Here is a 72,089-nt window from a genome sequence, read left to right on the forward strand (position 1 = left end):
TAACAATTAGCAATATATATAATGAAGGTCAAAGGAATAATGAGTCCGAGTCTTGCAAATTTGATTTTATTGAATGTCCATGAAGATAAAATTGTGCATTCTTTGTGGAAGAAGTTGGGAGATATTTATTCAAGAAAATTATTGGTAAACGTGCTTTTCTTGAGAAAGAAGTTATACTCTCTAAAGATGTATACATTGAGTGGTCATTTTGCATGACGCTTAACGACAAAAATCCTTTTGAATCTCTCTTGAAAAGTTGATCAATGTCCAACTCCAAGGTTCTGGATGGCTATTTTTCAACCTATTGGGTAACTCAATTGAAGATAAATGTGAATGTTCACAAGGAGGCCTTTGCTTGTACTAACCAATCTGCACAACTTTGCAGAAATGTGACCACAAAAGAGATATATTTTTGTATTTTCTATTTTATGATGAATGCAATTTCTAACCAATGCAACTATATGAATTCCTATTTTAACGAAGTGTTTGAAAATAAAATAACAAAGGTAGAGTAACAAGAGATTTAAATGAAGGAGAATATGCGCAATTACATATTGATGAACTATCAAAGGAAGGGCAGATTATGGAAGAAAGGAATTAAGCTCCTCCTGATACGAGACTAGGTCCCCAACCCAACATGACACAAAAGCTCACTCTAAAGTTCTTCCTCAACACAAGAAGACTCTAGAGAGGAGCGATAAGGGAAAGGAACCTACATCAGAACCCACCACTGCATCTTAGTATATGTCACCAATGGGGACAACACTATCATGGCTCAAGAGAAGGAGGTCTTGTTCAAATAGAAGAGATAGATGGAGCTGAGAGAAGAGGAGGGCATGGTAGAATTGGTAAAATAAATAGAGAAGCCTGAGCCACCTAAGGGTGATGCAAAAACATTGGCCTTCATAATGAAGAATCAAGATTAGGACCTTCTGACACATATTTCAATTCCACCCCCTCATGAAAATAAAAGGAATTGACTCTTAAGGACTACCAAACAAAGGAGGTAGTATTAGGGAAGCCCATGGTGGACACAACAAAGCTTCTGATCACTACAAGTCTCAACCAAGTATTCACACTTCTTGACAAATATGAATCAAAGCTTTTGATGCTGAGAAAAAATAATGAGATATTGAGAGGGTATTTGAATTAGGTAGTGGGTCCTATAGACCCTAATAATCCTAAGGCCACTCTTGGAGTTGCATTAGATAGAAAGGAGACAGGGCAACCAATGGATTCATTTTTGGATGCTTGTCGGAGATGGTGCCACAGTTTTGAGGAAAGACGAATGTAAATAATACAAGGTAATTTGAACCTTCTACACAACATCCAGAGTAATGTTGACAAATTGGTTACCATTATAAACCAAGATTTTGGGCTGATAGATGAAGTGTGTACCTAGGCCAATGATTTGCAAGCACTAAAATCTATAAAGAGCAAAGGTACTAGATGCTAATGGAGATTTATTCCAAAGAGGAGTTAGATAAGCTAGATGTTTGGATAGAGAAGATATCTTCGGGAAATAAAGTCATTAAAGGGCTATATGAGGATATTCAATAAATAAAGGATAAAGCTCAAGGGAAATATGTGGAAGTGGAAAAATACTACAATGTTATTAGCCTTGAGATTTTTTAAGATGAATAAAGAACCAAACTCTCCTTGGTACAAACAATCATTCAAAAATTTAGGGCTTCATTCAAATTGGCTTCATCTGAATATGATGTCAGACAACTATTCAAAACAGAATAAGCATTGTTGGAACTAGATTCTAAGCTAGAGGATTTTGTTGATATAAGGATAGAAGTAACTACGAAAAAATAGTTTAAAATAAGTATGAGTTGCTTGATTTACCAGAAGCTACGGAAGTAGCAGATATTATTGATAAATTTAAGAGAAACCATCCAAACATCATTTTGCTATAAAGGGGAAGAAAACCCAGATGCTGGAAATCAAGTTTTGACACTGTAGAATCATTTTTTAGATTTTTGGGTCCTGTCACCAAGATGTACTTTTTCAAGGAGTCCTTTTTGAAGGTACACCAAGGTGCACCAAATCAAGAGGTGCACAAATAATTTTGAAGAAGCAGTGAGCCAATAGTTAACTTCCAGTTGTTATTTTAGAGCATTCCATGCATTGGAAACACATTTGACAATAGTTCAACTCCCAGAGACACCCAGAGAAGGTTGAGCTTGCATTTTTAGAGCTCTCAGTGACTCCTAAATCATCTCATAGATTTTATCTTCTTATCTTCTTCTTCTTTTATTATTTAAAGTCACGTAAAGGCTCATGCACCTATTAATTGATATAAACAAGGGTGGAGACCTACTTAGCACCTTTTAGAGAGTCTGTTTGTATGTAAATAGCTTTATTTTATTAGTCTTTTTAGAATGAGTTACATTAGAAGAGATCTCCTTCCTAACACAGAAGGAGTAGAGGATTTCTTTTAAATATATGGATGTAATATATATTCAAGGCCGATATTTTCATGCAATAATATATGCTATTGGTGCTCTCATTTTGAGTGTAGTAAATCTTGTTGGAGTGTATTATTTTTGTGAATGCATGTTCATGAATAATAATCGAGCTAATGATTTTATTTCATTATTATAATTGTGCGAGATTTTAATTCTTGTGTTTTCCCTATGTTAACAAAGTTCGCTATTGCGACAAATTAAAGGAAGGATCACTATTATTCTTACATGGAATTTTATCTCGTGTGAGCACACTTTTCACGGCCTTTTGATTTGATAAAATATGAAACATCTTTTAGTTTTATTGAAGTTACCATTGAATATTGCATCAGTGGAGTTGAGGAAGCATCACTCCTAAGTTTATTAGTTTCCTACCAAATCCTTTTGATGATTTAATTTACACATGTGTTGTTACTTTGGCTTATGTCCATTAGGAATTTTCCTTTGAGTAATTTTCTTTAAATCTCTTGTTACTCTACCTTTGTTATTTTATTTTCAAACACTTCATTAAAATAGGAATTCATATACTTGCATTGATTAGAAATTGCATTCATCATAAAATAGAAAATACAAAAATATATCTCTTTTGTGGTCACATTTCAGCAAAGTTGTGTAGATTGGTCAGTACAAGAAAAAGCCTCCTTGTGAACATTCACATTTATCTTCAATTGAGTTACCTAGCAGGTTGAAAAATAGCCATCCAGAACCTTGGAGTTGGACATTGATCAACTTTTCAAGAGAGATTCAAAAGGATTTTTGTCGTTAAGTGTCATGCAAAACGACCACTCAATGTATACATCTTTATAGAGTATAACTTCTTTCTCAACAAGAGCTTGTTTACCAATAATTTTCCCTAATAAATGTCTCCCAACTTCTTCCACAAAGAATGCACAATTTTATCTTCATGGACATTCAATAAAATCAAATTTGTAAGACTCGGACTCATTATTCCTTTAACCTTCCAATCCTCTAGATCTTAATCTTCCATCTTCACACCTGAAGGCTCGTTGCCAAATGCATCAATCCACAGCTCTCAATTAACTAGCATATCTTTAACTTTAAATTTTCACAACTCAAATTTTGTGCCATTGATATTTTCAATGTGCACTCTCCCTGATGTACCAATAATCTCAATTTACAAACTCCCACTGAAAACAAATTGGCACAAAAACCTAACCCTACATGAGAAGGATAGCACAACTAGATAAGCTGTGAAACCACTTGTAAGAAAAGAAATGATGTGGAAGTTCTTTTTGAATGCCAAATTGATAGGGAAATAAGAAAAAAATGAGTTTTAGAGATGTGCAAGTAAATAAAAATATGCTCGACATACTAGAGAAACACCAAATTTAATGTGGGAAAGCCTTTTGGAAAAAAATCCACCACCCAAAGACCCCAAAAAAAATTTGTATTATAGTAAACAAGTTTACATAAAACAAACTCCATATTTTTCATAAGCTCAAATTGACTTAAAATTAACTTGATTTACATGACTACTATATTCCTTATGAGTCTTACAAGCATTTATGCACACTGCAATTTGTTAAAAAATTTAGTATCTCAACCATCACTTTACAGGTTTGCCAACTTCCACTAGTTCAATTGTCAGTAACAACAAAACTATTTAGTAGACACTACTCCATAGGCATCATGTCACAATTGACACCATACTATAGACATGTACTTCACATTATACATGGCAGTGACATCATATTATCCTCATCATACCATTTTTTCCATACTCATACTTTCCATCAGCATTTAGTAGACTTCATACTATGGGATTCGTACTCCAAATGGTACTCATACTGTGGAATCTATACTTGTACTCCACCTCTACCATACAATGAGGCTCACCTCCACTATACGGTGGTCGTTTTGTATGGTGAGGTCCCAATTGTACTTTACCACTTAATACTTATCAGATATCATATATTGAACCACAAGCTAGACAAGGCTCACAACTTGAAAAAGGGAACACATTAGTTTAGAGAAGTGAGAGATTTTACTTTATGCTCTTAGCATAATGATGATAGCATTCAATTGAAAAGAAGGTAACAATCAAATTACTTCAGCTTGGTATACTTATCAAATAACCTATATGTGTTGGAAATATATGAGGAGTAATTGAGAGGGGAGGGGTGAATCAGTTACTACAAAATAAATCCCAGATCCCTTAGATGTTAGTAAGAAAAGATAATCTCTAAAAACTGAACTCTATTGATGCTCAATAAACACACTGAAAATGTTGTAACTCGGTAAATACTGAGAATGCTCGGCAGACACTTAACATGTAAATCTTAAGATGTTATCTGTGATTACCTTTACTTTAATTTAGTTGCAAACACATAAAAGAAATAGCATGAACACATATGACACCAAGATTTAACGTAGAAACCCAATTTGGGAAAAACCACCAATTGCAACTAGTTACTAATTTTTACTCTTCTGAAGTGAGCCTTGTTAGGAGCCAACCCTGTTAAAGGTTACAAAACACACTGTTAGGTGTGACCTTGTTAGAGGATTTAATCACCCTGTTAGGAGTGGCCTTGTTAGAGGTCTTTAGAAAATTCAATAGAACTGCCACCTTGTTAGAGGATTTACAAATAGTTGTTAAGCCAACTTTGTTAAGAGATTTAGATCATTGCTACAATGGTTAGAGAGCAACAATGACATGACCTGATTTGGATGCAGCTAAATTGCTAATTACAGATCTAAGTTATGGCTTATATATTTGATCCTCCCTGATCAAATATATCTTTTCATCTTCTCAAGGATATTCTTCTCATCCTTTTAATTCGCTTCCTCTTAGCATCATTGGATCTTCAAATGTCATCCATGCACTTCCATTCTTCTCTTTCTAGCCCTTAACTTGATCTTTTATTTATATCTTTCATATTTTCAAGTCGGCTTAAATACAACTTAGAATAATTAATATTCATCTTCTCAGTTAGCTAGAACCATCAATTAAACTCAATATGCCAAAACAAGAAAATCATTTGTTAGCTAACCCTGCTCAATAGACACTAACTTAGAAACAATTTTCTTGTGTTAACCAAGTGAACTTTTTCAACACTACATACAGTCACAAAGTTCCTTTGGTAACCATGTGAGCTTGGTTAACACTGATCCCATCAAACATTTCCTTCATTAACCGAGTGAGCTTGGTTAACACTCATCTTTCGCAAACTTTCCTTTGGTGCTCAAGTGAACTTAGCAGACACTACCTTCTAAACTAGGCAAACTCTAGATCACTCAGTAGAAACAAAAAAATGTCTCCAATGCCTAAGTGAGCTTGGCATGCACTAACCAGTATGACATTTTGTGTAACATCAAAGACAATACACAATTAATCAATTATTCCAACAATCTCTCTCTTTGGTGTTGATGGAAACACAACATGTCATAACACAATAAAATTTTGTAGCAAGAACAAAGTAAGGAATTATCCTTGGTTTCATTCTAATTTTCAACCATGAGAGCTCCCTCTATCAGTGTGAACTTATTCTACCTTCAATTTCTCCCTCTGTCAGAAAGCTTCTTCTGATAGCAAACTCTGCCAAGTTCATTCTCCCTTATTGAAATCTCTTTACAAAATTTCTATGACAACAAACTTCTCCACAAAATTTCTATGAGATATGATAGAAAACTTCTCCCTCTTTGACATCTCGTGCCAAAGACAATGTTCAATGAATATTTATGTACCTCAAGTACTGATTCATTTGCAATATGCCCTTTCAATATTGCACCAACTGAATGTTCTTCAACAATGCTTTGGTTGATGCATCACTAAACTTTATTTAGTGAGCTACAGATAGGGGAATGATCCCTAACATACCTCTTAGATACAAGAATGCATCCTTAGGTAATGGCTTGGTGAATATGTCTGCAATTTTCTCTTTAGTATTTACATATTCCAATCTGACTTCTTTATCTTGCACCAATTCTTTCTAGAAATGATATTTTATGGCAATGTGTTGTGTTTTGGTATGCATTACTAGATTCTTTGATATATTGATTGCACTAGTGTTATCATAGTATATGACTATTGGATCCCTGATCTCCACCTTCATACCTGTCAATAGTTGTTCGAACCAAATAATATTAGAGCAAATGATTGTCACTGCCACATATTCTGCCTTTGCTTTGGACTGAGAAATACAATTACATTTCTTGCTTGTCCAAGACACTAGTCTTTTAGCAAGAAAGAATGTTTCGCCACTGGTGCTTTTTCTGTCATCAATACTTCTTCCCCAATCAACATCTATGAATACTTTTAAATCTAAATTGCCTCCTATTTTGTACCATAAACCATATTCTTCAGTACCTTTCAAATATCTCATGATTCTTTTGACTACCATCATGTGATTTTCTTTGATATTTGCTAAGAATCTTGCCACCATACCAACTGCTAATGCAATATTAGGCCTTGTATGCAGTACATACTATAATTTTCCAATCATTGATCTGTATGTGGTATGATCTACCTCTTTAGAATTATCATTTTTGGAAAGCTTATGTCTAATAGACATAGGAGTTCCAACTGGTCTTGAATCTTCCATTCCAAATTTTTTTAATATCTCCTTGATATATTTAGATTGAGTAATGTAGATACAATCTTTCTTTTGTTGAATCTGCAATTCAACAAAGAATTTTATCTCACCAAACATAGACATCTCAAATTCTTTACTCATTTCTTCTGAAAATGCCTTGCACAAGTCATCATTTCTTGCGAATAAAGTATCATCAACAAATATTTTTTCCAATACAATCCTTTTGTCTGGTCCTTTGATATGCAGACTATTGTTATCATTTGTTCTTTGAAAATTAATTTTTACCAAGTAGTTATGAAGTCTTTCATACTAGAAGCTCTAGGAGCTTGCTTTAGACCATATAATGCCTTGTCTAATTTGTAGACCATGTCTCTTTTGCTAGGATCTACAAAACCTTTAGGTTGTTCAATGTAGACTTCCTCATCAAGAATTCCATTTAGGAAAGTAGATTTTACATCTATTCGATAAACTTTAAATCCTCTGTGAGCTGCATATGCTAGTAAAGTTCTAACACCTTCTAATCTTGCAATAGGAGCAAAAGTTTCACCATAATCAATACCTTCTTCTTGAGAATAGCCTTTACATACCAACCTTGCTCTATTTCTGGAAACTTTTAAATACCCACTTTGTGCCAATTACATTTTTATCCTTGGGTATAGGAACAAGAGTCCAAGTTTTGTTCTTCTCTATTTGTTATATTTCTTCATTCATTGCTTCAATCCAACTTTCATTATCCAAGGCATCTTTAACATTTCTAGGTTCAAATTCAGCAAGTAAACATGTACCTTTCAATTTTCTTCTTGTCATTGTTCCATCTGATTTGTCTCCAATGATTTGATTAGGTGCATGATGCCTTCTAACATATCTTGCTAACATAGGTTCTTTGGATTTGGAATGAGTTTCACTGATTTCATCGTGAACTTTAGTATCAAGCTTAGGTCCCATTGTCTGTGACGGGTAAATCGGACTCGATTTTCTCTAGCTCGGTAGCCTCTAACTGTGACTCAGGTCCTTCAGACTGTGACTCGATTTGCACTATCTACAACTTGGTAGCTATTGGAGATTTTGGGGACTTGAGAGGTGAAGCCTTCTTTCTTTCAAATAGATTTTGCAAGGTATCAGGTTCATAGTAGACAAAACTTTTGTAATCCTCAAGCTCTTTATTGCTTTCATCTCCACTCTTTTTTGCAAACTCATCAATTCTCACATGTGCACTTTCTATGATCTTATGAGTAGACAAATTCAAACACTTGTATGCTTTACTTCTGCAAGAGTATCCTAGGCATATGTCTTCATCACCTTTGACATCAAATTTTCCTTTTCTAGATTCTTTCAGGGTATAACATTTGCTACCAAATACATTCAAGTAACTTATATTAGGTTTGTAGCCATACCATAGTTCATAAGGACTTTGGTTTGAGTCTTTCTTCAACTATACTTTGTTCAAGGTATAAAATGCAGTAATGATAGCTTCCTTCCAATATTTTATTGCAACATTCTTTTCTATCATCAATGTTCTTGCATAATCCACGATGGATCTATTCCTTCTTTTAGCTATACCATTCTACTCTGGTGTACCAAGAGCTGATACTTGTCTTTTAATTCCTTTTTCAATGTAGAATTCATTGAATTTATTGCAGATGAATTCACCACTTCTATTTGATCTTAAACATTTCAATTTCTTTCCATTTCTACTCTTGCCAGATACCATTTGAATTTTTGAAAAGCTTTTGATTTTTTCTCTTAGATACATTATAGTCATCATTCTAGAATAATCATCAACAAAAAGAATGTAAACATTTTCTCCACTATAGCTTTCTATTCCAATAGGTCCACATAAGTCTATATGCACAAGCTCTAGGGCTTCTTCAGAATGATAGTTTTTGCTTTTGAAACTAGTCTTTCCCATCTTACCAATTTGGCAATTTTTGCATAGACCCATATCAAGTTTTTTCAAGCTAGGAATACCTCTTACTCTTTTATGTTTGCTTATCTTAACCAGATTATCAAATTTTGCATGACATAATATTTTGTGCCATAACCAACTTTCTTCTACTTGAGCAATAAAACATGAACTTTCATTGAGATCAAGATAAAATAGATTACCTTTTGTTTGTTTGCCAGATCCAACCAAATTTCCTTTTCCATCTAGCAGTTTGGCCTTCCCATTCATAAATTCTTCCTTGAATCCAATGTTATTCAACTATGCCACACATAGTAGATTATATTTTAGTCCTTCAACCCAATAAGCATTATCACATACAGGTTTATTGGTCTAAGAGATACATCCTCTTCCTTTTATGCAACAAGGTTCGTTATTTCCAAATCTCACGCTACCACCATCATAATATTCCATATGCTTAAAAAAAAAAAATTCTACAGTCATATGATGTGAGCAGCCACTATCAATAATCCAAGTATCATTTTTCCTAACATGAGAGTCTTAGAAATAGGGATTACTGGGGGGGGTGAATCAGTAGTCTACAAACTTAAGTCGCCAACTAGATATTATTACTTACTTTAAACCATGCATAACAAAGAAATAAAGTAATGTTGAACAATAACAGTAACAATGCACAAAGATAACTCATAACATCATATTTTGTTAAGTAGGAAAACCTTGGCCAAGGGAAAACCCTAGTGGGGATGATACTGTTAGAAATGCTTTAGAATAACTAAGAGGGGGAGGGGTGAATCAGTTATTCACACTAGTAAATTTGGACCCAATTTTTGACTAATTTTGGTCAAAATTTTGACCAAGATTCGTCGCTATTTTTCTCGTTGAAATTTTGACCAAATTGCAGGCTTGTCAAAATTTTGATGAATAAATTGCAGGTTGGTCAAAATTTTGACAAATGTATTCGTCAAAATTTTGACAACTTGCAATTTGGTCAAAATTTCAATGAGAAAAATAGCAACGAACTTTGGTCAAAAATTGGGTCCAAATTTACTAGTGTCAAGGTCCAAATGTCCAATTCAAACTTTTCATCAAGTAAAGTGAACCTAATAAACTGTTCATTCATCCAAGCTTAAACATTCCTATTCAGCAAGTTATTGTAAATCAACATGCAAGCATAACACATGAACAGATTAACACATAACACAGTGATTTATGTGGAAACCCAATTTGGGAAAAACCACCAGTAACATGCTACTCAATTCTCACTCTTCTAAAGTGATGCCCTATGAAAGGCCTGCCCTGTTAAAGGCTACAACACACTGTTAAATGTGACCTGGTTAAAGGATTTTACCACCCTGTTAGAAGTGGGCCTAGTTAGAGGACTTTAGAACTTTCACTTGAAATGCTACCCTATTAAAGGATTTACAAATGGTTGTTAAACCAACCTAAGTCCATAGGATTTTTACCCTAACTGATACAATTGCTAGAGTGTAATAATAAGGGGTTTTGACCTGATTATAGCTTTACAATTTATCTTGCAGATTTCAGATCACTTCCTCAACTCATAACATTGCCTAGCTTCTAGTCTCTACAACTCTTGACAACTTGCCCTCTTTAGTTTGGTCTCCTTGAGTCTTCATGCTCAATGCACTAGTGTAATCTTCCTTTTGACCACTAATCAAAGCAGAGTCTCTGTGCTATGTTCTTCCTTCTCCTAGATGTCTTTTCCTTGACACTCTTCAACCACTTTGCAATTTTTGGCACTCCAACAACTCTTACTTCTTGGTCTATGACTCCTTAAATAGAAGTCTAGAATTTATTTTCCTGCTCGATTCTTCCCTCCTTTGATTTCTATTCAAATAGGTTAGGTAGGATTCATTGAATCTAACCCACATTTTGTTCCTTCTAGAAACATCATTAAGAATCCTCTTGAATTTGCTAAAAAATGCTTTACATATAATTCTGTGCCACCAACTCATCATCCTTATCCTCCAACTAGTTCACAAAATTCAAAGTAACAAACTTGTCAGCTTAGATTTGGCGAGTCTTTGACTTCTCAATAATGCAACAACTTGACACTATTGAAATCCTAGTGCTCTGCACATACTGTGTTACTCGGCATCAACTATGTTTTACTGATGCTCAACACCTACTGTGGATTCACTTGGTATCCACTAAGTTTTTTTATGCTTGACACTTGTTACTTTGCTTGGCATCTGAACATGCTCAGCTCTTTTTGTATCACTTGACACACACTAGATTTTTCATTTGCTCAGCACTAACTATAAATTTTCTTGGCTTGAACTATCTTGCTCGGCACTTACTAATGAACTTAGTTTAAGCTTTGCAATCAATCTGAACAAGTTCCAACTTATTCCTTCAATGTTTCTAAGTGTGGCCACCCTCTATATCTTCAAGTATGTTATCAATACATCATTTAACCATTGTCTTAACCGATCCTTGCACTTCATTACAAAACCATAACTCAACCTTTCCCTTAGGTGCTTTTGTTACATCTTGTTGATTAAATCCTCTTCATCAATCAACTAAGTGATAATACTTGGATCTTATAAGCAATTGTCATTCCAACAAGTAGCAGGTTTGACATCAATGGCAAAACAATGATTGAAAACATTCTTTTAACAACAATCTCCCTATTTCAACAATCCTTTTCTATCAATTTTCTAACAATCTCCCTCTTTGGCATTGATGGCAAACCAAACTGATCAACCAAGTTAACAAAATGCTAACTAGGTTAAAATAGTTAATCAAATGCCAAAAAGAAAACTAGTCTTTTGCTAATAAGTTGTCTTCCTCTTATTGATTCTTGTTTGTACTGATTTTCTCCTTTTGTGCTGCTATATCCTTTTTCATAACTGAACATTCTTTTGTTTTACTGACTCCCTCTTACATTCTCTCCCTCTGTATGCATTGCTCATCTTCTTCTATTTTGGTATTAACTACTTCTCTCATAAATTTGATCAGTTTCTTCATTCTTCTCCCTCAATCTTCATTCTTTTTCATTCTTCTCCCTCAAATGTTGATTAGTTTTCTTCATTCTTCTCCCTCTTTGAAAACATTGTCAAAGACATATTGTTTCAGCATCTTAACATGCAAGTGTAGCTTTTGTAGGTACTCCAATTTCTCCCTCTGTCACCTTCCTTATGACTGATTTGAAGCTTCATCACTTTGATTACTTCAAGCATGATCCTAAAGTAAACATCCTCTACATCAATGTGTAATATTTCAACAATCAATTCATTTGATGCACGACAGTCTTGTTTTATCTTAAGTAGCCTTGGCTAGGGGTATCACCCCTAACTTACCTCTACGATACTCAAAAGCATCTTTAGGTTGTGCTTTTGTGAAGATGTCAACAATCTGTTCCTTTGAGCTGACATGCTCCATCCTTACTTGCTTGTCTTCCACCAATTCTCTTACATAGTGATACTTGATTGTAATATGCTTTGTTTTGGCATGCATTACATGATTCTTTGATATGTTGATGGCACTTGTATTATCACAATAAAGTATCACAAGCTCATTTACCTCTTCTTTCATGCCTTGCAATAGATGTTTGATCCATACAATATTAGTGCAATTGATAGTAGCTGCAACATATTCAATTTCTGTTGTTGACTGTGAGGTACAACTTCGCTTTTTGCTGGTCCAAGTAATCAACCTTTTACCTAAAAAGACTGCTCCTCCACTGGTGCTTTTTCTGTCATCAATATTACCTCCCCAATCTACATCAATGTAGGCTCTCAACTCAAAAATAAGTGATCCTCTTCCAAATTGATATTGAGCAAAGTAAAGACACATGTGATTATGCCAAAACTAGCTTATGGATTTAGTCCTTCAAAAAATATTACTAGGAGTTGTTATGTACGTACAAAAAAGAGTTGATAGGAGTATAATATTTTGTGCAATGAGAATAATTGGTAATCAAATTATCATAAAAATGAGTAATAGTGGAAAAATATCACAAAGTTGTCTACCATATGCAAATGTATTATAGATTAAATATGGATAATTTCCATGTAGAAACATATGTGCAAATCATGTAAAGTTGAACAGTGATTGCATTATTATTAAAAATAATTATTTTGATATTATTTTCATAGTAACTATGTAGTTTTTAATTCAAAAATACAATAAAAATATATTATGATATTGTTCTCACAATAAGCATGTAGTTTTTCATTCTTTTCATAAGTTTAAAGCAACCCATAATATTATGATATTATTTTTTACAATAAGTGAATTTTTAACTTCTTGTGGTAAGTTTAAAAAGTTCATAACAATTACTCAAGTGTAAAAAATAGGATAAGAGCATAGGAAAACTATAGTTAAAAAGGGATTGACAAAACAATTGGCAAAGGTTGATCATTTTATGATCTAAAAATTAATTTTATGATAGCTTATTGACTAAATTAGATTCAATATATCCATTCAAGAGAGGAATCTTTTTCATCTCAATACATCATTTAGGAACCCATTTAAACACATTTAAGTTGAGCTTCCCCAACCAACCAATACATCATACAAATTTTATCCAATTAAATAGCCAAAATGTGCAACAAATTTCCATTTTAAAAGCCAATGGATAGTTGATCTCCATCTGATGGATGATATACAAATGATATTAAACAAACCCAACCCCAAACAAAGAAATAAAAGAGCATTGTTTGTGTGTCTAAAAAAGATAAAAAGAAATGGTCGTGTTTGCCCTCTATGCGTTTGGATTGCATGCTGGGATGAGGGTTTGAGTGGGAGGTGTGAAGAAGCTGCGCTTTGAGTGTTGGATGTTTGTGTGGAGGTGTGGCCGGCCGGGAGTTGACGTTCAGTGTGTGTTATCCTTCTACGGTGGTGGGGGAGGCACAGCAATGAACGGCTGGATCTGTTTTTTGATCTGGCTTGGAGCTATTGCCTTTGAGTCTGGGCATGGGGCAATCGGATGCCCCTAGGGCTCAGATTTTTTTTGATGATTTGGAAATGCCTGATACATCTTGTCAAATGTGAGGAGGGGCTAAAGGTCAGATGGACAATATACCTTCTGGCGAGAATGTGGCATCATCAAAAGGTTCTATCCGAATTAAGAAGATGAATGGGTGTTTGGAAAGATCCGATGATCGACCAGTGTTGATTATTCAACCAGAGAAAATCTCAGAAGATGTGGAGTATTGGGGCAAGCATGCACTCATATGCAAGTTTTTGGGTCTCCGACTCCCTCTCCATGTGTTGGAATTGTGGGCGCACCGAATTTGGAATCCGGAAGGGGATATGGAAATTCTTCTGGCAGCTAACAACTATTTTATGGTTATTTTTTCATGCATGTCAGACAGGAACAAAGTATTCGAAGGAGGCCCATACTTTTTTAACCAAGTTGGGTTTTTCATCAAACCCTGGCACACTGGATTCAACTCCGCTGAAGAGATCCCGTCTCGGGTCCCTGTGTGGATCTGGCTGCCATGTCTGCCACTAGAATTTTGGAGAGAGGATATTCTTCATTCGATTGCTCTTCTGCTTGGGAAACCAGTTGGATTGGCCACCCAAACCCAGGATCGAAAGGTAATTTCATATGAATGAATCTGTGTGGAGGTTGATCTTGTTAATCCACTGCCTGATTCTATGGAAATTTGCTTAGGTCCTTCTTCATGGACTCAACAGTTGGACTATGAAACTCTACCCTTCAGATGCAAGATTTGTCGTGAGTATGGGCACTTGCAACGCAAATGCCCCCGAAATAAATTTTCTCAATCATCAACAACCACTTTGCCGAACCCTAAGGATGATAAGGGTAAAGCCCCTATGCCAACTGGTCCCTTTGTAGATAAGGAGGGTTTTATCCCGGTGAAGCCACGTAATAAAGGAAAGGGGCAGAAGAGAATGTGGACGAATAGACAAAGTGATGATACCTTCAACAGGTTTAATGTGCTAGAGAACTTGATACAGGAGGAAGGTATACCTGTTGAGATATCCCCAGGTGAGGGTTCTCTTTTGGAACCCCAGCTAGAGGAAGTTGGGAATCTAGTCCAGATTCCTGAGGAAGTACAAGGCCAGCCAATTGGTTCAAATGGATTGGTTTAGGAGTTATGTTATGACATTCCTGGTGAGTCACATCCCCATGACGGTCCAAATATCATAGCCTCCACCCATCCTGGTGAGAAAGGAGTAACCGACAGCACAAAAGGCTCTAAAGCTGCATCCACATTGGGCTTACAGCAAAAACCCTTTAAAAAAGGAATTTCAGAGAAGTCTGCTAAGAGTGGAAGGAAGACGGATCAGGAGAAAGTTAAGATGATGGGTGAGACTTTAGTTGAGGCGGGGTTTGTGAAGCCCATTGACTCCCATTTCTCGCAATCTTCTAAATGATTGTTATCTCTTGGAATGTTAGGGGGTTGAACAACATCCCTAGACAAAAGGTTTTTCGTAGATTGATAGATTCTCACTCGCCAGATATTATTTTCATTCAAGAAACTAAACTCTCAGTTGATGAATTGAATAGTTGTGGGCCGAAGTTATGGCCCTATGGTAGCTCATAGGCAGTAGGTGCTCAAGGAAGCTTAGGTGGTCTTGCTTGTCTCTAGAATCCCAAGAAGGTGACTCCCCTGTGGTGGATTGCGAGCAGGTCTTCCATCTCTTTTATGGCTTCTCACTTTGAGATAGGTGAAAGGTGCTTGTTCTCCAATATTTATGCTCCTAGTGATTTGGTAGGAAAATCTCTTATGTGGTCACATATTATATTTGTCCGATCTTTAGATCCTTTCCTTCCTTGGATTGTTGCCGAAGATTTTAATGTTGTTACTAGTCTTGAGGAAAAGAGAGGCGGGTCTTATCGATTGGGTCCTTCTTCTAGTATGCTTAGAGATAATATTAGCTCTTTGAATCTTATTGATGTTAAACCTAGTTCTGGTATATTCACCTGGAATAACAGAAGGAGTGGGATGGAGGCTATCTCGGAAAGGCTTGATAGGTTCCTGGTATCTTGTTTTGGGATGAATATTAGATGGTCTACCAATTCAGATATTCTTGACTGGAGAGGCTCTAACCACTGGCCTATCAGGCTCTCTATCACTCCTTTCAAGACTGCTAAGAATCCCTCCTTCAAGTTTCAGTTGATGTGGTTGAGAGATCCTTCCCTTCAGAATCTTATGAAAGCCTGGTGGTATGAGGGCAGGCCTCCTCATGGTACTTCCATGTTCACCTTTGAGAAGGGCCTTCAACATGTGAAATTCAGGCTGAAACAGTGGAATAAACAGTGCTTTGGAAACCTTCAAGTGCGTTTAAAAGATGCCTAGGCCAGGCTGGATGGTATCACTCGCCAGATCAGGGACCATGGAATGACTCCAGATTTAGTATCTGAAGAATCCTCAGCTTTAAGAGAGGTTGAAGAATGGGAGCTTCGAGAGGAAATATTTTGGAAGCAAAAATCTCGGGTGGATTGGCTGCAGGAAGGAGATAGAAACACTGCTTTCTTCCACAACACTGTTAAAGCTCGCAGGTTTGGAAACTCCATTACTTCTCTTGTTTCTTCTTCTGGAGATCATCTCTTTTCCAAGGAGGCAATTTCTTTAGAGGCCACTAATTACTTCTCTCAACTCTTCTCTAAGGAGGAACCTATTTCCTTGGTAGAGACAAGGACTATTTTAGATTGTATTCCTCATCTTGTGTCTGGCAGTATGAACAAAGATCTGTTTAAACCTGTTACGCTTGAAGAGCTGCAGAAGGTGGTATTTGCTATGAAGAAAGGTAAAGCCCCGGGCCCAGATGGATTTCCCATTGAATTTTTCCAAGAGTTTTGGGAAATTATTAAATTTGGTCTTCTAGATGTTGTTCAGGAATCATATGAAAATAAACAAATGCTCAAGTCTTTGAATGCTACTTTCCTGACTCTCGTCCCCGAGATTGATGGAGCTAACAGGTTGGATCAATTCAGACCTATTGCTTTATGTAATGTCACATACAAAATTATCACTAAATTAATTGTTGAAAGGCTTAAGCCTTTCCTAGCCTCTTTGATATCCGAGGAGCAGGGAGGTTATGTTAGTGGTAGGCAGATTTTGGATGGAGTGGTTATTGCTTCGGAGGCTATTCATTCTATGGCTACGTCCAAGGAAAAAGCTATGTTTATTAAGTTGGATTTAGCTAAAGCTTACGACCAAGTTAGTTGGGAGTTCCTGAGACAGGTGCTTCTCGCTTTTGGATTTGATAGGGAATGGGTGGATTGGGTTCTCAGTTGCGTGACTTCCACATCCTTTTCAATTCTTATTAATGGAGAACCTACTGATCTATTCTCTGCTTCTCGGGGGCTTCGACAGGGGGATCCTATCTCTCCATATCTATTTATCATTATGGCGGAGGCTTTGGGCAGATTTATAAAATCTCAAGCTGAGTGGGGACTTGTCCTGGGGTGGAAGTGGCACAATGATATTCCAGTGTATACGCACCTCCAATTTGTGGATGATACTGGATTGATGGGTTTGGCTACCATTAATGAAGCTAGGAACTTCAGAACGATTTTGGATACTTATTTGAAAGCCTCTAGACAACAAATTAATGAAGGTAAATCATCTATTTATTTCTTTAATACTCCTCAGGCGATTCAGGTCAGGATTGCTAGAATTCTCAAGTTTAAGGTTGGATCCCTTCCATTGATTTATCTTGGATTTCCTCTAACCCTTGGGGCTCAGCTGAAAGAATATTGACAAGGTCTATTGGACAAATTTCGTAGCAAGGTGAGTCACTGGACTCATAGATGGCTCTCTTCTGCTAGTAGGGTCATCCTTCTCAAGACTGTGATTCAGGCTCTTCCTATTTATAGGTGTCTGGTGCAAACTCCTCCCATTGGAGTTATGAAAGATTTTGATGCTCTATTGTGAAAATTCCTTTGGACAGGCAATCTCCTCTCTTCTAAATGGTGCTTGGTCAAATGGGACACTGTTTGCTTGCCTAAATTTGTTGGAGGATTAGGCCTTAAATGTATGGCTCTTAGCGTCAAGGCTTTGGCAGCAAGTTATATTGGCGGTGCTGCAACAATCAAGAACGAGATTGGGCTAAGATTCTAGCTCATAAGTATTTCCCAGGAGCGAGACTTCAGGATATTCCTAGACTGGAGTTGGATGGTAAGGGATCCTTTATTTGGGACACTCTTAAAAGAGGTGCTCCTCTCATCAAAGACGGCCTCTTCTGGATATGTAATGAAGGATCGTGTGTGTTATTCTAGCTAGACTCCTGGGATGGCTATCCTCCCATTCTCTCCAGCTATCCACACCTTCAGCCTCTATATCAGATTTTTTCAGCTGCGGGATGGACCAAAGTAGTTCACTTCAAAACTTTGAGGAGGTGTGGCTCAATGGTTGTGGCTAATTGGAAGGATCCTCAGGATTGGCCCCCGAGGGGCTCCTCAGAGATTCGGGCTGAACTAGCCAATCTTCTCTCTGTTAGGTTGTGCAGCTCTTCTAAGGACAAAGACATCCTGGCTTGGGGTCCCAGCCCTAAAGGTACTTTCAGTGTGGCCCAAGGATATGCTCGACTGGATAGTCAATGTAATGAATTTCAGGAAACTCCATGGTGGTGGAAAGTTTGGAATAGGTTCTCATGGCCTAAATGTAATTTTTTTCTATGGCTAGTTGCTCAAAAAAAGTGTCTTACTTGGGATAACTTCCAAAGAAGAGGGTTTCAAGGTCCTTCTTTTTGTCCCCTCTATAGGTTGCATGGAGAGGATGTTTCTCATTTATTCTTCTTATGCCCTCTCTCTAGAGAAATCTGGCATAAGTGGTGGGAGGCATGGTGTCATGGATGCATTCATGCTGAATCTCTTATTGAGTTTTGGGATAGTCTTGGTAGACCCCCTGCGAGAACTTCATTCCTCCAGGTGGCCTGGGTTGTTGGACCTTCTTTCATTCTTTGGAATCTTTGGCTGGAGCGTAATCGTCGGATCTTCTGTAACTCTAGCCTGGGAGTCACTAAACTATGGCAGTTGATCTTAAGCAGGCTTCAGGAGACCATCTATGCTAAATGTGATATGACGGAGCCAATGGATCTTGTTGACTCCAGGATAGTTAGGAATTTGGGATTGGTGGACAAAGGTTTCGGAAGTAGAAGCAGTAAGAAATCTCAGCCACTAAAAAGAAAAGTGTGTAGGATGGGAAGATGGAGACCTCCACTAGATAATGTCCTAAAGATTAACACTGATGGCTCCTCCCGTGGTAATCCTGGACAAGCTGGTGTAGGAGAAATTGGGAGAGATGCGGATGGCAAGGTTTGTTTCATTTTCTCTGTTCACAAAGGAGTTCATTCCAATAACGTGATGGAAGCCTTGGCCATTAAGGTGGCTATGGAGCGGGCTTGTTCTCTTGGATGGAGGAGAATTGTGTGCGAATCAGACTCTCAAATTGTTGTGGACATGATTAGTAATCAGAGAATAGATGATTGTAACTAGCATATTGCCTCTCTTGTTAGAGAGATTATTCACTTGAGCAGCTTTGTGGATGAGATCTCCTTTTGTCATATTCCCAAGGAATGGAATGGAGTTGCTGATGTCTTGACAAAATGGGCTTCGGAGAAGGGAGCAGGTTGGGATATTTTCGATAGAGATGATCTTCCTGCTGATTATGTGGAGATTTTCGAGCATTTAGTGGAGGAGGATAGAACTTAATGGCTTTTGGGTTGTGGTTTAGTTGATTGGGCCTGAAGCCTTTGTAATTTGGCTTTTACTAAATAAATTTTTACCCCTTTTTCAAAAAAAAATAAAAATAAGAAGAAAAATTACTATATATTAAGAAGAATGATAAGAATTGGGATTAAAAGGCGTTACTAGGCGGTTCATGCAACTGAATAGATGTGGACGACACTAAAATTGTCACTTCATAATTTATCCAAAGGTGATTTAGTAACCATGCATGCAGCAAAGCCTTTGCATTAATGAAAAAATGTCTTTTAATAGAAAAAATCATTTGAACTTAGGATAGACGCTTCTAGCACGATTTCTAATGTAAAGATTAATTGGAAAAGAGCATCCTACAAGATTAGTCTCCAGCTCTGACCGCAGGGACTGATAAATATTTTATATCCTCACATGTTCATTAATTTTGGAATGATTAAGCCAACGGTTTAGTATTTTTTCAATTTGCACGTGCTTTTACATAAAATAAATTCTACTCTTATAGGCTTTGTAAATTTCCCAGATTAGGAATGGGTGTTTATCCTTACTAAATTTTTATTCTAGTTTAAAGATAAATGAAAGGGGTTTGTTAAATTTTGAAAGAAATGAAAATATTATTTTTTATTTATTTCGACTTCGTACTTATAAATTTATTTCAAATGTAGAAAGATTTATCGACCTGGGGACACGATATGAAAGGTAAATGTTCTTCATTCTGTTTTTCAATTATTTTTACAATGGTAAATTTGAGTCTTTTGTTCATAAGATCTTAGGTTCAAATCTATTTAACTTAATAATAATTAATCTGAAATATACTGAATCAATAAAAATCTGATTTTTTTTTTATAGATCTTATGAATTCAAAGTATATACAGAACTTCTAACTTATATTTTTTGTGAAATATACAATATTTCTACAATAAATGTTAGTCTTGAGGATGATAGTTGGGTGGGAGTTTCCCTTCTATTGATGATAGATATTCTTGGATGTTAGGTGTGGGAGAGTTTTTCCTTATTGTACTTGCAGTAGGCAATATACTATTGCATTCACTATGTCTGATTAGTGAATTAGTTTTGAATGTATCAACCAATTATATGCAAGTATTTTTACCTCGTTTCAATTTTTATAAAGTTTTCATATTTTTAATCAATATAATATATTATGAAAAAATATTTATCTCCATTGTAATTGGTTGAATTGATTTTGTCATACAAGACCCCTTTTCTCAGAGCTCCCACCATATTGCTTTTTGAACAATTTCGCAAATAAATATAGATATATACACAATTATTACATTCACAAACTACTATTAAGAAACTAATAGATGAAAATATATCTTCTATTATTTTCCTTATAAACATCAAGACCGTGAAGTAAGTTATTGTTCTAATGTATATAAATCTTATGTAAAAAAATTTTAATGTTTATTTCATAATTTTTTTTTTAATTTTTAATTTTATATTCATATTAAAAAAAATATAATAGTAAAATTGAAATACAAGCATCCACCCCTAATTTAAAATTTAAATTATCATTTAAAATTTAAAATATTACCATTAAATTTTTTATTTTATTAATTGTTGATGAAAAATAATAATTATCAAGTTATATATTACATTTTCTTTAATATTTTACTATAAATAATGCATGGTAAAAATGTTCAACATACAAAGTTAATTTTGATTATATTATTTTATAATACATATTACAATACTAAAATATTCTATAGTACATAATTAAAAATTAATAATTGTATTATATATCTATCTTTTTATACTTCAATTTCCTATACATATTCATTATTATAATATCGAATATTGTTTCTATTATAATACATTCTAACAGCAAGTACATGCCACTACGTGGCACTTGTTGATGATGGATAATTAGTCATAAAATCTAATTTATTTGTGATCACAGATTATAAAGTATGATGTAAGATTTATGATTAAAATATTGATAAAATAATTCTTCTCTCACAATTAACATGCAAAAACATTATTTTATATTTGATAAATTTAATTTAACATTGAAAAATCAGTTTCAACTCTTTACCAGTGATAACATTCTTAAGTTTTCATTTATCCCTATCAAATTTCTCTTTAAGAGACGATGCAAAGATGAAATCTCTAATCCCAACTATTTAATAGCTTCGTGAATCTGAACTGCAACTTTCCAAGGCTCGGCAAAAACCCATTTTATCTGAATTTTTAAAAACTCTTACCAGGGTTGCAGAGTTGATGGGCTGGAATATTAGCCTCTTCCTTAAATATAGATATGCTTCACATATCTTATGCTTAGATGATGAAATCCACGTAACCATGGATCTTATGCCTACCCATATATTGTCAGATGTGAGAAAGATTAAGCAACAAGTAGAAGATTTTAACTTGGAGTTACTGGTTGAAGATACGAGAAGCATGCTGAAAGATCCTAATTGCAAACAAGCTTCTATAATTGTGAATGATATCTTTCCTAATATCAAGTGGTTTCAGCAAATGTATTTGGACAATTTGGCAAAGAATTTTATATATAAAAGAGGGTTTTATCCATCTTGGACATAACATTGCTGCTGTGAAATCTCATCTTTGATAGGTTTAGAGAAATTGATTGGTGATTTGAAGAGGCCTTTGTTTCAGATATAGTGTCGATTGTTACTATGCAGTGTATTGACAACTTTAGCATTGGCTATAAGGAATGATGTTCCCCTCCATTTTTTCCCCTTAAGTCTTATGTTAGAGATCCAATCTGTTTCAAATTTCTGGTCATTTTGAATAAATGTAAGATGTTGTATGTTTTTCTCGTGTATATGATTGTACTCACTCTGACATGAATGTACAAGTTATTGCATGTGGTGTTCTCTTGTATATAATTATGAACTAAACCTATGAGAGTATAGCATGATTGAACAAGAATAAATTTATATAGTTTGAAGTGTTCTTATTAATAGTTATTGTCAACAGTTAATTTGGGTTGGTTTATTTGAATTAATAGTTTTTTATTCGGAAAATTATAGTTTTTTTAGTATTGTAGTTTTTGGCTACTATGTTTGGTTATATGATCCTGAACATTAGTTGGTTAGATTATTTTAGACTTCTACTAGTTTTGCTTCCTTATTGCTGGTGCTTTTTGGTTGATATTGTCTAAATGGCTGGGTTGCACCTTGTTATTTTGTAGGTGTTTGCTGGTAGTGTGTTGATTACCATCTTTTTTTGTAAGGGCCGACCCCCTTGTTTTGGTCACTTTTTATTTCAAAAAATTTATTGTCAATTAGTTCTAATTACTAAGTCATGTGACAATCAAATTTGTAGGTCCTTTGTAAATTTGATATTCATAATCATAATAGTGAATGTTAACCATTAATTCGATTTTATTTTATTTTAAATTGATGTCTTTAATAAAGTTTTGTGGAGTCCCTCATAACAAATCTCTTTAGATTTTAATTCTTTAAGTTATATTGGTAACTTTGGCTGTAAAATTTGTATGTAATTATGTTATTTTTTCCATCAAGGTAATTTTATTTATTTATTGTTGTTATTTTTCATTTTTCATCAGCAGAAAGATTGAAATATTATGCATGGATAGTAAATCCCTTGGTTACATCTTGCTTCAAATAGGTTGTTGTATTTATTACTTAAGAACTTTGTCTAATGTCCAAAGTATTGCGTTAGCCCAATATCAAACTTGTTCTTCAATGCCTAATGATATTTGCTTCCCATAATTGAAGCCGGGTACCTTGTGCACCTAAGAGAGAAGTCACTTCTTTATATCTCTGCTATGTGAGCCATGCAAGTTTACATATGTTGTATCTCATGCATTGCAAATTGATTGAGTGAACATGAATCCTTTTTGGTAATTTTAACCGATCTATATGGGTCTCTGTTGGTGTGAAACTATGGTGGGTTATATCGCAACAATCTTATCATATCTCTGACTATTTTAAGAGGTTTTCAATATGTGGATCTATAATGAATATCACCAGTCTACAGGATCCATGTAGTTCAGATGGTGTACAGGTAACACTGTAACTATCAGGGATCAAAGGACCATTCCCTCTATCATATAGTTATCATTTTTCACTCTAAAGCTTAGTCCTAGCTTGTGGTCTTCTTTTAGTACAATTCAAGTTAAGCAACTACTTATTAGTCACAATTATAGACATGCACTACATTGCCTTTTTCTATTATATTATTTGATAAAAGATGTTTATGCACACAATTTATCAGTTGTTGAAAGCATATTTATCACTTCCATTGGGCCTTTTATCATATAGTGTATATGAACTTACAAATTATGTATTCTTAACAATGTATTTTCTATGCATATGTATTCTTAACAATGTATTTTCTATACATATTTTTGCAACATTTGAAGTTATATACTTCCTTCTATTTTTATTAAAAGATCAAATGTGAATAAATTCAGATATTTCGTTAAAATGAAATTTCTATGCAAAAAATCTTCAACAATTGAAGTTATTAATATTTTCTCTTGTTTTGACTCAAGATCCTCCCCATGCAAACTCATTAAAAAGGTTTCGACATGAACTTCTAGGCAAAATTGTTTGGATTTGTAAACATAAATATTACTCAATGATGTAAGCAATATTATTTCATAAAATACATGATTTTTTAAATTTATTTCTATTTCGAAATTGCATTACAAATGATTGAAGGATATAAACATACACATGCCACCAAGCATATAAATATGATGTACCTTATTTTTAAAATTAACAAAATTAATGAGGGGATAGTGGTCATTGATGTTGTAATGTGGAGGAAAACTCTGCATCAATTTAACTCATGAACACAAACCAGTAACTCTTGACATATTGCAACGTTGCACAGTTAGTGTGAATGTTATCTTGTAATCATTATTCCCGAGGGTCATAAAATTATAGAATACTAAAACTCCTTAAAACTAATCATTAGCCAAAACTTTTATTTTTGAAGCCTATCAATTATGTTTCTTAATTTTTACATAATTCAATATAAATAAATCATAATTAACAAAGAAAAAATATTTTTAAACCTATAATCTCTTGTTGTGAGAGGAGCTAATATACAATATTAAATAACAATAAATTTCCAACTTATTCTTGTCCAACATCTTTGTGCGCACAGTTAAAGACTATAGAAGCCACCTAAATTCAATCAAACACAAATGAAAGTAATATATGAATATACAATATTAAACAATAATGATTTTCCAACTTATTGTTGTCCAACATCTTTGCGCGCACACACAGTTAAAGACTATAGAAGCCACCCAAATTCAATCAAACATAAATGAAAGTAATATATGAGTTATCGTTACCTCAAAGGTTTACAATTAAAGTAATATATGAATTACCATTTCCTAAAAGTAGTATATGAATCACCATTGTCTATATAGTATGTATTCGAGGCAATTGAAAAAAAGTAGATTGTACTTTATCGTTGCAAGTAACAACAGATGTCAAAAGTTCAAAACATCCCATATAGGAAATAAATTGCATTGATTAATTTAGTAGAGATTAAAAACTGACAGAAGGTTCCAAAAAGGCATTAAATCCTATCTCTCCATCAACTATAGATAAGACAAATGATATTACACTAGCTGCAATAAGAATCTTCACTAGCAAATCATCAAACTACTTCAAGATTAATGTCCAGAAAGACATGTGTACAAACAATAAAAAGGATGATTTACATTATTTTGTGGAGCCATTTTGGCTGGACGGAAGTGTTGTGAGTTTCCATATGGTATTGTATTTCTTTGTCTTATATATATATATTTCTTCACGATGAACTTGGAGAAATTTAAGAATAAAAAAAAATCTTTATTAATACTTCCTGTAGTTATTAGTTACATTAAATTACTAGTAGTTCTATGGAAGAAACAATACATATTTACTATTTATGATGTCATGCGATGTTTTATAGTTTCGATAAGGGTGGTGAAATAGATCTTTAGTTCCTGCATCACAGAGATTAATTAATTACCAATTATTATCAACGTTCCTCCATGTTTATCAAGACAGAATTTAGGGGAATAGGGATGAGGTTTCAGGGATGACAGAAATTTCAAACTTTGGTAACAATAGGGGCCAATAGCTATTGAAATAAGAGACATATTTGCATCATGTTCCTGCCATGATGCTTGTGCAGGATTTTATCGAGATTGAACAGAGTCTCAATTTAATATTCATACTTGTCTTAGAGTAACCATAACTCTACAGACCTTGATCCTACCATTCAAAGGAGAAGTTTGGAAGAATCGCTATTGTTTAATAGAAGGAATCCAGAGTCTAATGGATCAAAGTAATCCAACAATGGTCAAGGGTATCAGAGATAAGATTTGAGTCTTAATTGGAATAAAATACTAACGAGTGAGATTGAAGATGAGAAGCCTAAGTAAATTGATCTTCTATCAGAATGGAAGAGACATAAAAGAATAGCCCAACTGTAGTTGTGTTTGTTGCATGTTTTTGCAGGAGTTGTAAGGATCAAAAGAACAAAGGGACTTCGGAGAGGGGAAGATTTCACGTTGATGATGTCAGACAACTTAAACATCACACATTAACGCTTGATTCTTAAGCTGACAGTGTTAAATAGTTAAAGTTGACTTGTTTTTCCAAGCTTAATTTCTTCTTTAGTGTGTGATGTTTAAGGGTGGTCTATTGATGTAGGCTATAATAAAAGTTTATTTTTAGCTTATGTTTTTTTCTCTGCTTTTTGGAGTAGCATCAAATTTAACCATGATTGATAATGTTGGATAGATTAGCCAATCATTGGGCTACTAGAACTTTCATATATATGTATTAATGATAAACATTTGGAATTTTCTTAGGCATGTTGGTGGGGGGTATATTTTTGAAGTTGTTGCAAGGGATTATGCATACCCTCAACCTGTTACAATAGAAGAACATAAATCATCATGGCAATTGGCCACATGCTTTTTGCATTAGGTTGGTCAGGATCATTATATATAGGGACCTTATTTGTGAGAATGGGATATCATGGTGAACATTGAGCTATTATCCCAACAACTTCTTTTGAAAGTTTTGGTTTGAGGAATTTGGTAGTTTGAGAACTTTTTCATCATGCCCAATCCAGCAGGAACTTTCATTTTTTTTAGGTCTTATAGTTGGAACTCTCTATGGCAAGGAAGAAGAGAAACAACACGTGAAATAAAATCATTTATCCACATTACCTCTCACATATTTTGATATCTCAAGTGGACCACTTAATCAGGACAAGTCCTTGGATTGTCATGTTCCATCATGTTTTTCCTTCACCTTTGTCTCTGTTGTCACAAAAGTTTGCACCCTTGTCTAAATTTTTTACCTAAGGACAACCTTGTGAAACATGGAAACAACCTCCAAGCTGTGGGACTTGAACTATGAGGTTGAGTCTCCGAATAAGGCCAACTTCCTTTACTATCGAGGCACACCTAACTATACTTAAGGAGGAAAAGGGAGAAGGATTGCATGAAAGAAAATCTACCTATTCTAACCTAAGGGGGTGATGCACCAAAATAGAATGTTCAAACCAATCTCTGCCCATACATGCACTTTTGAACCATCATGACACCAAAAGATATACACATCCAGATTTGTTTTAATCTAACAATCAAATGTAGATTAGAAAACTCAAATAAATGACACAAGGAAGAAGAGAATTCACTTATATATCATTTATAGGCCAAAAAGAGATACAATCATGCAAGATTGTAGAGATCCACAATACACTAATGGGAGGCAAATAGGTCTTTGAACAATGGGTATGTGCAGGATCATGGTGTGCCAAAAAGTGGCGATGTGAAAAAAAAAGAGTTTGAAAACATCTAAAAGCATTTCAAAATCTGCTCTGACTTTTTTCCACGCGTCCTGATACCAAAGCTAAAAAATTAGGACCAAGCTTGAAATCGGATACACGATAATATCGGGTATCCGATATGAAATCGAATACCTAATACTTGTAAGATTGATTTTAAAAAAAAAAAAAAAAAAACCAAGCGTTGTTTTCACATTGCATTTTATGTGTGTGAGAGCTCCCTCTTTCCGATATCCAATCTCAGAACGGGTATACGATATTAGTAAGAATTTTTTTTTAAAAAAATGTTTTGAATGAATCTTATTATAAATTAGTTATTTTTAATTGAATTTGTTAAAAATTAGGTTTTTTGTAATAGAAATTATTGAAATATAGGTTGTTTTTAATAGAAATTATGTTTTGCAAATTAATAGGAATGGCTAACTGAAATGATGATACTGAGGCAAGAAATAATGTTCCTCATAACCCTCCACCAAACAATCCAATGCCCCCTCAAAACCCTCCTCGAATCGAAGATTTGATATTTGAAAATCTCACCGAATTGAGGGTTTTGTGAACAACATATAATACTATACCTGCATTGGCTCCTATGTTATCCATATTAAACACCATAGTGGATAATATTGAAACACTTACCAATGAACAAAATGTTTCTCTTCGCTAGCATGACAAAATGCATGCCACATTTGATGATGGGTTGGACTATGATGAGGTTGCGGTCCTAAATATAACTAAAGATGATTTGGTTGCCCTTTTTGCAGACCCAAAAACCAATAAACAAGTCAACCGCATAAAGCCCAAACTATCAATTAAATGGTACACAAATGATGCTATACATGCGAACTTTTGGGATCATTGGTGGATGGTTTTTGACATCCCTCCACAACAATTTATAGTTGTCATTTTATTTCCTTAGAAAATTGTATGCAGAATTTCTGATGGGCCTCAAGGTGAACTATTGGAGCATGAAGCCCAACATGGGTGTAGAAGGAGGAGCTCCTTAGGATAGACTCTTTTCCCAGCAAAAGAAAGTTGGCACTTTTGTCCCCCATACTGATGTCTCCCCCTCTCCTCAAGTGCAACATTCTAATATCATTGCAGAGGCTAGCTCTCAGACTATTAGAGTCATCCATAGATTGAGTAGCCTATTGATATCTCAGGCTAGGTCAGTGTTGCCTCCCCATGTTGATGATGTTGGCATGAGTTCATCATCAACGAGCTCATCACATGTTTGTGTGCCCCATACTTGCATAACGTGCAAGAATATTTGTCTAGGTCCCATAGGTGATCTTTCTAAGTATCAGTTTGTATTTGACGAGGATACACCAGACACATGTACAAAGGCTACACACCCTAACATAAGAGAGGAGGGGCATGCAAAGGCATGGACTCCTTTTGTGTTGGTATGTGTATACATTTTTTTTTTACAACATATGCAATTTAAAGTTAATCTTTATAATAGAGTAATTTTAATTTTTAACCCATACTGACTTATACATGTATTTGATCTTCATTCATGTTTAGTTGATGACTGAGGAGGAGCTTAGATAGGTTGATAATGTCACGCTCTCAACTATTTCTTTTGGCCTTGAGACATCTACGGTACATTATGTTGTGTTTTCATTATTTTTTCTATTTGATATTGTAGCATATATGGTTTCTAATCTTTCTTTTTTCTTGCAGGTATCACCTATCAGTGAGGGACAAAGTACCAGGGATGAGGCGAGATCCATTGACAAGGAAAAGGTAATTAGGTGTTTTCTATTTGATTAAATATCGATGCATTCTTGTAAAATGTTTGTGGTAATGAAATTTAATTACATTATTTATTGTATAGGGCATGGCTACTAGTGATGAGTCCATGCAAATTCCACGTCGTAGACGCTCTGGCATTTCCATTTGCACTGAGAGCCCCATCTTATGTATAAGTATCATTTATTTTTTATTTTCCTTATTTTCATAAATAAATTCAAAATTGATTTTCGTGATATTAACAACTAGTATTTTGTATCTCATAGGAAACACCTAGTGCATAGGAGCTTCGATAGTAGAGTTTTGTATCTTTGCTAATGCAACCATTATATCCTAAGGAGGAGCCGACACAAGTAAGTTGTAGTTTGAATTCTTGATTCTATGTTATAAATTTTGCATGCTATGAATTATAATGTTATAGTTTAAGTTGTAGATTCGTCTGACGAACATTCTTGAACATACATAGGCCACAAGCAATGAGGTTCAAGCATTGCCGAGGACATATGTGAGGACTCCTAACCGACATAGGAGGTTGACGAGAGAGGTATTTATGATGAAAGTTTAATACTATAAATCTTCATTAAAGAAAATATCATTATGTATTTGAGTAATTCAATGTTAGATACATAGAATGATATAAATTTAGTAGTCTAACTTTGGGTTTTCCTTTTTTGTTTATGTAGGAGGGATTTGATCCACCTAGTGCGGCAAGGAGGTTGCATTTTGATCATCCACCTGCAGCCTACGATAGTATATTTGTCATAGGATGCATCATGAGACATTTTGAGATGGCATATGCCACATTGTTTACAGAAACATTGATATTATACACATTCTGATGGCATGATTAGCCACATTTTGTATATGGATCTATGCATTTTGATATATATTTGTGTAATTTGTATATGGATACATGAACTTTGATATATATTTGTATAATTTGTCTATGGATACATGTATTTTTATATATATATTTTTCATTTATTTGCACAATGATATACATATTAATTTAGTGTGGTATTGTTCAATTTATCATGGATCATGTGTATTGTTCATGTTTATGGAATATCATTCATTTTGATCGTGTTTTTTATATTCGATTCAAATGCAATAATTTTTTAATAACATTTTAACAACCTTTATTATCAAATTTTGATGCAATGTTTAATTTGAAATAATCTCTGCAATCCACCTCCTTCACCCTAGTACATCAACTTTACAAAGAAAAATGAGAACAAGTGCTATTATGAGACTTTACTACACATTTGACTTACCAAGCCCACATGAAATTTTGGCAATGCAAGAAAGATTCAAAGCTTCCATTAGCATCATAACATTGATATGTATGAGTTTGGATCAACCAATAGCTCTACAATAACTAAAAATCAATATCTCAAACAAATTTCAACTAGATGTTGTTGTTAGCACATTAAAATCACAATCATAGCAAGGTCATTTCACACCTTATATAGGTGTTTCCAACCTTGTATGGTTGTGCTCAAACCCCTAACTAACTCTTTGAACTCATTTTCAACTTTGCAAAAAAAAGTTGCAAAATTGCAATTTTGCAACTTTTGCAATTTTGTGACTTTTACAATTTTGAGCAATTTTTGCTATAACTTAAAATTCTTAGTTGGAAGAGTTCACCAAACTTGGTAAGGGATCCTATTAGGTTGATTTAGACATTCCAAGATGGATTTTGACCCTTGGTCAACTTTTCTACCACTTTGGTCAACCTAACCCCTATGGAGCAACTTATAGGCATAACAGCAACCTAGGAACAAAAACCCACTTAGCATCTAAGTTAACCTTACTTAAGGACCTAATAGGTCTTATTAAATCACTAGTGATGTGGCTAGCATAACTACAATCCAAAATGACAAGAAATAATTACTAGGTACAAACTAGACTACCTAGGTGCTCTTGCACTAGGGTGGCCGCGAACGATGGAGGCTCTCTACGATCGGAACAATGGTGTCAGTAAGGTTCACCTACCCATCTAGAGCTAATGGAACTAACAATTCAATGCGAAGATTAGTGGTTTCAAAGTTATGCTGTGATGCACCTATGAACTGAGGCACACTACGAGTTTTGGCATCAAGCGAGATCACTATGTCAAATCCAAACGGAATGTGATCTCTCAAAAATGAAATAGATTATTTTAGGCCTTGGCATGACCACCATGTAGCATTCAAAATTTCATTGATGGAACTCACGAGCTCCGAGTTACGACCCTTAAAAGATCGGCCTTGACACGCACTTAGAGCACCTTGAAAACTCTTCGATATAGGGTGGCCGCCGATGATGGAGGCAGTCCACAGCCAAAACAAGGGTGTCACTAGGGTTCACCCACCCATTTGGAGCTAATGGCATTGATAATTCGATGCCAAGATTAGTGGTTTCAAAGTTACGTTGTGATGCACGTATGAACTGAGGCACACTACGAGTTTTGGCATCGAGCAAGATTGCTATGCCGAATCCAAATGGAATGTGATCTCTCAAAAATGAGATAGGTTATTTTAGGCCTCGACATGACTATCATGTACCATTTAACATTTCATTGATAGTCCTCACAAGCTCCAAGTTATGATCCTTGGAAGATTGGCCTCGACATGCACTTAAAGCACCTTGGAGATTCTTTGGTACGAGGTGGCCGCGGATGATGGAAGCTCTCTATGGCTAGAACAAGGATGTCACTAGGGTTCACTTGCCCATCCAAAGCTAATGGAATTGATGATTCAATGCCAAGATCAGCAATTTCAAAGTTATGCTATGATGCACTTATGAACTAAGACACACTGCGAGTTTTAGCATTAAGCGAGATCGTTGTGCCAAATCCAAACAGAATGTGATCTCTTGAAAATGAGATAGGCTATTTTATACCTTATCATGATCATCATGTAGCATTTAACATTTCATTGATAGTTCTCACAAGCTCTGAGTTACAACCCTTAGAAGATCGACCTCGACACGCACTTAGAGCACCTTGGAGACTCTTCGATACGGGGTGACCACGGATGATGGAGGTTCTCTGCAACCAAAAAAAGGGTCTCACTAAGGTTCACCCACCCATTCGGAGCTAATGGCACTGACGATTTGATACCAAGATCAGTGGTTTCAAAGTTACACTATGTTGCACCTATGAACTGAGGCATACTGTGAGTTTTGGCATCGAGCAAGATCGTTGTGCTGAATCCAAATGTAATGTGATCTCTTGAAAATGAGATAGGTTATTTTAGGCCTCGGCATAACCATCATGTAGCATTCAATTTTTCACCGATAGCCCTCACGAGCTCCGAGTTACAACCCTTAAGATTGGCCTCAACACGCACTTAGAGCACCTTGGAGACTCTTCGGTACGGGGTGGTCACAAACGATAGAGGCTCTTTGCAGCCAAAAAAAGGGTGTCACTAGGGTTCACCAGCCCATCCGACGCTAATGGCCCTGATGATTCGATGCCAAGATCAGTGGTTTCAAAGTTACGCTGTGATGCACCTATGAACTAAGAAAAACTGTGAGTTTTGGCATCGAGTGAGATTGTTGTGCCAAATCTAAATGAAATGTGATTGCTCAAAAATGAGATAGGTTATTTTAGGCCTTGGCATGACCATCATGTATCATTTGAAGTTTCATCAATAGCCCTCACGAGCTCTAAGTTATGACCCTCAGAAGATCAGCCTCAATGCACACTTAGAGCACCTTGGGGACTCTTAAGTACGGGGTGGCTGCGGATGATGGAGGCTCTTTGTGGCTAGAACAAGGGTATCACTAGGGTTCACCCACCCATTTAGAGCTAATGGTGTTGGCAATTCGATGCCAAGATCAGCGATTTCAAAAGTTATGCTATGATGCACCTATGAACTGAGGCACACTGTGAATTTTGGCATCAAGTGAGATCATTATGCCAAATCCAAATGGAATGTGATCTATTTAAAATGAGATAGGTTATTTTAGGCCTTGACATGACCATCATGTAGCATTCAACATTTCATTGATAGCCCCCACGAGCTCCAAGTTAAGACCCTCGAAAGATTGACCTCAACACGCACTTAGAGCACCTTAGACACTCTTCGGTATGAGGTGGTTGTGGACGATGGAGGTTCTCTGTGGCCGAAACAAGGGTGTCACTAGGGTTAGTATTAAGTAAAAACATTATTTTTTACCTCTCTCGGCATTGGGCACAGTGCAAGTTTGGTGTTAGTATGTATTAAAATGATTATTTTTTAGGTCCCTCCAGATAAATTACATTACTTGTAAAATCATCTTTGTTTCTTACATTAAATCAACAAGTTTAAATTTATAATATCTCAAGTGTTTCATCATTATTACATCAATACATAACTACCAAAAATCATAGTTTCAAAAATAGTAGTGTCAAAAATCGTAGCGTCAATAAAAGTATTGTAAAAAATCGTAGTTTCAAAAATAGAATAGATTTTTCTTCATTCTGCTTATTATTTAGTTTTTTACCTTCATGCATGACTACTCTTCATGATATACCTACATTCCAATATCATAAAAATTATTAGTAACTTATTATAATAAGCAAGATAATCATTGGTTCACTGAATCATTATGAACAAAATAACATAAAAAGTAAATATACCTAGTCGAGTGTTCTAGTAGGGTCCTCTCTTTGTTTCAGGGTCTCCAATAGGGCTTCATGATCAACATTAGTAATAGTAAAAAGTTCTTTTTCTTTTGGGCTTCCTTGATGCTTCAACAACTTTACATTTGTTGCTATAATAAGATGCAAATATATGAGAATTGTTTTGTGCTTCTGATAGTCTTCGAATGTAAGAATTCCATTCCTTCTAAGCATGTATGTCTGGAGCCATGTTTCAACGACAACCACTAAACTAGTAGGATATGTGAATCCATCATCATCTGTGATTAGTTGTGCAAACTTTTGTTTACCTCTTACACAACCTGCTAACCAATAATTTGATTTCTCATCATTCCCCTGTGGTGCAACCAATGCAAAGACATGTCATGGCTGAAGAAGAACTGATAGATGGTTATGCTCAAGTGAACTTTCCATGTTATCATTTTTGATAGAGGGTATGATAGAAAATGGAGTAAGATAACTTGGAGCCCATGTGTCCACCCACTCACTCGACTCACAATGATCCCAATCACACTGAAAACAACTAGGACAAAAGAAAGCTAGCTATCATGTCCAAATGGCCCATGTACTAGAATCAGAGCTTCAGAATGAATGCATTTTTTATTAGTCTCTCACTATAGCACGATCTGATCTATCACCTATTGACTCTTCCTCAACCAACCAAAAGAACCTGTGTACTATTGAATCAAGAGTCCCCCCTGTGATAATGTTGAACTACACCAATCAACAATGCTACGAGTATCAAGAAGCTCTACTCCTGAAATCTTCAATTGCTCCTTAACTAGAGCTCTCTTCACACATGTTGTTGCTCCATCATGTTCCCCTTTCCCATGGCCAAACTCAAAAAAACTCCAAATATGAGGCACCCCCTCTCTACGTGCATCCTACACAACCAATAAAACATGCAAGCATTCTTGAATTGACCTGTACAATTATCTAACCAAATTATATGTCTATCCATAGCAATTGCATGCTCCTGTAAGAAATCAAAATAATTCTTGAGAGTGAGATCTATCATCACTCATATAAAAATGGTACTCTCTAATAATCTTTTGATTATCTTCCGCACCATCAGGGGCATGTCTATATGTTATGTGGATGAAAATAGCAATTTGAATGGAGTTGTACTACTGAGATTGTGTCTCATTTTGAGGCTGCAATGTGTAGTTCTCAGCAAAGTCAATAACTGATATAATAGTGCCATTGGAAAAAATCTGGACTTACACATTCTAAATTGTTGATCCAACCACTGAGACCTGTGACTATGTCTTGCATACTTTTAGAAAATATTTATCTTAAAATTTGAAATAAAACTAGCCACACTGATTTCTTTTGCAACCAATTCACATCTAGAGCCCTCACCCCCACTCTTCAATGTGTATTTCACCGTTTCATATACCAATTTTTTTTACTATTGTCTTCCCAAGATCTTGTTCGCACCTCTCATAGAAACATGTGTCAAACTTGGATAAGCCACCACATTATGAACACTTCTCATTTAAGCAAGCATTTCTATAAAAGAAACAACCATCAACTCTAGGACATAAAAATTGATCTAGCAAGTCTCTTGATGATTTTGGAAGACCACTAGCACCGCAATTCTCTAACATTTCTTTACTATGCAAAGTAGAATGGATGGAACATAATAGTTCATGGTGCATAGAAAACTTGAAATGATATTTGCAACATGTATTTCGAATTTTAAGTGGCACACAATAAAATGGCTTCAAAGATTGAAAACCCCTTTTTGATATATGAAATGTTGGATGATTCTCTCTAAATTGTTTGAACAACATAGTTTGACTTACCTCCAAATAATTTTTAGTATGTGATGTGCAATCTCTGATGCCAATTCTCAACTTTAACACGTCTTTAGCATAGGAGGATACTCTTGAGCTAGAGTGCCAAAATTGTGTAATTTCTTCCTTCACATCATCATATAGCTTCTCATCAAAACATTGAAGTCTCCCGCCAAAAGCCCATGTTTCATTTTGAAGAGGATCATCAATTCTCTCTCGTCTACTAGGTGCTCTTCTCAAAGTAGTATGATTTAGGTTCAAGTCAATACAAGTTTGTCTCATATATCTACCATTTCTCAAATGATGATTTACCAAAGAGGTTGTAATAACCCTTGGAGCAACTCTCTTATCCTTCTCCTTGTTATTTTTTTCAATGCTATTGAGAGCACTGAAAAGATTCTTCACAATAATGACATTTCTTTCCATTTTTTTATTGACACAAATCTTCAATTTGGAAAGTATAGGTCTCATCTTTTGCATCTTTAATAAGTGCATAAAAAGTTGACATTGCTCCACCACTGTCTTGTTGTCGAAAAACATCTTATATAGTCTTGAAGCCCATAATCTGAATTTTTTCCCTTCCAAATTGGCAATAATCATTTCATCAATTTCAATTATCCATTTTGGTGTTTTAGAACCTTCATGTCAATTATAATTAAGAGATATGTAATGTTCTTATGCATTTTCATTTTTGACATGGTCAATCATGCAATTTACATTATGACTTGGTGACATTTCATTCTCTAAATTTTCATTCTCTAAATTTTCAATCCCAACATTATCGTTATCAATTGGTACATTTTCATTATCCAACTACACATATTTATTATCTAACTCTATGATTTCACCTTCAATCAATACATCGTCAACTTGACTCACATTTAACATACCTTGTCTCTTCCTTCGGTGACTTAGCTTGCCCTTTTCCCTATATGCCACAATGTCTTCATTATATACCTTTCTTTTGTGTTTAGCCTTTCGACAACTACTACTCCCCATTCAGAAAACAATTTCTTGACAACATATGTCCCTAGGGCCCCTAGGGACCCATTCGGTTGGTTCCAATGCATCAAGAGGGGTCATAGGTTAACCTATGACCCCTCTTGATGCATTTCATGACAACATATGTCCCTAGAGGCCCTAGGACCCCTAGGAACCCATTTGGTTGGTTCCAATGCATCAAAAGGGATCAAAAGTGGTCATAGGTTAACCTATGACCCCTCTTGATGCATTTCATGACAACATATGTCCTTAGGGGCCCTAGGACCCCTACGGACCCATTCAATTGGTTCGAATGCAACTAAAGAGGTCATAGGTTAACCTATGACCCTCTCAATAGATTTAATGACAATATATGTCCCTAGGGGCCCTAGGGACCCATTTGGTTGGTTCTAATGCATCGAAAGGGGTCATAGGTTAACCTATGACTCCTCTTGATGCATTTCATGACAACGGGTCATAGGTTAACCGATGACTCCTTTTGATGCATTTCATGACAATATTATATTTATTAATAATATAATACTGTATATTTTAATATTATAATAATATAGTACTAGATTATATAACAATAATAATCATATATATTACTATATTATATTTAATAATGATAACCATATATATTGCTATATATAATTATAATAATAACCATATAATATTACTATATATATTTAATAATAATATTTATCATATATATTACTATATTATATTTAGTTATAATAAGAATTATATATATAACTATATTATATTTAATAATTATAATCATAATAATCATACATATTTTTTTTGAAATAAAGGGGGTAAAAACTTTATTGAAGATCAGAAAGCACTAATGCAAAGAGAACAAGGACCTAGGGTCTCGAGTAAATACAAAAGAATAGACCCAAACCGGGGTATGACAACCAAAACAATCATCTATCACCAATCTCCACCCTATCCTCATCAAGAATGCTACGTAAAGTTGAACAAAGCTCTCGAGGAATCAACTCCCATTCCTCAATTCTCCATCCATCAGCATGCTCGAAAGCCCATTTCGCCAAGCAATCAGTCGCCCTATTCCACTCCCTTGGAATATGTACAAAAATCACCATGTCCATCAGAGAACTAATATGAAAAATTTGTTGCACAATCCTGGCCATCTGCCAGTTGACATCAGCCACTTTCTGTTCATTAAGCAAGTTGATCAAAACCTAGGAGTCTGACTCACAAACTACTTTTCTCCATCCTAAAGCAAGAGCTTTTTCAAGAGCAGCAAGGATAGCCAATCCCTCCACCAGGTTAATGGTCTGAATCCCATCATAGATTGAAAACATAAAGATCACTGATCCCATAGCATCTCTACCAATCCCTCCAACCCCAGGTGGACCCAGATTACCCCTTGAAGAACCATCAGTATTGATCTTCAAGATCCCCTGGGGGGGCAATTGCCATCTACCAACTCTGTCAATTTTTTGCTTCTCACAACACCTACACTTAGCCCTGGTTAAGACCATAGAAGAACTCAAAGTCCCCAATCTCTCAACCAACTCTATGTCTTGTTTCCCCAAAGGAAAGTCCACTACACACTTAGCCTCCACTGTCTCCTGAATCATGCCCAACAATCTCTACCAAACTTGTTGTATTAGCCTCTGCTCTCCTCGAAAAATCCTCTAATTGCGCTCCATCCAAATCTGCCATAATAAGAAGATAGGCCCCACAAACCATACCTCCTGCAGAAAAGGAGCCATAGAAGGGGGTCGTCCCATCTTCTGCCAAAACTCCAACAAGGAGGAAGCATGGACACAAGGCACTGTCCAGACTCCCCACCAGAAATGCCAAAGTTGCAGAGCAAAGGCGCAGCGAAAAAACAAATGAGAAGAATCCTCCTCCTTAGCCCCACACATGACACAAATAGAAGGGCCATGGAACCCTCTCTTCCTAATATTATCCCAAGTCAAACACTTATTCCAAGCCAGCATCTAGATAAAACAATTGCATTTTGGCCAAGACAACTTGTTTCAGACCATCTTCCACCACTGCACTTCAGGCATATCCATCTTATGAGATACCAATCTGCTATATCCAGAAGCAACCGTGTATATCCCCTTGGAATTGGGGGACCAAGCAAGAACATCAGCCTCTCAGAGAGAACAACATTTTCTACTAGAGAGGATATTATGCAGCATTGCACACTCCTCCTGCAAATCAGCAACTAGCCATTCATTTGGGGACTTCCATTTAGCCATTTCCAACTACCCACAAGGGAAAAAAGACTTAAAATCACTCACCTGAGACTACCCAGCATCCAAAAACTGCTGACAAAGAAGTAATAGGTTGGGAAACTGAGAGATAATTGGGGGATAGCCATCCCAGGAGTCGGACCAGAATTGGACCTCCTCCCCATTGTTGCAAATCCAAAATAATCCATCCTTAATAAGCTTGGCCCCTTTCTTTAAAGTATCCCAGATCATAGAACCCTTCCCTCCAAGTGGGTACCTAGAAATATCAAGAGGAGGAATCCTTGGAAAATACTTCTAAGAAAGAACCATTGCCCAGCTCTTATCCTGCTCATTACACCATCGCCAGTAAAGTTTAGCAGCCAGCGCCTCCCCTATCAAATCTGACTTCCTCAAACCAAGTCCCCCATAGTGTTTCAGACTGCACACCACATCCCATCTAACCAAACTCCATTTGGAGGCCTCCAAGCAACCTGCACATAAGAATTGATGCATCACAAAATCTAGGTCCTTAAGAAAACCCATAGGAGCAACCTGGAGCATGCATCTGTAAATGGGCAAAGCCTACACAACTGACTTAATCAACTAGACGTGGCCAGCAAAGGATAACCAACGGTGGGTCCAATGATTAACTTTAACCCAAAATTTGTCCAAAATAATCTGCCAAGACTCTCTGGGAAGCCTACTCACCAAGATGGGGATGCCAAGATACTTCAAAGGAAGATTCCCAATTTGAAATCTTAAAGTGTGAGCAATCCTCTGTTGAATAGCACCTGGAGTATTGAAGAAGTAGATGGAAGATTTTCCTTCATTAATTTGCTGACCCGAGGCAGCCAGGTACACATCCAAGGCCCTACGAAGATTAGATGCCTCCTTCATTGTGGCCAACCCCATCAATGCAGTATCATCCACAAATTGCAGGTGAGTTTGCGGGGGTAAAGCTCCTCCCCACCTCCAGCCTTGAATAAAACCAGACTCCACATTCTGCTTAATCCATCTCCCCAAACTATCTGCCAATAGAATAAACAGGTAGGGGGAAAGAGGGTCTCCCTGACAAAGCCCCCTTGAGGCCCCAAAAAGCTCAAAATGGCTCCCATTAAGAAGCACCAAGAAAGAGACTGAAGTAACACAACTCCAAACCCATTGAATCCACTCTTCCGCAAAACCAAAAGCACTAAGAACCTACTGCAGGAAGGACCATCTTACTCTATCAAATGCCTTCGCCATATCCAATTTGATGAACATTGCTTTTTCTTTTGAATTGGCCATAGAATGGATAGCCTCAGCTGCAGTAACAATCCCATCCATAATTTGTCTGCCAGCAACAAAACTACTTTTCTCCTCGGAGATTAAATCAGCCAGCCCCTTCATTAACCTATCTGCAATAAGTTTGGAGATAATCTTGTATATAACATTGCATAAAGAGATAGGTTGGAATTGACTCAACCTATCGGCCCCCTCCATCTTAGGAATAATAGCAAGGAAAGTAGCATTTAGAGACCTTAATATCTTCTTATTGTGTTGAGACTCATGAACCACAGCCAAAAGATCAAATTTGATGATATCCCAGAACTCTTGAAAGAACTCTACAGGGAAGCCATCCGGACCTGGTGCCTTCCCTCTCTTCATGTTAAAAACAACCCCTTCGAGCTCCTCAAGCGAGATATCCCTCATGAGCTACTGATTCATATCTTCGGTCACAAGAGAGGGGATGCATGAAAGAACTTGCGCTTCCGCAGGAGACCCCCCTTGTGAGTCCTCTCTAAAGAGGGATTCAAAATACTGAACTGCCTCCCTAAACATTTTAGGAGAGGAAGAAAGAAGCTCTCCTCTATCATTCACCAATCTCGAGATAGAGTTACCATGTCTCCTAGCTTTCACAGAGTTGAAGAAGAAAGCGGTATTTTTGTCCCCTTCCTGGAGGCACTCAATACGCGCCTTCTGTTTCCAATACACTTCTTCACCCAGTTCCCATTCTTCAAGCAAATTCATAGCCTGAGCCTCATCCTGAAGTAATCCATCAGTTACCCCTTCCTCTCTAATCCTTCTAGTGATACCATCGAAAACTGCCTGAGCCCCTACCTTTTCATGAAATAGATTCCCATAGTGCAAACGATTCCATCGTTTGAGCTCAAATTTAACATGTTGAAGCAGCTTGGCAAAAATGTACATTGAAGTACCATAAGCTGGTCTGCCTTTCTTCCACCAATCAGAGACCCAATCATGCAATGATGAGTCTCGAAGCCACATAAGTTGGAACCTAAAGGAAGGCTTCCGCAGCGCCCTAGTTGGGTCTAAAACAAGTTTGATAGGCCAATGGTCGGATCCCCTCCAATCCAAAATCTCAGAGGAAGATGACCACATCCCACCAATCCAGTAACAAGAAACCAGGAACCGATTTAACCTTTCTGCAATACACAACTCACCACTTCGACGATTGTTCTAGGTGAACTGCCCATTGTTCAGTTTAATATCCACTAGGTTCAAGGATTTGATATTATCTTGAAGCAACAGTGCGGAAGGCTCCAGTCTACCAATACCACCCCGCTTTTCAGCCAACTCACAGATAGCATTGAAGTCTCCAGCCAAAATCCAAGGATGAAAGGGCAGCATACTAGGATCAACCTGAGGTGGGACCACAAAACCTGTTTACCCTAGACATCAGTAGGCGCATAAATATTGGAGAATAATATGACCTCTCCAGTCTCAAAGCAAGAAGCAATCATAGATAGAGAGGACTTGGAGAAAATCCACCAAAGCGGCCAAATTTTTCTAGGATTCCATAAGCAATCCAAACCCCCAGAAGCACCATGGGCTCCAATGCTTTGGCATTCCCCACTCCTCCACAGCCTAGACTTTAGACCTTGCATACTCTCCACAGATAACTTAGTTTCCTGTAGGAATAGAACATCAGGACCTTGTCTTCTAACTAACTCAAGAACAGCTTTTTGTCTGGGGCTGATGTTCAAGCCCCTCACATTCCATGACAAAACAATCATTTCAAGGGGCATGAAAAAATAGAATCCAGTGGCTTAACTACCCCTAACTCCACCAAATTTTCACCAGCTAATTTAATCTTTTCCACATCCTTTTTTCTGCTAAGTTTTCCAAATTTTTTTGCCCCACCCTTCTTAATATCTTTCTGCAAAATACCAAGCCTGGGAGGAGGCTTATTCTTTATCGCTAAACTTGAACCACTGAGATGTCCAAGAGCTGGAGAATCCATACCTGCAGTTGAAGCAACAGCCAAGGGTTCCTGCACCTCAGAGGTCCCCATCTGCTGGCCAACATCCAATTGCCGACATTCCTCCCCTAAGGGTTCCATAGTAGACTCAATAATAGGAACATCTTGAGCTAAATCCTCAAGCCCATGTTCCAGGTTGATCATACCCGGGTTCACCTCCTATTGGCTAAGCACATCCAAAACCTCAAACCTGTTAAAGGTGTCATCCTGCCTTTCTTTAAAAGGCCTTTTAAGACCCCTGTTCCTACTCCGAGCCCTAACCGGAACAAAACCATCAGAAGTCCCTCCTTCAGTAGTGGCAATGTGTTTCCCTTTATCTACCTCAGGAGGCTTAATCTCATGCTATGATGGAAGGGGTTCCTGAGGTTGATTCCTTGGGCATCTTCGTTGTAAATGACCATATTCTCGACAAAGGCGACAACGAAACGGAAGAGTTTCATAGTCTAATTGTTGCACCCAAGAATAAGAACCTGCACACATCTCTATTGCATCTGGTAAGGGTCTACTAAGATCAATTTCAACACAAATACGAGTAAAAGTCATGACCTTTTTACCCAGGGTCTGCGATGAAGTCCCTATAGGTTTTTCGAGCACAGAAGCCAAAAGATGAAGCACATCCTCTCGACAATATTCAATTGGGAACCTTGGTAAGCGAACCCAAACTGGGACCTGATTAGGTAGCTCCTCTGCAGGGTTGAAGCCTGCATGCCACGACTTAATAAATAGCCCAACCTTATTGTGGAAATAAGGGCCTCCCTCAAACACCCTGTTACGATCTGCAATGCAGTTGAAAGTGACCATAAAGTAACTGTTAGCCAACAACATTATCTCCATTTCCCCTTCCGGCTCCTAGGTCATCTGAGCCCAAACCTCCAAAAATTGCAAGGAAACCCTCATTCCAAGAAACTTGTAGTATAGGGAATGGTGTGAATAATATTCAACATCATCAGCTATCATTTCCGCCAGAACAATCAGTTTAGGCCTCTCCTTGCACCTCTCAAGACATCCATTGGTCTTCGTAATCTTTAAGCCATTTAAAAGCCCCAAATCACCCATCTCAGAAGCCAGAGTGAATAGGCTATTATTAAATGTCTTCATTCCTTGGCTAGGAAATCTAGAACCTACAGCTGCCCGAAAATCCATGCGGGGGCTCTTCATTGCTGACCCCCCCTTGGCATCAGCCATTACCCCGAACCACCCAATGAGAGAGAGCTACCCTCCCCTCCCTTTATCCACTCTCATCCAAATATTGGCTAGAGCTACCACACCTTGTCTGCCACAAAATCGACTAGACCAGGGCCGCAGAAAAACTCTAACCCCTAACAGCGACCACTGCCCTCAAGCAACGCAAATCTTCAAAAACGCAGAGCTTCCTTCGTGCACAGCAAGTACTCCACCTCCGAATCGCAGCCTCGACCGCAACCCAACAGGCAGAGCCACCCACAAGCCGCCCCTTCCAACACTAAAAACCCACCGCCCCAGTCCCTAAGAGATACGAGAGCAGAGCTAAGGCATGGGTGCCCTAGCTTGAGTTGCAGACGCAGGCGCTGAGTTCAACTGGCATCGTGCGATCATTACACCCAATAATCATACATATTACTATATATAATAATAATAATAATATCATGTTACTATATATTATTATTATTATTATTATTATTATCATATATAATAATAATAGTTAATAATAATAATCATAATCATATGTAATAATAATAATACCCACACTTCCTAAATTTTCGTTTCCCTCCAAAATTCCCAATGTGGGTGGTTTGCCTCCAAAGTTTTGGAAATTGAAAATTGGGAGTTTTTGGATACCCAATTTCATATCGGGTGTTTGATCTATAATTGGATACCTAATTAGGCTTGGTATTTACCAAACCTATTTGGTCAACTCAAAAAACGTGTTTGAGAAGGGTTTCACTGGTATTCAGACTTCAAGTAGCCATTTGACAATATTATTTTCATCAAAATTCAATGAAAGGAAAAAGATTTTTTTGTAACACTCTCAAGATTCCATCAATATAATTGTTGTCAAATTCTGAGTTCAATAAGTATTTATTAGTTAATTTTTAATGAAGGTGATTGTAAAGTGTTGATTGACATACTGATTGAAAAATAGCTATAACTTTCAAACAATATAACATTTTTGAAATCCAAAAGTTGTGTCACATTCTATGCTTCACCTACTATAGGGGAAAAAAAATTAATTAATTTGGTAAAGTTTTCAATTAGTTAAGGTGGTTAGACACGAGCTTTTTATTCTAGAAAAGTTATAGTAGAAAATTCATATTTAATTATTTATTTGGAATAAAAATATCCAAAAATATGTGTCACATCCGAGCATGAATCTACTTTTTATATCTATAATTATATAAAAAAATATTGTCATTTGATTTTGATTAAGGTGGTCAAACATACACCTATTTTTTTATTTTCGCCTTGAAATTTTTGTACTACTACATTAAAATCCAAAATTTTGACCAATCAAATATTTTTTTCTCTAGATAAGACCTAGTAGTTTAGAAACTACATTCAATTTCCTATAGATTATTTTCTTACAACTTTTTGATATAAAGTGCAGAACCACTTTAAAATTATGTGTCAAGTTGAGATAACCCTGATCTGCTAGTTTTCACTGCCACTTAAGGCCATAGTTTGGTTGACCATAATCCTGCACATACCCCAATGCATCAATGTCTGAAGAGATAAAGTAGAATGTCATAAAGTTTCAGAGGCAAAGGGAATTTATAGTGAATTTTGCAGAGCAATATCAAGAAAATAGAGAAAAGTCAACCTTAACAAAATTTACAAAAAATGCCTTTATAGCATAGGCATAACTGAGATATTTTTTGTCCTAAACCAAACTCAGCCACTACCATTTAAGAGTGCAGACAACAATCATGCAAATCTGGAGAAAATCTAATATAGGCACAGATTCAAATATAAAGAAATCCAACATTTTTCCCAAAACAAAGCCTTGAGAAGACAGAATGACGCCATTAAATCACTCTGACCAAGTAGATGGATAAAACCAAAGATGGTGGAGTGTTTTCCTTTGTTCATTAGGCATGTAATTCATTATAAAGTGGTTGGAAATGACCATGAAGATCAAATCGTGCAAGAAAATATTCCTTTCCCCTATTTTTGGCTCATGAATCAACAAGGTCAAGAGGTCAACCAAGTTCTTCAACCAGAAGGTGGCATGTGGACCAAAATTCTTTTTTTTTTTTGCCACCTCACAAGGTCTTCACTCTTTTGACCACAGAACCTACTAACCACGCCAACCTCCAAATTAATTATGATGTCACATGATAGTTAGCTTTAACTATGACTGCCTTTCTTTCAAACTAGGTCTACGAGGACATGTCTCCTTCGAGCGCTTCCCCACATTGCTTAAAGTCCTCCAATTCCATGATGCAAGAATACGTTGATCATCAATCTATGAAAGATCGATGATTTTTGAAGACTTTCATCATTATTGCACATGTCCTTATATCTTTTGGGCCCACAAACTACTAAGAATCCACCCCAGCACAACGTGGCATCCAACTGGCATTACTTTTTAACCCTGGTGACCCACAATGGAAACAAGTCCCACATGCCACGCATCAAACAGGTGGATTACCACTTTCCTTAACCTTCAAACACTTCTACAATGCGGTGAAGATCCATCCATTGATCTTCCTACATCTGATGATGAAAATGAAACTAGCCCACCAATGTGCTCTGACAACTTTTCTACCCTATGGCCCTCGACGAATCAAAATGAAGCAATTGGAACAAAATTCCACCTTAGCACCTACCTGGCACCCTTTGGGATAGCTAACCCGACATGTTTCTCAAGCATAAGATCGGAACCAAGCAAAATTCCCTTTACAACCTTATGAGATCGGGCAACTTCATAAGATCTTACATCTTAACCTTTCGCCTTATGATCCTACGACATCCTTGATCTTACGAGTGTGGCATAACATGGTAAACCTTATGTTTCACATTACCAATTCTACACCATATCGCAATATCAGAGGACCTTATGTTTCACTTTACCGATTCTACGATGACCTTTGACATCATTTTGATATTACAATCTTATAGTGGACCCCTTGTTGTAGCATCTTATCTTCATAATTTGGGCTCCCCAATCTTACAAAAATCGTAACATCACAAGCCTTCACCTTTCCTCATAAAATCTTATGAACTTTCGTTAGGCCCTTGACTTTCATCTCCTGACCTTACGATATCTTATTTCCATGGCATTGAATATAAAATGGGGAGTGGTTGTTTATCCTTTAATTTCAAATGTGGTGGTTTTTGTGGTAAGGCAAATTTGGTCAACAATCTCCATGTCAGGGGAGCATGTTCTTGCAACAATCTTTAGTTTGATACTTGTCTATAGAACTAGGATTATCTATAGAGAAATATGTGGAAAAAATCCCAATTTTGAGGAGAAGAACCTCAAGAAGGATAGTGATTTGTGGGACCAAGCCTCTTCTAGTAACCTCAAACCTAGATTTTTGAAAAATATCTAACATGTTCTATTGATACTCTCAAATTATGTCACAATTTATTTGTTAGTTGGTGCAGTGTGACTTTTATTACTAGAAATCAATTACATCATTTAAAAAATGATAAGAATATATCTAGAGGGAGTTTTCTTCCTCCAAATTACATCATGACTATCCTTCTCAATTATATCTACTGCTATATTATAAGTTGGCTTGCTATGAGAGTTTAAAGAAGCGTAAGGATCTTTTCATGAGAACGAAATTTATTTATAGATTAGGTTTGTAATATACCATGTTAAAACTATTGTTATTTTCTTGAACTCTTATTTTTAAGGATCGATAGTGGCAAAATCTTGTTTTCACCATCAATGGCAAGCATAGAGAGCATTACTTTCCAATTGTAATAATATGGTGAAATTGGTAAGCATTGATCATTCCTATTTTTCTAGTTTTTATGGCATGCACCTTGCAAATGGAAGATATTGTAGTGGGAATTATTTCATGCATAAATTACTAATAAATCATGGATGTTTTCTCTTGTATAAAAAAACCACAACTACTAATAAAGTTTGACTACTAAATAGGGCTTACAAGCATAAAGATTAATATCATTTAGTATACTGGCTATATTGAAATATATAAATATATGTTGAGAAGATCTCTAGCTAGCTTCACCACTTATTTATTTCTACCCTATTATTTCTTTCATTTAAGAGCTTCATTTTTTCTCCCATTACAAAAAATGCTCAAAACATTTCATACAAGTCTTTAAAGACAATTGTAACTACTATTTCTAAGAAGAAGAAAAATTATGTAATATTCATAATGTTTCTTGGATTCCTATACATTGTTCCAAGATTCTCATTTTGGCACAGTATGGGAGGATGCAAGCAAAGGTTGTGGATTAATTCAGCTTTACATCTATAAATTACATTTTCTTTAAATTTTCTAAGACTTTTTGCTCGCATTCATTTTGTCCATATTGTAATCCATGAGAAGAAAACTCATTGTGACATTTTGTTAAACAACTAACATGCCTTGTGCATGCTTCTAGACTTTGCATACATATTGATAATAACATTTCCAACTATGATATATTATAAAAGCCCCCCTTTCACTAGTCTTTGATGAATATCTACAACTGATTCTAAACTTCCTATTTTTTCATAAACATACAATATGCTAAAAAAGGTGCAAATTTTGGGTCTACATTTGATTATATCATTATTGCATTTTCTTGAACGTTTCTAGAGTTGTTGAAAAAAAATTCCACATAGACAAAATAGCATTTCTTTGAGGCATTTATAAAATAGTAAAACTACATTTCATTTATGTCATTTATCAAATAGCTCAAATGCATTGTCTCTACTTCCACATTTTGTATAATGCCTACCAAGGCCACTAGTTACAATTACAACATTTAACTAAATTTGTCTATATTTTTATGATTTGATGAAAAGTAGTCTATGCAAAAAATTGGATTACATATAGATTTATATCATTATTCCATTTCCCTCCTCTATGGCTACTAGTCATTACCAAGTGAATATTTGAAGTTGTAAACTATGAAACTGAACTAAAACTTATTAACTTTTCTCACTAAGGTGTTTCTAATGCTTAAGAGACTTATTTAAACCCAACTAACCTCCTAGAACCTCCTAGACACATTGGGACACTAATGGTCCAAGATACATTTATTTAATCATTTCAAGGATATACTTCATTCAAATGTCATTTCATGGTATTAAACTATTATAGGAGCCAATACATGCATAATTGACATGATGTACATCATTTAGGATCCCTTTGACCTCCTTGGACCTCTAATTGCCATTAGGTATCTTGACCTCCTTCATAGTCTTTATGGTTTGTTTATTGTTCCTAGATGCCCCTGCACCATCCTTCCACGTAGATGAGCTCGTGTTGCTTCCCTGTCCCTAGGTACTATTGGTGATTCCCCATATAGATAGAGGGCTTCATCTTATAAATCATTCATTGTTAACTCTACATCTTGATCATATAATGAATCATCCTAGCCATTAAATTCAAATAAAATTAATTACCCAAGTACAGATGGAATGTTATTTTCCTAAATCTATATTGTGATCCATTTTGAGAGGCTTCTTGCCAAACACTTAATTAAGGCAAGATGCTAATAGAATGATCATGCACAACCCTCAATAGAAGACACACCTAACATCCCAACTATATGGATTATGGATTCAAATCCCTAGTTGAGAGCCTTAAAACATGAGAGTGATGAAAGAGTGGAACAATTTCCTTGGTGAAAGAGAAAAATTGAGAATGCAGCTTTGTGATAATTGAAGATATGAAAAGGAAAATTGAATAGGGTTGTGTGTAGTAAAGTGAATGCATAGTTTCTCCTCCAACATAATGTTGTAATGAGATGTGGATGACACTGGCATTTCATGATTTCAAAAAATACATGTGTATAACCTAACTAATTTACTCTAATTGATGCCTATAGGTTTATCTGAGCTAAATAACAAATATTGTAAGAAATTGCCTTAATTTTTGTACAACTTGCAACTATTATGTTCTCTTCACATGGAAGAATGAAGCTACCAAAAAACTAACAAAGATAAATTAAAAACCTCGGCCAATGAATATCGAGTTCAGTCATTGTGAAGATTTACTCAATGTTACATAGGAAACGTAGGGTTTTGTTAATAAACTCAATTTTGTTTTATAGAAATATGTAAAAATTTAGATGATTATATTGAGTGCTCAAAAATAATATTCAAAAAAATATAGTGATTTAATTAATTGGCTAAATATAGCCCATCATCTCATAAAAATTGTAGTTTAGCACAAACAAAATAAAGATCATAAATTCTAATGACAAATGGTAGTGCCACCTTTAGAACCCTAATACAGCCTACCCTTTAAAATAAAAGATACAGCTGAGTAAAAATATCATACTATAGAGAGACATTTCAACGATAGTATATAGTGGACAAATTGTAAGATATATGGAGAGCCCGCACCAGGAAGATGAAGTCAAAAAGGATTTGAAGGCCTTGAGGGTAAAGACATTGTGAAACTGACACTGGTTATGGTATAACTTATCTTCACTGCCTTTGCCTATTTGCATGGGCATCTACCATACCATCCCTCTAATCTATGCAATAGTCCATTACCACCTATTATTTCTGCACTCCCTAGCAAATGTGCACTATCTACACAAGAAGTTAATGTTATAAAAAAATAATTATATTATTTCATTTAACACATTTAAATAAACTTAAAATGCTAATTATTATTTTCTATAATACATTTAAATAATATTTTTAATTCTTCTTCTTATCCTTTTAGATAATTATTGAAGTTAAATTTTTATTAATAAATAAGATTATTTTAAGAATTTTAGTGACAATATATGTTTATATTTTAATTTTTAAACTTATTTTCTTGGTGAAATATGTAATCTAATTTTAAAATTTAAATATATAAAATGAAATTAATTTTTAATGTAAATTATATAAACCTTAAAATATTATTAAGCATTTTTCATTTATAAGTAGGAAAGTATATAAATTATAAATAGATAAATATTTATATATTATTATATTTTAGAGAAAGTCAAAATATAATTTGTGTTTTTTGAGTCAAGTTTATAGAGAATATTTCTTATTTATGAATTGATGAGTTCAACGAGCTTTCTAATGAATAATTTTAAATATTGAAAGTTGGGTCATGAAAATAGAGTTAGAAAAGTGTGCGTGAGCCTTGGAGGAAACTTTGAGTGCACCTGAAATAGAGTAGTATTTGGATGTGTGAACTCCCAAGAAATCTTAGTTCACTTGAAATAGAGTAGTATTTGGATGTGTGAACTCCCAATAAATCTTGGTGCTTCACCTCATTCTACAGAGAGTTTCTTGTGAACACTACTCATAAAACATGGATCTATTTGTAAATGTACTAATAAGAATTTTTAAATTTATAATAAGTATATAAAATTTTATAAATAAAATTGTGTAAATAAGTGAATAAATAGATATATAAATGTGTTTATTACAAATATATGTCAATAAATATACTAGATTTTACATATAATTGTTCATTTTCTCATTTAAGTAGTTTCATAATTTGATAGTCCATCCTCTCACATGCATAGATCAATTTAGTAACTCAACATTATTCATACTCAGACATGCATGGCTTGAAATAATTTTTTTAGCTTAATTTTCTAATTAAATTGAAACAATAAATTATACAATACTAAACACATGGTTTCTTTTATAGTGCACTTGAATGTTTTTCCAACGCAAATTATAAAAGAAATAATTCATACCTTATAAGACATCACTCTTTTCTAGAAAATTGGGGTCAACCTCTTAATAATAAGTGTTGTCCAATTTGAATTTAAATAGCCTACAAAACTTAATCGGGTATAGGATTAAAGCCATGTTACAACATTTAGCTTGTCTTCTTAAATGTACGAATGAAAATTATGAGGGGAAGACTACTAAGCTGTCTATTTTATATTCATCCTACCCTTAGGTATTGATGCGAACCCTACTACAAGCCAAGCCTTCCCAATTTTTTTGTAAATTGTGATTATGCGTAAAATGTGTAGGTGGATATACCATCGCTAAGAAATATAGAACTTTTCAAATGGTACATGCTTGCAATTAAGTACATCGATATTCTAATATGAGAATTAGTAAATGGAAAGAAATATCTAATTTATGTTGCATATTTGTTAGCAAATGAGTGTTTTTCCCACCGATTGAGCTAAAGGTTAGCTATATTCATTAATATTGAAGATCATAACGATATCCCTCTACTAAATTAGAAAGTGGGAGTTTGTCATTGCCTTGTAATATTTTTTGGAGTAATTGTAACTTATAAAATGCAAAGTGGAAGGGAAATGAAAGGTACAATGTAAACTTGTTATTTTGTTTTAATGAAATTTGGATATAACCCACTCCCTTTATAACCATACAAAGAGAAATTTTTTAATGATGAAGATCTCTCTATGAGATTTTGGTAGTAATATTTTATAGGTTTTTGACCTTAAAACTATAGACTATTCAATAGGGGACTATCAACCTGGGACAATAATTAAGACTATCTATGACAATAAAAAATGTTAATTATATTAAGAGCATCAATCATGTCAGGATTATCATATGGGAGGAAGGTGAGGTTTGGCCAAGATCATCAATCTTAAAAATTGACTCAAATTTAGTCTTAGGGATGAGGAACTCAAGGGCTACTTTGATTTTTGGAATGCTTTTGACTGCTGGATTCAAATAAATTTTTAGAATTTAATAGATTCATTTTGAGCATATAGTGGTTTTTCATTTTTTAAGGATTTATTTGTAAATGGGGTGTTAGCTTCATAACTAGAGGTTTATTTAAACCCTACATTCATTGAATGCCTAAATAATAATAGTTGGATAACTAATATTGAGATAAAAAAGGGTATACGGGTATGTGCAGGATCATGGTGTGCCAAAAAGTGGCGATGTGAAAAAAAAAGAGTTTGAAAACGCCTAAAAGCGCTTCAAAATCCGCTCTGACTTTTTTTCACCTATCCAAGAACCAAACCTGGAAGGTAAGGCCGAGCCTTATCGGATATCCGATATGATATCGGATATCCGATTTGACATCGGATATCCGATTTTAAATCGAATATCTGACATGTGACCGGATATCTGATAATTAGAGTAATAATATTATACCGCTATTATTATTATTTAATATTATTATAATAATTATTATTATTATTATCATATAATAGTATGATATATTATTTAATATTATTATTATTATTTAATATGATATATTATTTAATATTAATATTTACTACATGATATTATTATTATTTAATATAATATTATTATTAAATAATAATAATATCATATTAAATAATATTATTATTATTAAATAATATATCATACTATTATATTATAATAATATTATTATTAATTTAATATAATAATATTATTATAATAATAATTATTATACTATAATATAATAATATTATTATTATTATATTATAATCGTATAATATTATACTATAATAATAATATTATAATGTATTATATTATAATAATATAATATAATATTTAATATATTATAATATATAGTAATGTAATATAATATATATATAAGATATAATATAATAATAAAAAGTAATATCTTATAATATAATATATAATAAAAAAGTATAAAATATTATAAATTATAATAATATAATATAATAATTATATTATTATATTATATAATATTTTATATTATAATATATAGTAAATTAACATAATATATATAAAATATAATATAAAAATATATAAAATGTAATATAATGTAATATATATTATATGTTATATGTTATATTATATATATTATACTAATTATATGTTATTGGGCCATATCGGATATCTGATGTTATATCAGATATCCGATACCTGTGCATTGGATTAAATAAAATCACAGACCCGCGGGCCCTCATTTTACGCGAATTTGGGGCCAGTATTACCATTGTCAATCGGATATCAAATACAAGATCAGATATCAGATATTCAGGTATTTTTTTTCCCCCAACTCATTTTTAACCTAAATTTAATAGATTTTAGGATGATTTTGTTTGTTTTAGTTGAATCTAGGGTTTTTTTGACAAAAATGGTTAAAATTTAAATTTTTTTTAATATATATTACGTTTTGCAATTCAATAGGAATGGTTGATCAAAATGATGACACTGAGGCAGGGAATAATATTCCTCGTAACCCACCACCAAACAATCCAGTATCCCCACAAAACCCTCCACCAAATGATCCTCTACCTCCTCAAAACCCTCCTCGAATCGAGGATTTGATAAATGAAAATCTCACCGAGTTGAGAGGTTTGCATAGAACATATAATAATGTACCTGCACTAGCTCCTATGTTATCCACGTTAAACGCCATAGTGGATAACATTGAAACCCTTATGAACCAACAAAATAGCGCTCTTCGTTGGCGTGATGAAATGCACCGGATGTTTGATGATGATTTGGATTATGATGAGGTCGCGGCCCTCAACATAACCAAAGACGATTTGGCTAGCCTTTTTGCTACCCAAAAATGGGTATACCAGTTGACCCAAAAAAAACCAAACTATTGAATAAATGGTGCACAAATGACGCCATACGTGCAAATTTTTGGGATCGTTGGTGGATGGTCTTTGATATCCCTCCACATGGAAATTTAGACATACCATTTTATTTCCTTAGAAAATTATATGCAGAATTTGTGTTGAAACTTAAAGTGAACTATTGGAGCATGAAGCCCAACATGGGCTTAGGACTAGGAGCTCCTCAGGATAGACCCTCTTCCCAGCGGAAGAAACTTGGCACTTTTGTTCCCCCCCCCCCCCCCCCCTGATATCTCCCCCCCTCCTCGAGTGCAGCATCCAGATATTATGGAAGAGGCTAGCTCTCAGACCATCAGAGCCATCCATAGGCTGAGTAGCCTAATGATATCTCAGGCTAGGTCAGTCCTGCCTCCTCGTGTTAATGATGTTGGTGCCAGTTCATCATCGGCTAGCTCATCACACGTTTGTGTGCCTCACACTTGCATTACATGCTAGAATATTTGCCTGGGTCCCATAGGTGATCTTCTTGAGTATCATTTTGTATTAGACGAGGATACACCAGACGCACATGCAAAGGCTACAGACCCTGATGCGAGAGAGGAGGGGAATGCAAAGGCATGGACTCCTTCGGTGTTGGTACATGTATACATTTTTTTGTTATGACATATGCGATTTAAAGTTAATTTTTATAATAGAGTAATTTTAATTTTTAAGCCATACTGACTTTTACATGTATGTGATCTTCATTCATGTTTAGTTGATGACCGAGGAGGAGCTCAGACAGATAGACGATGCTACACTCTCGGCCATTTCGTTTGGCCTTGAGACATCTACGGTACATTATGTTGTGTTCGCATTTTTTTTTTTCTATTTGATATTGTAGCATATATGGTTGCTAATCTTTCTTTTATCTTGCAGATACCACCTGCCCCGAGGGGACAAAGTGCGAGGGGTGAGCCAGCATGCACTGACAAAGGAAAGGTAATTAGATGTTTTCTAATTGATTAAATATCGATGCATTCTTGCAAAATGTTTGTGGTAATCTCATTCAATTACATTCTTTATTGTATATAGGATGTGGCTACTGGCGATGAGCCTATACAGATTCAGCGTCCTAGATCATCAGGGATTTCCATTTGCACAGAGAGCCCCATTGTATGTATAAGTATCATTTATTTTTATTTTTCTTATTGATGCAGAGGAAAGTATGATTTTTGTTTCGTACAATTTCTGTGATTTTTTTTGTACCAATAATGATTCATGTCTTGCATATGTTCATTACAACTTAAATAGGCTTATATGCACTTGTCCAACCGACCAAGTTGGTTACAAAGGTTTATTTAATCATACAAATACCAAATTACTACTTTCCCTCCAAAACTAATATGACCGTTTGAATTTGAAATTCAAATTTCAAACTATAGTTTTTATGCATTCCCTAACGTTCTAAACTATTCCATTGACTCAAAATTGGTCATATGGATTTATTAAATGCAACTAAGTATGAAACTATCCTAAGACTACCCCATATGGCTCTTTTGGTCATTTTACATCATGTTGCCCTTAGGTCCTTACTAGGACTTTTATGACTTTTGTCTTTCAAAGTACATTGTTTATTACATAATTCTATTATTGGTTTTAATATATCCCAATTAACAATAAATGATGTCTTTGATCCTCTATCTTCATCTGGTACCAAGGCTCTCTTAGATGATTTAATAGGTGCCCCTGCACCAAACACCCCACCTTCAAAGAAACTCTTGTCCCAAGAGTTAAGGGGTACTATTTCTTTCCTCCCATCCTTCTATAGGGATGTTTGCAACTTTGCACCTGCAATGTATTACCCTGCACACCTGCATACAAATCATTAGAAACAAAAAGAATTGGATCCTTGTTACCAGTCATGGTAACCTTACTGCTTGCTGATTGTGAATAGTCATGTTTTATCCTTGACAAAGGCTGAATAACTTGTTGTCTGAGGTCATGCTGACCCTGTCTCTTATCCTCCATGGATATGTTCACTTCTTTGTTCACTCTCGTCACCAAAGGACACTATACTATTCCTATCATCACTCCTTTTGTTGTCACTGTCTGCTTGTAAGCAAAATTTTGAGTTTTGTCTTGAACAATCTCATCCTTCATAACCAAAAGAGATGGCTTCAGTGGTAGATCTGTCATATCATGTTTACTCTCCCTCTGCTCCTACAAGTCCACAATCTCTTTCTTGCCAAAACAAATAACTCTTTCCTCATCATGACCAGTCAAAGGATTTAGCTTAAACTTCACACCATCTTTGTGTACTATATAAACATTTGATGAGCCAAAATGAATAGTGTTCCTTGAGGCTTGCCAAGGCCTTCCAAGGATTACATGGTAGCATGTCATTAGAATGTGATCACATATAACTTGATCTTTTATATTCTCCTATAGAGAAATCCACTATTGCTTGCTCCCTTACAACAATATTTTGTGCATCACTGACCCAAGATGCCCTATATGGTCTATCAATAGGATACTTCTTCAATCCTAGTTTATTTACCATTTCATAAGACACTAAATCATCAAAGGAACCAAAGTCTATTATCATCTTACAAATCTTACCATGGCTCATGCAATTTGTCCTTAAAATGGATGGTCTGGTCTCCTTTTGCTGCTACATTTGTGGTCCTCTTCTCACCATCAAAGATTCTCCTTCAAGTTCAGGGTCTGCATTATCGTACTTCTTTTCTTCCTCTTCTCCTTGGGTCAAGGTGACTCTCCTCTCCTCCTTCCTGAAATCCACACCTTTCTTAGGGCACTTGTAGGATTGATTGCCTACTCCTCCACATGTGAAGTATTTACCTGTGAAAACACTATTACCTCTTCCACTTCCAAATCTTCCTCCCCTGAAACTTCCTCTTGTCTCAGATGTAATCTCTTTTCCTTTATCTTTGTCTTGATTGTTTGAACCGTCAAACTAACTTCTTACACCTCTTCCTCTCATTGTTCCACCTCCTCTCTGATTTGCTTGCCTCTAATTCTTTCTTTTCAACTTCTCCTCTGCCCGGATTGCCAACTGAAAACATTCTCCAAGTGTCCTTGGTACATTCAATCCTATTTCATCTTGAATATTGTACTTGAGGCCATTAATGTATCTAGCCACCTTCTCATCTTCATCTTCCAGTCCTCCCCTAATACTCAGGGTATGGAATTGCTCAGTATAGGACATGACATCTGTATCCCTCTGTTTCAAATTGTTCCTTCTTATCTTTATTTGGATTGCTAAATCAGATGGCAAGAATTGATTTCTCACCATGGTCTTCATTCTCTCCCAATTTGAAATCTTATTCAATCCCCTTTTGATGCAGAGTCTGTAGCAACTACCTTCCACAAGCCAATAAATGGCTATCACAATCCAACTTAGGATTCTAGGACTTCTCACAATTCCTCTTACCCACTCCGGGTATACTCAACCTCCAAGCCAAACAAGGAAATCCCACTTCAAAATCCTCACCAACTATCACCAGAAATGGAGACAATCATGGACATACTGTTCCAACCCAAAATCATCAATTTGTTTGGTTCCACCAAACTCCCAACACACCTTTGCACTTCTAGGCCTACAAACCTTGTAGCCTTCCAATTATCTTCTTTGCACTTTTCTCCCAGTACCCTTTAATAGCATAGGGACTTCTCCATAGGTCCAAACACCCTTCTTGGCACCTACTAAGAATCCAAAAGCTTTTGGGCTGATCTTGCTCCAGCACCCTCCAAACTGCTTCTTGGTACCTAGGCCTAGTTGATCAAGTTAGGCTAGGGCTTCAAGGAAGAATGGGAAAGGTGGGTTCCCAAGACCCAAAACACTTAAGGCAATCTCCAACACAGTCAATGCATCCAACTCCAGCACTCAAACTGATCAGAAGTGCCTGCAACCATGACTGTCACCAATTACCTTGCAAAAACCGATCAAGCACATGGGCTTGCTTGACCTAGGGCCGACTTGGAAAAATAGTTGCCCTTCTCTCCAGGCCTCCAACCTCTGGCATTATGTTGCCTAGTCTCCTAACTTTCATATCCCTCAGTTTTAGAGGGTTCCACCGGTGGGAATGCAAGTTAGGGATGCATTTGTGGAAGGGTCTAGGAAACAAGGCTTTTCAGACCACCTTCTACTAAAATGCAGATAACTTTAAAACCCCAACTCCTTTTTGAGTCAAACCAAAACCAAAAGTTTCCTAACTCACCCCTGAAACTATTTCATACATTTAGCAATCATAAAAGTTCTATACGAATCTGTATCAGTGTAACAATCGAGTGATTACCAGTAAATTTTTAGAAAATTGAAATTTTTATTATTTTTTCTCCAAACCACCGTACACTTTGATCTCCCCCTTTCAACTGAGATCACATATGACATATATAAAGGTCTACATGATCGTTGGAACAACCATATAGGCGTTCCCAACCATAAAACAAACAAACAACCACTTTTTGCTAATACTATTTAGACTCTAAATACCCTATTCTAAGGCCTTTTGGTCCCATGGAGTCACTTGGTTTATAACCACACCAAAATGCTTGTGGGCCTTACATGTGCCTTTATTACAAAACATAGACCAACTTGTAAAATATGGACCAAACCTTTATTCCAACTTCCTAATCTACTTGAATCCTCGCTTTCATGGAGTGGCAAGGTGTCCGGCAACATAGATACTTGTTCCCCCCTGCCACATAGGTTAGGTTCCCTGCACCACCTTTCCTCTCTCTCATTCTGAACACTAGTCCACCAAGTGAGTTCTATTCCTCTCAGTCTTGCTTTTGCTAGTTTTACCTTCTTACCTGCCTCTATGTCTTCAAGATCAAAGTAGTTCTCAAGGGCCTCTATCCACCATAGTACTTCTTCACTATCCATTTTACCTTGGTATATTGGAAAATCAATATGGTTCTTCCCACCATTTCCTTCTACTACCTTAATGATTCTCATAAATCTCCTTTCTTCAAGATCATCTGTTGTCTCATGCTCTTGCCTTGCATTACCAACCTCTTCTTCTTCATGGTTCTCTCCATGATTTCTTCCTCTAAGCTCTTCTCCTCTAGGTTCTTGCCTTTCCTTTTCTAAGGATTCTATCCTTGCAATAAGCTTTAGCCTCTCTCTTCTCATCTTTCTTTCTTCCCTCACTCTAGATGCTTCAAGTTCTCTCCTCTCTCTTTTCTCTCTTGCCAACTCTTCTCTCAATTCTTCAAGTTCTCTAGCCATTTGATTTTTAGGAGGCATTTTCACAACAAGTTTTCTTCCTTCCCAAGGGCCAACTCACTGATTCTCTTTCTTTCCTCATCAAGAAATCTCTGGAAACCACTTATGTACCTTTCAACTCTGGGACACACAAGGAGGAATTAGACACGCCAAGGCTTCAACAAAGGGGCCAGCACACTAAGGATGACAAAGACTCCTATGATGACGAAACCTACAACTTATCTACTCCCAAAAGACCTTGTTGATGCTCTAATACCATTTGATGCAGAGGATAGAGGATCTAACCACAAACTTGCAAATTCAAGCACAATATGGACCCAACCCCTATGTTTCAATGGTGTTCCCAAATGCACACAATGCCACCAAAGACTCCAAACTTGGATTTACATTCACCAAGTGTTCCCTCCACCTCTACACACCTTAAAAAAATTCAACCAACATGTTTCTAAGGTTTCCAAACCCACAAATCTTTAGTAGATACAAAAGAGACCAATTTTGCCCTTTACTAGGCTATTCTCTTCTTTGGATCAGCAGACCCTATTTTCTTAATTTTTCTCCCAAACTTTCCAAAACACCAAGAAAATAAACTAGCTTTTCAAACACCCTTTTTTGATTTTTATAACATATCCAAAAATCAGATATCACTCCTTTGGAAAGATTGTACAGAACAGGGCAGTTTGTCTCAGAATTAGGCCTAATTAGACCACTTTTACAACAAGTACCCTTCAAACTTGCAATCTGACTTAATCCTTTTTCATAGTCTCTATTAATGATCTAAATCAAAGGATTTTCAAGATTATAGGTCTTGGTCACACTCCTAAACACCCAAACTTCAAAACCCTCCTTAAAATGGCTTTAAAACCAGGGCTTGCATGTTTAAACCCCAAAACTCAATTCTAGAACGTTTTGACTTGTCTAATGACAAGATATGATCATGAAAACCTACATGAACCTATCAAATGACTCATCTACCATATGAAATCCTAAAATCCTATCTCATGCCCAATTACAACTTTTTTCCACATATGAGTCCAACATTATAACTTTGTATGCTTCCATGAGCCATAATTGGTGCAAGGATTGCCCAATTGACTTCAAGAGATGCTCCATGACCTCTGTAATGCCTTGGATCTTCAATGTTTCCCTAATGAGCATGGGATGCTCCTGCATCACTTATCTTCATAAATAAATTCAAAACTAATTTTCGTGATATTAACAACTACTATTTTGTATCTCATAGGAGACTCCTAGTGCACATGAGGTCCGACAGGACAGTTATGTAGATTTGATGACGCAGCCACTCACTCCTAAGGAGGAGCCTACAATAGTAAGTTGTAGTTTGAATTCATGATTAAAAATGTTATAAATTTATCATGCTATGAATTATAATGTTATAGTTTAAATTGTAGGTTCATCTGACAAAGGTATTTGAACATATACAGCCCACAATCAGAGAGGTACCAGCATTGCCGAGGGCATACGAGAGGACTCCTGACCAGCATAGGAGGTCGACGAGAGAGGTATTTATTATGAAATTTTGATAGTATTAATATCCATTACGGAAAATATCATTATGCATTTGAGTAATTCAATATTAGATACATAGAATCATATAAATTTAGTAGTCTAACTTTGGGTTTTCCTTTTTTGTTTATGTAGGAGGCATCCGATCCACCTAGTGCAGTGAAGAGGCTACATTTTGATCATCCACCAGCACCCTAGGATAGTATAGTTTTCGTAGGATGCATCATGAGAAATTTTGAGATGGCATATGCCACATTGTATACAGAAACATTGATATTATACACATTCTGATGGCATGATCAACCACATTTTGTATATGGATCTATGTATTTTTATATATATTTGAGTACTTTGTCTATGGATACATGATCTTTGATATATATTTGTGTAAAATTTTGTCTATGGATACATGTATTTTGATATATATTTTTGTCATTTATGTGCACAATGATATACATATTAATTTAGTATCTAGTATTGTTCAATTTATCGTGGATCATGTGTCATGCCCTAAATTTTACTAGTAAAAACACAACAATTTTTTTTTTTTTTTGTAGCTTATGAAGTCGCATAAGAAATTACATATTGTAAAACAAGGTTATCATTGAATAGGAGTTCAAGACTCATGTGGATAGTGTGAAGGTGTTAACATTTTAGTCAGAGGTGGTTTTCAAATAGATTGGATGACAGTCTAGTTCAAGTTAGCGTCATGAGTCAAACAAGAAAGTTCAAGATACAACACTCATAAATTAGTGAGGTAATTCATATCCTAACAAGCCTCTAATACTAATATTCTATTAGGGTCTGTCGGTTGTATCATATGGACTAGGTCATGATTCTAGCATGTAAGGGAAGGGGATCAGAATTACTTATTATCCTCATTACCAATGTACACACATTCATTGATCATTACAATATATATTAATGTGACAATTACTATATGGTGTGGAAGTGTAGTATATCTTAATCGATTAAACACACGTATCTAGAGAATTTAGATTTAGTACTCATCACATGAGCACCCTTAGTCAAATAAGAAAATGTGCACTTATCTACCACACTATATCGGATCTAACCATTGGAAATTAGAAAAGATATGCCCCAAAGGTAGCTTCGAAGTCTACATGATGGAGAAGGGGCCACTTGCATTGATAGTATCCTTCAACACATTAGTTACACAACTTATGGAATAAATAATTTTTTTTATGTTCCAAATGTGTATCATGTGCTTGCATTCATATCTTACTGGTTACAAGTCCTCTCGAAGATTGGACCAATACTGAGTCATTTTCTCCCTCTTTACTCTATTTAGTCATCCTTATGCATTCTATCAACATTGCTTCCTCACCAAACTAACACTCACTACAGTTTCCTAAACACAAAAATTACTATTTCAATACATAAATTAAACTCACTCTAACAAAAGACAATTACTAACTATCTAGCTCATCAACTACTAACTAATCTAGCTACATTGCCATGCTTTTACATTTACTATTTTAATTACTATAATTACTATACTATTAGATTTACTTTTTACATTATTACATCTAATTATTCACCATAAGCTCACTTTCTCACTATCAATATTATTATTATCAAAGCATGTTAAGATTCAAAGTAGTTTCATAGTACGAATTAGTAAGCACATAAAATGAGGAACTCTTAGTAAGTCTAAGGACCAATTCAAAGTACTTAACTCAATAATAATTCACGATCTATATTTAAACACATCCTACTACACCATCGTATTGAGTGTGTCAATTTAAATTTGTTAGATGAATTGTTTGTGCAAGGATTAGGTGCAAGCGTATAAATAAGGTTTGTATATAACATACCTTGTTGTTCTGACATATATGTATTCATCATTTCATGCAACTAACATAGTAAAATGTGGTGTACATGAATCATATTATCATTAATTATACATAGGGTACATGAGCTGACGAGCTACCTCTAATGACATGCCTATTGACCCTTATTACATACTAGCTAACTAATGCTTTATTCCCACACTACATTTTCAAATTGGTATATATATTCTATCGACTTTGATATTCTACTAATATCTTCAATCGAATCCACAACATTCATTATCTAACTAACATTCCCTCAAGCCAAATATAAAATTCACTTGACATTAAATCCAACATCTACACAGGTTTGTCATGCATTCAATTCTATCTAGTAACTCTTATCTATCAATGTGCTTTATTGACTAGATAAAACTAGATTTGAGTTATTATTTTAATTCACCATCCATCCTTATCCTTGATTCTCCAGTCCCATAATCCCGACAACTTACTTCATATTAACCCTATTATATGTACATCCAACTATCCTAATTTACAGTCTTAACACTAATTTAATTAAACCCTTCGTACTTAACATCATGTTCAATTATATATGCATTCTCGTAAACTTATTTATTTCATTTAATTTATTTTCCTATATTGAGCTTTTCCATTACCATATGGTTTAATTGTTACATGTTTCTAAATGAGCCCCTTGATATAAACATTACCCTTAAACTAAGGTCAAATATACTAAGTGTCATTATCCTCTATTCAAGAGTTGAAATGATTAAATAATTATCTGATAAAAATAAAAACAAATCTAAAGGGTGAATCTCCTATCTATTTTAAATCCTCATCATTCCCTAACTCTTACAAAGGCCACATTTCTTCCTACATGTGGTCCCCATAAGGTCCCACATGGGTCATGTGCAGAATTTTGACTAATCCAAGCCTTAGGACATCTTCTTCCCATCCCTCCAATCAACAATCCTAATGTGAACAAGTCATATTAAATGTCAACTTGACATTCTCCTAAGTACAAATCCCTTGGGATTGCTATCCCACTCCCCCTTAATTTCAAGTCGACTACCTATGTTTGGGAACATGTGACCACTACTGAAAGAAATTTCAAGTCGACTACCTGTGCTTGGGAACACGTGACCACTACTGAAAGGAGGGGATGACTAGTGCATAAGACAAGGATGTGACATAAACCCTTTCTCCTTTGCACCCAAGTATATTAATGGGGATGAAACCCCTTTTCAAGAAGGCAAGCTCAAGGATAAAAGTTTTGACATGACATGTCAGAATGAATTGCAAATTTAACAATACGCCTTGGGGAGTGGAGAAAACTTTTTGCATTATGATGGCTTAGGAAATGTTGGGGGCTACTATAGAAGGGCGGTCAAGATCAATCTTGGCTTTTATTTTATTTTTGAGTTAAATATTTAAATTTGTCATATTCTCTAACATGCACACTAATATGCCTTTATTTATTTAATTACTAATTTATTATTTGAGTGTTGGATGTGACTTAGAGGTCACAAGATTGTAATGTGTACCATTCTGTCACTTAGGAAATATATTAGTCTAGGACACTCATTAGTCTCTATATGCTATTATTATTTTTATTTTTATTGGATAGCAGTTTAGAGTCTGGGAATATTCTTTAATATTTTATTGCTCTGTATTAAGGAAGGGATTTATTTGCCTTTACCATACATTTTCTAGAGAGGAAAATGCATGCCTACAGCAATGTATCTCATAGATTTTATTATGTCTTCTCTTACAACAAACTTCATTTTGTTATATCATGAAATTAATTTGATGATTTCCTTTCTTAGAATTGCATTAAGCTTGGTAATTAAAATCAATGTTATCCATGCATGTGATATGAACATAAAATTTTCCTTCCAAATTATTGAGTGCACAACAAGATTGTAAGCAATCTACTAAGTTTTAAATTTATACAATCAATGGTATCACATCACATCTATGTATTGTTATTATCAACTAGTCATTTACAATACCACAAGGAGAAAACTTTCTTTCACATTTTCAAATGATAACAATGATGTCAAAGCAAATCTGTGACTCATACCAATGCTTTCATAACAATATAAACTCCAAATGAAACATGCATATACAACCTTATCAATTATTTCCTCTACACGTACATTAGGTAACAATGATACAATCTCCTTCCATCACAATGGGGCAACATAAGGGACTTTTCAAAATCATAAGGAACATGGACATTGAAAGATATGGACAATGAGTAGCATGAACATTGTCCAACATGATCGTTGAGAACATGAACAAGCTGGTGAATCCTCCTTCACAAATGAGGGCACAATGTCAAGTTTTCTCATCCAACATCAATTTGCAAGATGATCATTCCAAGCCATTTCCATTGCTCCCTTGGACACAAATCTGCATATGCAACACAACAAAATAACAAGGACCATGGGTGCTTTCCACCCAACCATAGGCCTCAAAGAGACCACCCCTACGCTAGGGAACAAGGCTCAAACTGGGATACAAATACAATCTTTCAATGCATAAACATTACATTTCAAACTTGAACAATTTCCCCCTAAGGCTATTTCACAATGGCTTCACAGATGGAACCATAAACATAGGGTGAAGGTGTGTTCTAAAATGGAGACTTTCCATACCAAACCATATTTGTAATAAACAATTTTCATGCCCTCTCGGGGCTATCATAATTCAGCAAATTTCATGCCCTCTCGAGGCTATCATAAATCAACAATTTAATGCCCTCTTGGGGCCTCCACATTTCCTCCTCCAAACCCACTACCATCAGCTATAACTCCTCAAACTTCCTTTCTACACCATACTTTCCTTATCACTCCCAGCAAGATATGAAATGTTATGGCATACAATGGAGCCCATACTCCAAGGTTCTCAATACATTTTTCGAACCCGACTTAAGCCCTTCACCCTGGACTTCTCTTCCCTTCCCACAAGGGTGAGTGTAAGTCCCACGCCCATAAAAATACTCAAGCACAAAACAAGAAAACAAAACCAAGTAGAAATAAAACAAGAAATTTTCAAGAGCACATCACATTTTCACAACACAATATCAACACCCATAATACAACAAGGAAATAGACGAAATCCAAACCTCATACTCACAATACTCCACACAATACAACAAGATGCACAATGGTGTCACACTAATCTACATAGAATGAACACCATTCAAGCACTCACATGAATGCTACTCCACAATGCAATGCATACTCCATTGATAAACTCCACACTTGAATATTTTCTTAACCATGCTAAAAGAAAGAAATAGAAAAGAAGCAAGTTTGAGATACCAACCTTGGTCCCTAGGGACATATGTCGTCGTTTAATGGGTCAAAGGGGGTCATAGGTCATCCTATGACCCCCTATGACCCCCTTTGATCCATATGAACGATTCGAATATGTCCCTATGGGTCCTAGGACCCCTAGGGACATATGTCATCATTTAATGGGTCAAAGGGTGTCATAAGGCACCCTATGACTCCCTTTGACCCATATGAATGATTCAAATATGTCCCTAGGGGTCTTAAGACCCCTAGGGACATATGTCGTCATTTAATGGGTCAAAAATGATTCGAATATGTCCCTAAGGGTCTTAAGACCCCTAGGGACATATGTCGTCATTTAATGGGTCAAAGGGGGTCATAGGTCACCCTATGACCCCCTTTGACCCATATGGCCCATTCGAATATGTCCCTAGGACCCCTAGGGACATATGTCATTGTTTTATGGGTCAAAGGGGGTCATAGGGCACCCTATGACCCCCTTTGACCCATATGAATTATTCGAATAACATATGTCACCGTTTAATGGGTCAAAGGGGGTCATAGGACACCCTATGACCCCCTTTGACCCATATGAACGATTCGAATATGTCCCTAGGGGTCTTAGGACCCCTAGGGACATATGTTGTCATTTAATGGGTCAAAGAGTGTCATAGGTCACCCTATGACCCCCTTTGACCCATATGAATGATTCGAATATGTCCCTAGGGGTTATAGGACCCCTAGAGACATATGTCATCGTTTAATAGGTCAAAGGAGGTCATAGGTCACCCTATGACCCCCTTTGACCCATATGAACAATTCGAATATGTCCCTAGGGGTTCTAGGACCCCTAGAGACATATGTCGTCATTTAATGGGTCAAAGGGGGTCATAGGTCACCTATGACCCCCCTGACCCATATGAACAATTCGAATATGCTGCTAGGGGTCTTAGGACCCCTAAGGACATATTCGAATCGTTCATATGGGTCAGGGGGGTCATAGGTCACCCTATGACCCCCTTTGACCCGTATGACCCATTCGAATATGTTTTCGAGGACCCCTAGCGACATATGTCATCGTTTAATGGGTCAAAGAGGGTCATAGGTCACCCTATGACCCCCTTTGACCTATATTACCTATTTGAATATGTCCCTAGGGGTTCTAGGGCCCCTAGAGACATATGTTATCGTTTAATGGGTCAAAGAGAGTCATAGGTCACCCTATGAACCCCTTTGACCCATATTACCCATTCGAATATGTCCCTAGGGGTCCTAGAACCCCTAGGGACATATGTCATCGTTTAATGGGTCAAAGGTGACCTATGACCCCCTTTGACCCATATGAACGATTCGAATATGTCCTTATGGGTCCTAGGACCCCTTGGGACATATGTTGTCGTTTAATGGGTTAAAAGGTGTCATAAGACACCCTATGACCCCCTTTGACCCATATGAATGATTTGAATATGTCCCTAAGGGTCTTAGGACCCCTAGGGACATATGTCGTCGTTTAATGAGTCAAAGGGGGTCATAGGTCACCCTATGACCCCCTTTGACCCATATGGCCCATTCGAATATGTCCCTAGGACCCCTAGGGACATATGTCGTTGTTTAATGGGTCAAAGGGGGTCATAAAGCACCCTATGACCCCCTTTGACCCATATGAATGATTTGAATATGTCCTTAGGGGTCTGAGGACCCCTAGGGACATATGTCATTGTTTAATGGGTCAAAAGGGGTCATAGGTCACCCTATGACGCCCTTTGACCCATATGAATGATTTGAATATGTCCCTAGAGGTCCTAGGATCCCTAGGGACATATGTCATCGTTTAATGGGTCAAAGGGTGTCATAGGTCACCCTATGACCCCTTTTGACCCATATGAATGATTCAAATATGTCCCTAGGGGTTATAGGACCCCTAGAGACATATGTCGTCATTTAATGGTTCAAAGGGGGTCATAGGGCCCTTTGACCCATATGAACAATTTGAATATGTCCCTAGGGGTTCTAGGACCCCTAGAGACACATGTCATCATTTAATGGGTCAAAGGGGGTCATAGGTCACCCTATAACCCCCTTTGACCCATATGACCCTTTCGAATATGTTCCTAGAGGTCTGAGGAACCCTAGCGACATATGTCATCGTTTAATGGGTCAAAGAGGGTCATAGGTCACCCTATGACCCCCTTTGACCCATATTACCCATTCGAATATGTCCTTAGGGGTTCTAGGACCCATAGAGACATATGTTGTCGTTTAATGGGTCAAAGAGAGTCATAGGTCACCCTATGACCCCCTTTGACCCATATGAACGATTCGAATACGTCCCTATGGGTCTTAGGACCCCTAGGGACATATGTCGTCGTTTAATGGGTCAAAGGGTGTCATAAGACACTCTATAACCCCCTTTGACCCATATGAACTATTCGAATATGTCCTTAGGGGTCTTAGGACCCCTAGGGACATATGTCATCATTTAATGGGTCAAAGGGGGTCATAGGTCACCCTATGACCCCCTTTGACCCATATGGCCCATTCGAATATGTCCTTATGACCCTTAGGGACATTTTTCATCATTTAATGGGTCAAAAGGGGTCATAGGGCACCTTATGACCCCCTTTGACCCATATGAACGATTCAAATATGTCCTTAGGGGTCCCAGGACCCCTAGGGACATATGTCGTCATTTAATGGGTCAAAGGGTGTCATAGGTCACCCTATGACCCCCTTTGACCCATATGAATGATTCAATATGTCCCTAGGGGTTATAGGACCCCTAGAGACATATGTCGTAGTTTAATGGGTCAAAGGGGGTCATAAGGCACCCTATGACCCCCTTTGACCCATATGAATGATTCGAATAACATATGTCGTCGTTTAATGTTTCAAAGGGGGTCATAGGTCACCTATGACCCCTTTGACCCATATGAATGATTCGAATATGTCCCTAGGGGTCCTAGGACCCCTAGCGACATATTCGAATCGTTTATATGGGTCAAAGGGTGTCATGGGTCACCCTATGACCCCCTTTGACCTATATGACCCATTCGAATATGTTTTTAGGGGTTCGAGGACCCCTAGCGACATATGTCATTGTTTAATGGGTCAAAGAGGGTCATAGGTCACCCTATGACCCCCTTTGACCTATATTACCCATTCGAATATGCCCCTAGGGGTTCTAGGACCCGTAGAGACATATGTTATCGTTTAATGGATCAAAAAGAGTCATAGGTCACCCTATGACCCCTTTTGACCCATATTACCCTTTCGAATATGTTGCTAGGGGTCCTAGAACTCCTAGGGACATATGTCGTCATTTAATGGGTCAAAGGGGGTCATAGGTCACCCTATGGCCCCCTTTGACCCATATGAACGATTTGAATATGTCCCTATGGGTCCTAGGACCCCTAGGGACATATTTCATCGTTTAATGGGTAAAAGGGTGTCATAAGGCACCCTATGACCTCCTTTAACCTATATGAATGATTCAAATATGTCCCTAGGGGTCTTAGGACCCCTAGGGACATATGTCATTGTTTAATGGGTCAAAGGGGGTCATAGGTCACCCTATGACCCCCTTTGACCCATATGGCCCATTCAAATATGTCCCTAGGACCCCTAGGGACATATGTCATCGTTTAATGGCTCAAAGGGGGTCATAGGGCACCCTATGACCCCCTTTGACCCATATGAACGATTCAAATATGTCCGTAGGGGTCCTATGACAATGTTATTTTGATCGAAATTGAATAAAACGAAAAGGGTTTTTTAATATCGCTCTCTAGATTCCATCAATATAATTTCTATCAAATTCTGAGTTCGATAAGTATTTATTAGTTAATTATTAATGAAGATAATTGTAAAGTGTTGATTGACATACTGATTGAAAAATAGCTATAAATTTCAAATGGTATAACATTTTTTAAATCTAAAAGTTGCGTCACATTCTATACTTCGGCTAGTATAAGAAAAAAGTAAATAAATTTAAATTTGGTAAAATTTTCTATTAGTTAGGGTGGTCAAACATAGGACTTTTTTTTTTCCAAAAAAAATTTGGTAGAAAATTCATATTTAATTATTTATTTGGAATAAAAATACCAAAAAATATGCGTCACATCCAGGCATGAGTCTACTTTTCATATCTATAATTATATTAAAAAAATATTATGATTTGATTTTGATTAAGGTGGTCAGACATACACCTACTTTTTATTTTCGCCCTGAAATTTTCTTAGTATTGCATTAAAATTTAAACTTTTGACCAATTAATTATTTTTTCTCCTGATAAGGCCTAGTAGTTTAGAAACTACATTCAATTTCTTACAACTTTTTGATATAAAGTCCATAACCACTTCAAAATTATGTGTCAAGTTGACATAAACCTGATTTGCTGATTTTTCACTGCCACTTAAGGCCATAGTTTGGTACACCATGATCCTGCACATACCCATACTACTTACTTCACTTATACTAAGCATGAGGAAAATTGTGAGAGGGCTTGATTAGTTTTTCGTCCATTTAAGATTGAAAATAATGACAATGAATCCTAGACTATCTATGTCAAAGTTATTAAATATAGAATTAAATGAAGAATAATGAAGAATTATGGTTAGTCATTACCTTAGAATCAATAAAAAAAAAACCTAGAGCTTTTTTTTCCATACCAAAATCAAAGTTGGTACCCTTGCATTCTGATAAATCTCTACAATTCTTCAAAATCTTCAAATCCTTGATGGTTTTAATGCAAAATAAGTTTAAAAACATTGCCAAGTTAAAAACTTCAATTTCTATAATAAATAAAATTTGAGGAGTTCATAAATAGATTTTGAGGAGTTTGAGTGAAAATCGAGGTGATTTTGAGGTCATTTCTAGTTCAATATCAATAGAGAGGATATTCAAGGAAGTTAACTAATAAAGATGAATTGATATGATAAAAACTCCATCGATGAGCAAGAAAAGTTATTAAAAATTAAAAATTGTATTAATATGATAAAAACATCCATGGATCATTCATTTAGTCATTTTTTTGGGTGACTAATTATTCATGACCATTCTTTAGTCACTTATCATTCTCTAACCTTGTGATTTTACCCGATGGTCAAATTACTCATTTATTTAGTCACTTATAAATTGCCAAAGATTTCTAGAATTTGATCACTTTTAGTCATGTAACTAAAACTTTTAGTCTTGTGACTAAATTTTTTAGGCACACAGTCATTTATTTGCCAAAATTCCACTAGTGTTCTTAGGTCCACTCAACACTTTTGATATTTTCTGCTACAATGGTTAAAAAGTAACAATATAATTGATCTGTTAATAATACTAACTACGTTTTCTTGTTTAGATCTCTGTTCCTTGCTCTTTTTCTCTGTCTAATCTCTCACTTTGATATCCTTTCACTTTGTAGTTTTATCTAGTTGTTTTACACCTTTTGTTTCTCTTTCTTCTACTCGATTCACTTGGCTCAACTATTTTCTTTCACCTTCCTCAATAGTTTGCACTTTGATCTTCTCTCTTTCATTTGATCAGCAACATCAACAACATAACAAACCAATAATATGATCAAATTTGAACTAGAAACATTACAAAATCAATAACCTAAAATAATCTCAAACACCTCTTTAAATAGTAGTCTTCAAGATTCTAGATTCTTCCATCTTTTTCCACTTAATCGCCATTATCGATCTCAGGTTCATATTGAATTTCAAGATTCCAAACTCCATACAATGAATCTAGACACTCAAATAATATAGATTTTGTAAACTTCATGCGTATCCTTATTCTTTTTCATTCTCCATCATAAATATCCTTGCTAAATTTTTCCAGCGGTTGATCTTGTAAAAAACTTTGACTCGTGTCTTAGACCATCTCAAACTTCCCAAATTTCCATCAAAAGTTGGTCTTAGATTCCAATTCTCCAAACTTGTTCTTCCAACTGTTGCTCTATAAACATAACATTTACTCAGGTAATATAGAACTTGGTTATTACTAGAATCACTTGGGAAACACTAAACTTCTCTCTTGCTTTGCTAATTACTCGGGCAATACTGTAGTCAGTTGGTGAATACAATCTCCCTTCATTAATCTTGCCACTTAGTTAAGCTTGTATTCTTCAATACATTGCAACAATACATGATTGTAAAACAATCAAACCAATATTACATTATCAATTTCCAACTCAATCAAATACCCATTGAATACCTTACATATCAATTATGTCTTCGTAATACTTTCTTTAAATCCTTTTTATCAATCAAATGATATGGCACTCTACTAAGTTAGCATAATGTCTAGCCAACTAAGACTTTGAAAAAAATGACAATATAACAACTCATATGACTCTTTCATATACATTCATAGAATTCCCTATTACATTATTAGTAAGGTCTAACATATCTTTCATCATTAGCCTGATCTAAATCCTCATGAGTTGCTTCATAGTTCCTTTCCAAATCTTATACATCCATAGTGATCTTCCTCAAGTTCATAGACTTCTTTTGAGTGACCAAGATTTGATACCAATTGTTATAAATAGGGAATATTGGGGGGTGGAGGTGA

The 72,089-nt window shown here is 35.8% G+C and overlaps 1 pseudogene; it reads left to right on the forward strand.

Annotated features, from left to right (window-relative positions):
- The first annotated feature begins 25,728 nt into the window (after window positions 1–25,728).
- On the forward strand, window positions 25,729–46,580 carry LOC149560627 (uncharacterized; annotated as a pseudogene).
- Window positions 46,581–72,089: the final 25,509 nt, after the last annotated feature.

This window comes from Cupressus sempervirens, chromosome 4 (assembly GCF_028749045.1).
Source record: "Cupressus sempervirens isolate cs-2001-9-10 chromosome 4, ASM2874904v1, whole genome shotgun sequence".
Lineage (NCBI taxonomy): Eukaryota > Viridiplantae > Streptophyta > Pinopsida > Cupressales > Cupressaceae > Cupressus > Cupressus sempervirens.